General features: G+C 44.4%; 2 protein-coding genes across 7 annotated transcripts in view; one reads left to right on the plus strand and one right to left on the minus strand.

The window, feature by feature from the left end:
* Nucleotides 1-1,084: 1,084 nt before the first annotated feature.
* DET1 (DET1 partner of COP1 E3 ubiquitin ligase) lies at nucleotides 1,085-25,510 on the plus strand. Of its 6 annotated transcripts, XM_037987713.2 has the most exons (7): nucleotides 1,110-1,225; nucleotides 3,259-3,328; nucleotides 7,842-8,934; nucleotides 12,048-12,235; nucleotides 21,361-21,552; nucleotides 22,072-22,183; nucleotides 24,850-24,957. In XM_037987713.2, the coding sequence occupies exons 2-6, from the start codon at nucleotides 3,306-3,308 to the stop codon at nucleotides 22,166-22,168; spliced, it is 1,593 nt and encodes a 530-aa protein (XP_037843641.1). In that variant the 5' UTR covers nucleotides 1,110-1,225; nucleotides 3,259-3,305; the 3' UTR covers nucleotides 22,169-22,183; nucleotides 24,850-24,957. The 6 variants fall into 6 exon arrangements, 5 of the variants coding, with proteins under 5 accessions (XP_007988511.1, XP_037843643.1, XP_007988512.1 ...); XM_007990320.3 differs by lacking the exon at nucleotides 22,072-22,183 and having other exon boundaries at nucleotides 1,085-1,225; nucleotides 24,850-25,510; XM_037987715.2 differs by lacking the exons at nucleotides 3,259-3,328; nucleotides 22,072-22,183 and having other exon boundaries at nucleotides 1,085-1,225; nucleotides 7,842-7,944; nucleotides 8,084-8,934; nucleotides 24,850-25,510.
* Nucleotides 25,511-60,242: 34,732 nt separating this feature from the next.
* MRPS11 (mitochondrial ribosomal protein S11) overlaps nucleotides 60,243-70,646 on the minus strand; it is an 11,163-nt gene continuing 759 nt past the window's right edge. The window contains exons 4-7 of the mRNA XM_007990318.3: nucleotides 65,750-65,848; nucleotides 63,260-63,389; nucleotides 61,452-61,517; nucleotides 60,243-60,637 (exon numbers count right to left, since the gene is read on the minus strand). Of these exons, the coding sequence (XP_007988509.1) occupies nucleotides 60,530-60,637; nucleotides 61,452-61,517; nucleotides 63,260-63,389; nucleotides 65,750-65,848 (403 nt within the window). The 3' untranslated portion in view covers nucleotides 60,243-60,529. The remainder of the gene's footprint in view (nucleotides 60,638-61,451; nucleotides 61,518-63,259; nucleotides 63,390-65,749; nucleotides 65,849-70,646) is intronic.

Genomic DNA, 70,646 nt, shown 5'->3' on the forward strand with positions numbered 1-70,646 from the left:
CCATTATCTAATTCAGTACATTTTCATCACCCCAAAAAGAAACTCCACACCCACTAGCAATAACTCCTTATTCTCCTTTTCCCTTACCCCCAGAAACCACTCATCTACTTTCTGTCTCTACAGATTTGCCTATTCTGGATGTTTCATATAAATGGAGTAATACAACACATGACCTCTTGTGACTGGCTTCTTTCACTTAGCAGAATGTTTTCAAGGTCCATCATGTTGTGGCAAGTATCAGTACTTCATCCTCTTTTAATGCTGAATAATATTCTATCATATGGATATACCACCTTTTGTTTATCCATTCATCTACTGATGGACACTTAGGCTTTTTCCATATGTTATCTACTACAAATAATACCACTATGAACATTTGTGTCCAAGTTTTTGTGTGGACACGTTTTAATTTCTCTTGATTATATATCTAGAGGTACTTCTGGGTCGAATGGTAACTTCATGTTTAACTTTTTGAGGAACAGCTAAACTGTTTTCCACAGTGACTGCACCCATTCCCGCAGCAGCATATGGGGCTTTTGATTTCTCCACATCCTCACCAGTATGTGATATCTTCCTGTTAAAGATATTATAGCCATCCTAAGGGGTATGAAGTGGTATCTCATTGTTTTGATTTGCATTTCTCTGATAATTAATGGTGTTGAAAATCTTTTTGCTAGGGAAGCAGGAACCTACGAGAGCCAGAGTGACACCATTTTAAAATCAACTCCATCTTAAAACTAGCATGGCAAATTCCTTGCTAGTCAGAGATGATCAATACAGTCTCAGTCTTCAAGGCGCTCGCTATCTAGAAGATAACAGAGTACGAAGTTTCTCAGCATCTAATCAATAGGTGAAAAATCAATTCTATTCATATTTTTTCAAATGTGCCCAGCAGGTGCAGAGACACTGCCATTGGAACTCACAGAGATGGCCAGGTCAGGCGCCATTTTAATTTTTTCCTTCAGAGCCACGGAGCCTCTACGGCTTCGATCCTTCCTCCGGGCACCAGGGTGCGCTGTACCATCTCTTGGTGTCGGCTGAATAGTGCCGCGCTCTCCCTTACATCCCTTCTTGCTGGGCCGCACTTCCGGTGACTGGCGGAAACGGGAACCTGCAGCCGCGGGGGCCGGAGTCCTGGGGCATGGCGGGGGCGGGGCAGGGGGAGGCGCGCACGGAACAGGCTGGGGCATCCCTCGCCCTGGCTCTTTGAGCCCGGACCAGACAGGTGAGGACTTATCATTTTTGGCCCAGCCTCCAAGCCCGTCAGACCCTCCCCGGCAGGCTCCTCCCTGCATGACGCTGATGCCCAGAGGCGCCACGGCCCCCTCCCTCCCTCAGAATTCTCTTCCCATTGAGGCCCCGCCCCAGGCTTTTCTTTCCGGGGGCGCCCCTTTGGGTTTGTGTGCCCGCCCCTTGGCATCCCCTTCTGGTTTAGAGGCCGTTGCAAGGAATTGAGGGACATGTGCACCTTCCCCCATAGGGAAACTGAGACCCAGCAAGGGTAAAGGACTTAGTACCACACAGTGAGTTTAGTGTCCCAATTCAGTCAGGCTTTCTTCTTTCATTCCATAAGGTACCAAATGCCTACCGTGTGCCAACCCCAGTGCTAGGTTCTGAGAATACCAGATGACCAGGGTAGACCTGGTTACTTCCTGTCTGGAGGGTACAGGTTAGCAAGGGAATCAAACATTAAACACAACCATGCAAGTGGAAGTATAAATACAATTGCGATGATTACTATGGAGAAGACAAAATATAATAATGGGAGGCCTGTTTTAGATAAGATGGTCAGGGAACACTTCCTAAAGGAGACCGCACTTAAGCTGCAACTTGAGAAGTTACAGCAAGGGCCAGGGGAAATGCATTCTCTCTGTGGATGCCTGAGATGGCACAGAACTTCCCGTTAGATAGATCCAGTGTTCAAGAAGGGAGACTTACCATCTGTCAAACACTGTGATGAGCATACAGAATATAGTGTTTGCGTATTGGTCGGTCGAACATCACCATCTAATGAGGGCCGTAAACATAAGTAAGATCTTCATCTCAGGTGCCCAGCTCTGCCTTTGTAGGGCAAAAGCATTATGTAAATGATTGGGTATGGCAGGGTTCCAGTGAAATTTTATTTACAAAAACTGGGAGGTGGGGGTCAGGCGTGGTGGCTTATGCCTGTAATCCTAGCACTTTGGGAGACCAAGGCAGAAGAATCACGTGAGCCAGGGAGGTCCACGGTGGTGCCACTGCACTGCAGCCTGGGCGACAGAGTGAGACCCCAAAAAAAACCAGGAGATGAGAGGTGGGCTAGATTTGGGCCGAGGGCAGTAGTTTGCAGACCCTTGCTCTATTCTAGATCAGCATACATTTTAGGTCCTTATTCAGTGCATGTAACTCCAATATAATTGAAACGAACGTTTTACAAAACAATGCTTGCTATTGCAATATATGATAGCTTGATATTTTCTATTTTCTTGTATTTCATTTTTTAAAATGTCAGACTATTCACTAAATTGATTCAAGGCCCTATTAATGAGGTGTGACTAGCAGTTTGGGAAACTTGCTCAGTCATGGAGATATGTACATTTTTAACTTGACTGGGTATTATATATACTTATATAAGGCATTTGGAACCTTTTCAGAAGGAGACAGAATGTGAATAAATACCTCATTTTATGTTTTGAAATACAGATTGGATGCAATCCCTCCGCTGCTTTCCAGTCTTTTTCTAGGCCTCTCTTATCACTCACTCTGTGCTTCCTGTGCTCTAACCACTTGAAATTGCTCATTTCCCAAATTTGCCATGTCATGCCTTTTAAAAATGTGTCTTTTAGGTACCTTTTTATCTGGCTCGTTCCTTTTTTTTTTTTCTTTGGAGACAGAGTCTTGCTTTGTCACCTAGGCTAGAGTGCAATGGTACAATCTCGGCTCACTGCAACCTCCGCCTCCTGGGTTCAAGCAATTCTTCTGCCTCAGCCTCCTGAGTAGCTGAGGCTACAGGCGCCCGCCATCATGCCCAGCTAATTTTCGTATTTTTAGTGGAGATGGAGTTTCACTATGTTGGCCAGGCTGGTCTCGAACTCCTGACTTGTGACCTCCCCGCCTCAGCCTCCCAAAGTGCTGGGATTACAGGTGTGAGCCAATGCATCTGGCCTGTTTTTCCTCTTTTACTTTGTTTAGTGTATTATTCTTCAAGGCTTATGCCAATTGTTGCTCCATTAATTCATTTTAACATATTTATGAGCACTTAACTGTCCCTTCTCCTAGGTGCTGGGAATACAGCAAGGAATTAGACCAGTTCCCTGCTCTCTGGTATGGGGGGACAGATACTTAAAAGGTAAACAAATAACTTAATTTCAGAAAGAGATAAAGACCATTAATAAAATAGGTGTATCAGTAGATTCGTGTGGGCAGAAGTAAGGTGACTGGGGAATATTTCTGAGGAGGTACTATATTAGCTGAGACTTGAATGATGAAACAGAGTCAGATCTTTCAGCACTTAAAAAATGTTCTTCCACTTCTTTCTGACTTCCTTGGTTTCTGATGAGAAATCTAGACATTTGAATTGTTGTTCCTCTATAGGTGATACATGGTTTCTATCTGGTCACTTTAGAGATTTTTACTGTGTATCTTTTGGTTTTTTTCCATTTTAGCTATGATGTGTCTGGACATGGATTTCTTTGGATTTATCATATTTGGGGGTCGCTAAACTTCCTGAATTTGGGGGGGTCTCTGAACCTTTTGAATTTAGGATTTATATCTTCAGCCAAATTTGGGAAGTTCCTCCCTTCCTTCCTTCCTTCCTCCCTCCCTCCCTCCCTCCCTTCCTTCTTGTTTTTTTTTTCCCTTCCTTCCTTTCTTTCTTTTCTTTTCTTTCTTTTGACAGAGTTTCACTCCGTTACCCAGCCTGGATTGCAGTGGCATGATCTCAGCTCACTTCAGCCTCTGCCTCCCAGGCTCAAGTGATCCTCCCACCTCAGCCTCCTGAGTATCTGTGACTACAGGTGCACACCACTGTGCCTGGCTACTTTTTGTATTTTTAGTAGAGATGGGGTTTTGCCATGTTGCCCAGGCTCGTCTTCAACTCCTGGGCTCGAGCAATTTGCCCACCTCAGCCTCCCAAAGTTCTAGGATTATGTACTCTCTCGAAAGATGAGGGTTAGACCTTTTGATATTTTCCCTAGGGCCCTGAGGCTTTACTGACTTTTTTTCCGTCTTTTTTTTTTTTTCTGTCTTTTTTTTTTTTTTCTTTCTCGTCTTTTGTTCACTTTGGATAACGTATACTGATCTATCTTCAGGGTGACTGACTCATTTCCGTGATGACTTCATTCTGCCCTTGAGCCCATCAGCGAGTTTTTTATTCTTTTTCAGAATTGTTTTTAAATTAAAAAAAATTTTTTTACTAGATTCTATGGAAGCTAGAAGAGCTTTGTATGCTGGTTATTGCTTTTCAGCTCTAAACTTCTTATCTGGATCTTTAAGAAATATCTTCTGTTTCTTAGCTGAGACTTTGGTTTTCCATCATTTCAAGAGTGTTTGTGATTGCTTATTAGAACAGTTTTATAACAGATACTTCAAAATCTTTCTCAGAGAATTCTAACTTTTGTAGCATCTCAACATTAGTGTCTGTCAATTGTCTTTTCTGGATTGAGTTTTTTCCTAGTACTTCATATGCTGAATTATTTTGGATTGTATCCTAGACATTTTGAATATTATAAGATGATAGGGCCTGTTTAAATCCCAAGAGGAATGTTGGTAATTTTTGGCTTGGTAGGCAGTCTACCTAATTAGCTTCAGGGAATTTGCAATTTGCAACTCCCTTTCTTTAGGCTATGGTTCTAATGGCAGATGAATTTTCAGAAAGTCTTTGCAGTGCTATTTGGATCTGTCCCATGCATGTGACATTCAGTGGCCAGTCTGAGATCTGGGTGGTGATTATTTCAGATCTCAAAGCCTTTAGTCTGATTTGGACCAGATCCACACATGCGCAGCTTGGGAGCTCATGAACAACTTCATGATGTTACTTTTCTGTGCTCCTCCCCCTCTGATATCTCCTCAGTATCTTCTGGTTTCATTGGGGCCTCCCTTTTGATCTTCTGATGACAAAACTGGGACTTTAATTACCTTCCTTGCAACACACTTGCTCTCCAAGCAGCAGGAGAACCGGGGGGAGACAGCGTTAACCTCACTGCCCATTCAGTGGTACTTTATTGTTAGCCAATTAGTTTTTCTCGTATGCCTGTTTTATGCATTCTGTCTAGGTTTTATAGCTGCATTTTTAGTGGGAGAGAAGGTGGTGTTTGCTTATTCCTTGTCTGGCAACAGCTTTATAAGTTGAGTTTTTCACTAAATGCCGTTGACTTTTATGGCCTGAGATTTAACTTTGATTTGAATCAAAGGTATAATAAAACATTTAGAAGACTATGCCATATAATAGATGCCCCATAAATATTAAAGCATATTTTTATTGTGATTTTAAAATAGCATAACATTTACCATCTTAACCGATTGTAAGTGTACAGTTCAGTAGTATTAAGTATCTTCACATTGTTGTGAAATAGATCTTGAGAACTTTTTCATCTTGAAAATCTGAAAAGTCTAACCCATTAAACAGCACCTTTCCTTTTCCCCTCCTGCTAGTCCCTGATAACCACCGTTCTTCTTTGTTTCTGTGAATTTGATTCTTTTTTCTTTTTTTAATGATAAGCATTTTAAATTAAAACAGTTTTTTTTTTTTTTTTAGAAATTGAGTCTTACTCTATTGCCCAAGCTAGACTCAAACTCCTGGGCTCAAGTGGTCCACCTCAGCCTCCCAAGTAGCTGGGATTACAGGTGTGTGCTACTGCACCTGGCTGTTGAATTTGATTACTTTTGATACTTCATTTAAATGGAATCAGACAGTATTTGTCTTTTTGTGATTGGCTTATTTGACTTCACATCATGTCCTCAAGGTTCAATGATGAATTTTGTCAGAATTTTGTACCTTTTGAAGGCTGAATAATATTCCACTGTATGTATATGCCACATTTTGTTTATCTAGTCATCCATCAATGAACTTTTGGATTGCTTCCATCTCTTGACTACTGTGAATAGTGCTGATATGAACATGGGTGTGCAGATATCTCTTAGAAATCTTGCTTTCAGTTATTTTGGATTTATACCCAGAAGTGGAATTGCTGGATCATATGGTAGTTCTAATTTTTTTTGAGGAATCTTCATACTGTTTTCCTTAGTAGCTGTACTATTTTTCAGTTCCACCAACAGTGCACAAGGGTTCAGCTTCCTCTATGTCCTCAACGACACTTGTTATTTTCTTTTTTTAAAAAAAGCAGTCATTCTAATGGGCGTGAGGTGATATCCCATTGTAGTTTTGATTTACATTTCTCTGATGATTAGTGATGTTGAGCATCTATCTTTTCATATACTTTTTGGCCATTTGTATAGGAGAAATGTCTATTCAAGTACTTTGACCATTTTAAAATTTGGTATATGATTTTTTGTTATTGAGTTATAAGAGTTCTTTATATGTTCTAGATATTAACCCTTTATCCAGTATATGATTTGCAAATATTTTCTTCCATCCTGTAGAAAGCCCTTTCACTCTGTTGATTGTGTCCTTTGATTACAGAAGTTTTAAGTTTGATGTATTCCCATTTGTCTGTTTTTGTCTTGGTTGCCTATGCCTTTTGTGTCTTATCTAAGAAATCACTGCCAGGTCTGATGTCATGAAGCTTTCCTCCTGCATTTTCTCCTAGTAGTTTTATAGTTATGGGTCTTATATTTAGGTCCTTGACCTATTTTGGGTTAATTTTTGTATAGGGTGTAAGATAGGGTCCGACTTCATTCTTTTGCATGTGGCTATTCAGTTTTCCCAACACCATTTGCTGAAGTGACTATCCTTTTTCTATTGAGTAGTAGTAGTACCTTATCAAAGATTGTTTAACCATATATGCCAGAGTTTATTTGTGGGCCATTTCATTTGTCTGTGTCTGTCTTTATCCAGTACCACACTTTTTTGATTACTGTGGTTTTGTAATATATTTTGAAATCAGGAGGCTTGAGTCCTCTTTGTTCTTTTTCAAAATTATTTTGTGTATTTGGAGGCCCTTGACATACCATATGAATATTAGGATGAATTTTTTATCTTTGTAAAAAGTGCTATTAGGATTTTGATAGGGTTTATATTGAATCTGTAGATTATTTTGGGTAATATGGACATCTTAACAGCCCAATAAATACTTTTTGCTGGAATGAATACACATTGAATATGATTTTTTTGTTTGTTTGTTTGAGATAGAGTCTCACTCTGTTGCAGTGTTGTGATCATGGCTCATTGCAGCTTCAATGATCCGAGCTTAAGCAGTCCTTCCACTTCAGCCTCTCAAGTAGCTAGAACTACAGGCATGTGCCACCATGCCTGGCTAATTTTTCTATTTTTTTTGTAGAGACGGGGTTTTGCCATGTTTTCCAGGCTGGCCTTGAACTAGTGAGCTCAAGTGATCCACTTGCTTCGGTCTCCCAAAGTGTTGGGATTACAGGCATGAGCCACCGTGCCTAGCCGAATGTGTCTTACACTGTTCAAATTTGCAGTTGTAGGTTTTTTTCTGTTGAACATTCCCAACAGCTGAGCATACTTGGAAGGTATTCCTAGTGAACTAGATCCTTCCCTTAGACCTGTTTCTAGACTTAGAAATGTTAGGACCACTTAAAGGGAAGCAGTAATGCCAGTCACTGTCATCCTGGGAGCTCCTAGGTTCAGGATATAAGAGAAATCTGTTTGACTTGTATATATTTATATTTTGGTAAATTTTGTTTCATTTTCTTGACTTCTGCTTTACTTTTCTGTTTAGAGATGTGATAATGGATCATCATGTTTCTACCATCAGGCCTCGAAGAATCCAAAACCAAAATGTCATTCACCGCTTGGAGCGCCGGCGGATCAGTTCAGGCAAGGCAGGTACCCACTGGCACCAAGTCCGAGTGTTCCATCAGAATGTCTTCCCCAACTTCACAGTTGTCAACGTTGAAAAGCCTCCTTGTTTTTTGCGTAAATTCTCACCTGACGGACGCTACTTTATTGCTTTTTCTTCAGACCAGACATCTCTTGAAATCTATGAGTACCAGGGCTGCCAGGCAGCAGAGGACCTACTGCAGGGATATGAAGGAGAAATCCTGTCCAATGGCAATGACCAGCGGTCAGTGAATATCCGGGGCCGGCTCTTTGAACGCTTTTTTGTCCTTCTGCACATTACCAATGTTGCAGCCAATGGTGAGCACCTGAACCGGGAGTGTAGTCTCTTCACTGATGACTGCCGCTGTGTCATCGTGGGCTCAGCTGCCTACCTCCCGGATGAGCCTCACCCTCCATTTTTTGAGGTATATCGGAACAGTGAATCAGTGACCCCCAACCCACGGTCCCCTCTAGAAGACTATTCCCTCCACATCATTGACCTTCATACTGGCCGCTTATGTGATACACGCACATTCAAGTGTGACAAGGTGGTGTTGTCACACAACCAAGGGCTGTACTTGTACAAAAACATCCTGGCCATCTTGTCTGTGCAACAACAGACCATCCATGTCTTCCAGGTGACTCCTGAAGGCACTTTCATTGATGTGCGGACCATTGGCCGCTTTTGCTATGAGGATGACCTGCTCACTGTGTCAGCTGTTTTCCCTGAGGTACAGCGGGACAGTCAGACAGGCATGGCCAATCCCTTTAGGGATCCTTTCATCAATTCCCTCAAACACCGGTTGCTGGTGTATTTGTGGCGCCGGGCAGAACAGGATGGTAGCGCAATGGCCAAGAGGCGCTTCTTCCAGTATTTTGACCAACTGCGGCAGCTGCGAATGTGGAAAATGCAGCTTCTGGATGAAAACCATCTGTTTATCAAGTACACTAGTGAGGATGTAGTAACACTGCGAGTCACAGATCCATCACAGGTATGAGGTGCACTTCTGCCTTTTACTTGTCCAGTCTCCTTGACAAAATGGGAAGGTTTCTCTGTTTATAGTCCACCCCTCAGAAATAGACATTTCATGTAGTCTGAGTTGATATCCTAGGGCCCAAACTTAAAATCAGCTCCATTTTTCTCTGGTCATATGTATTTATCTGGACAAATGGAAGCTGCAGTTCAAGTCATTGACAGGAAGATAGTCAACTCTGATTACTACCCTAACTCTTCTGCAGAGCATTTTCGGTACTCATGAGATGGAAGCCCAAATGCTACAAGGTCAAGGTTTGGACTACTTATGGATAACCTCTCTTGATTTTGTAAGATTGTACTTATTGGTCTGGCTGTTTTAGTAACGGCAATGAGAATGAGTATACGATACCAAAAAGAAAATTCTCTAACCCCACTTTTGTCCTTAAATGGTTCATAATTTACTTCTCCGTAAAGTCCTATTTATAAGGTAACTAACAGGTGCACTCATTTGGCGGAATTAAGTTCTGTGACTTTACCCTGACCTTGCCCACATGCTGGGACATAGCTTGTAGAGCAGTGAAGAGATCAAAAAGAAGCCAAAATTGATGATCCATGAGGAGAGTCATCAGGACAACAAGTCTTAAAGATTTTTCAGTTTAGGGGAAGAATGCCTTTCTTTCAGTAGGGGGAAGAAGCATTTCCCAAAGGGGAATAAGGTGATATAAAGAGCACAGAACTGCTAAGATTTGGGGGTTGAAACACTATATTGAAATTCAGGGTAATTTGGGCATTTGTCTTTGAAAACCTCTCCACTTCAGTGTTGACCAAGTTAGAGAACTACCTTGCTACACCTTTGTCCCCCAAGTTCTCCTGTTTGCAGATTGTCTCCTTAGACACTGGTTTGGAAATTCAGAACAACCAGCAAATCAGTAAATCACGAAGTCAACTGAGTTTGGTATCTCTTTGTTTTTTTTTTTTTTTGAGACGGAGTCTCACTTTGTCACCCAGGCTGGAGTGCAGTGGCACCATCTCGGCTCACTGCAAGCTCCGCCTCCTGGGTTCACGCCATTCTCCTGCCTCAGCCTCTGAGTAGCTGGGACTACAGACACGCACCACCACGCCCGGCTAATTTTTTGTGTTTTTAGTAGAGACGGGGTTCCACTGTGTTAGCCAGGATGGTCTCGATCTCCTGGCCTCGTGATCCGCCCGCCTCGGCCTCCCAAAGTGCTGGGATTACAGGCGTGAGCCACCGCGCCCAGCTGAGTTTGGTATCTCTTATTGACCTGTAGCTGATTCTACCATTAACAGGGTATGTACAGGGTATCATGTCCTATAATCTCACCAGTTACCTGTGGTAAAATATCTTCTAACATTTTCCTTCTGAATTGTAGTTTATGTGTTCTAAAAAAAAGTACGGGAGTAATATGGTTAGAGATCATTTTTTGTGGAGTTTTTTTCTTCCCTATCAATGATGAAGTCGCCCATTGAGCAATCATAGGTGAGCATCTGGTTCGTCTTATGTATCATGGGATATTGCAGTGAAGTCCTTGACTTCTCTATCCTCCTGTTCTTTACTTCCCAGTCTGCCTTGGAGGGAAGGCTAGTAAATGTTTGAGTAATTTTATATCCATGTAATTATGAGAGATTCTGGTGAAGCCCTGATAGGATCAAAGTGTTGTCCAGGGCTATAGAAAGGACATGAATCAATCTTTATTTAGGTTTGAGCTATAATTGCCTTTTTATTTTGGAGGTAGTAAGTTGTCTGTGACTGCTGCCTTTGAGATTATTCTTTTCTTCTTTGCTAAAAGGTGGCCTAGTTTTTTCTGGTAGCTACAATAAGTTGTAGCTAGCGACATAACTAGGGCTCTATGCTTTGCTTATACAGTTTGTAACTCTAAACCCAATCTTTCTGCCCTAGTTGTCCTCTGCACTCCTCCCCCAGTTTAATTTGATAGGTTCCAGTAAGATTAATAAGTAAAAAGTACATCCAAACACAAGGCCTTGGTAATATTATGAGTATTATTCTCAGGTTACCCTCTAGCCTCTTTAATTTACAGCCAAATTTAATTTGCAGGTGACTGCAAAAGCCATGTAATATAAGCTCTGAGAAACACTAATTACTAGTAAAACAGGTGGGTCGAGTGGCTCCAGAAATTGGTAATTGAGATTTAAACTCAATCATAGGAGGCTGAATTACTAATCCTAGTGGTCTGAGAACTTCTAGAGTCCTGTCAGAAGTAGATGATTCACACTGCTACATTCACTGTAACAAAAATTAGGGGTTCTTGGAACTTCCTTGTTAGGCAGAGCACAGCACTGGAAGTTTAAAGGAAGAGGGCTAGCCACCGAGGGCCCATTTAGAAAAAGCAGTAACTCTGTCACCTATGGCATTTGAATGCTTTTCAGGTTCCCCCTCTGATCTTAATTGCTACAAATCTCAAATGTATTTTACAAATGCTCTTGGCTGAAAGAACATTTATGAAGAAAAAAGTGGAAAATGCCTATCTGATTTTTCATTTGTTCAGCAGTACCTTGCTCGTATACAACTTGCCTGGGCAGTTTAGAACAAGATGTACTTAAGATGTCTCTCTGCATGTTAGAAATATTAAGAGGGAAAAATAAATACCCCTAAATTGAACTTTCAACTGTACACATACGAGAGAAAATAATTTGCCAACAGGCAGCCCCAGGCTGCAAATCACTTTCTCAGCAGGAAAGAAAATTAAATCTGGCATTTTAAGAAGTGCTTTTTATCTCAGGGTGGGTTGGGGAGCAAGTAGGGAATAAACATTTGGAAGGAAAAATACTGAATTTGCACAGTTTGAAATGAAAATTTAAAACCTTTTTATACTTGTATGCTGGCCATCTCAGTAATTCTAGCAGCACAGATACAGTGGGAAATCTGGCAACATTGAGGCTCTCAATTGATAAATCCCACGGTTGCTTCCTATTTTCCCAGAACCACTTGGAGCCATGTTTCCACCTCAGTGGTAAAGCTGAGGTGTTTGCTTGTTGTTGTTGTTGTTGTTTTTGGAAAATTCATGCTTTGAATTTTCAGCCAAGTGATAAGTTTCCTAGGCATGGCATTATACTCAGCTGTCCTATACCTCTCTCTCTTTTCTTCTGCAGGCATCTTTCTTTGTGGTATACAATATGGTGACAACAGAGGTGATTGCTGTGTTTGAGAATACGTCAGATGAGCTTTTGGAGCTCTTTGAGAACTTCTGTGACCTTTTTCGTAATGCTACCCTGCACAGTGAAGTCCAGTTTCCCTGCTCAGCTTCTAGCAACAATTTTGCAAGGCAGATCCAGCGCCGGTAAGCTGCTGTACCAGACTCAACAGTCTTAATTTTTTTTAGAAAAATTGGTGTTAGGCCAACAGCTATTGTTTCTAGGAAACCGTCTCTTATTCTGTCTGTCCACATAGCTTTGGTTAGTCTGCCTATTATAACCCCTTGTTTCTTCCTGAACTTCTTTCTATCTCAGCACCTGTGGAATTATTTGTGCATTGTCTGCGATTCTTTCTAGACTGCATGTGAGCTGCAGAAAGATAGAGGCTGTGTCTTCATTTATTGCTGTATCCTCAGTGGTACACTGTCAAGCACTTATGTTTGTTGAATTAATAAGGAAATAATTTTAGAACTTTTGGTTAAACATGATATGTTGAACACATGTATTTATCTTTGCTCCATCCCTAAGTCCCACTAAAATGACAATAAAGGAAGGTATAAACCTGTAAGAACAAAGAGAATAGGAGAGGAGACGATGGGAGATAGGACATATTAACAAAGTTTTAAAAGCTGAAAAGCCAGGGAATGAATGAGAACTGACTTAGCATACCTCAGAGAGCAGAAACTCAAGGCTGCAGAGCTTAGTCATCAAGAAACAAGCTGCCTTACACCAGAGAACTCAGGAAAGGGTCAGGAAGTTGGAGGTCCCAGGTGCCTCTAAGTACTTCCAAAGGTATCTGTGAGGTAGGCTGAAATGAGGAGGATTGGTAAAGTTCTTAAAAGGAGCAGTGAGACCCTCTAGATCCCTTTTCTAAGTCTACATAGCTAAGTGACTATCTCTTCTACCTCTGCAGAAGGCTGGAAGTTTATTCTCTGAACAGATTGAACCAGATGGGCTCTGGTCTCAGGTTTATGAGGTATATTTAAAAGTAGGGATGAGACATGTTATACTAAAAACAGGAATTAGGTGAAAGTTGACATACGGAAGGGTAAGAGCCCTACCCCCCTTCCCAGATATGGCATCCACGCTTGTACCCTCCAGGCAGGAGATTAGAGATTCTTCCCTAGGAAAACTGACCAACACAAAGAGGAGACTTACAGATATTGACACCTGGAATGCCTTTACAAATCACTTAGGCCACCCTAAATATATACCCCCCAGTCAGCAAGGCCCTCCTATGAACCAGAGTTTCTAATAATTGCCGTAGTGCATTATTATGAAACAAATGGTTCCTTTGGGCCAAGGGCCTAAACTAAATCCTACTTTAGTTAGTGCCTCATCATATTTCACATACTTAAATTGTTTCCCTTACTTTAGGCAGTAATGGAAAAATACCTGTTCTGGGTCCAAAGATGGATCAGACCACAGTGAGTGGATGAATCAGAATAAGCATTACTGCCACTGGGAAAAACAAATATGTTAATGCAGTGGCATCATATTTATATAAAGAGATAGTACTCGATTATAGATAGATGGCTACTGAGTTCAGACAACTGTCTTGCGTTTTCCTTTTTCTTTGGTTCACACAAATCTTCTGCCTTAGTATCTGTTCAGTATAGAAGAATTTTTATATGCAGAACATGAGTCAGATTTTGCTTTTTTCATTTTGGGATGAATTTTCTTTTAAAATTTGCTTCAAAATTAAGCAGATAATTGACAAGTAACAGTCTGAGCGTGGTGGCTCATGCCTGTAATCCCAACACTTTGGGAGGCCAAGGCAGGTGGATCGCTTGAGCCCAAGTTTCAAGACCAGCCTAGGCAACATGGCAAAACCCTGTCTTTACAAAAAATGCAAAAAAAAAAAAAAAAAAAAAAAAACCGAGTGTGGTGGCGCATGCCTGTAGTCCCAGCTACTAGGGAGGCTGAGGTGGGAGGATTACTTGAGCCTGGGAGGCAAAGGTTGCAATGAGCCATGAGTGCGCCACTGCACTCCAGCCTGGGTGACAGAGCAAGACCCTGCCTCAAAAGCAATAAAACAAAAACAACAAAAGATGGGTGCACTCAGTCAAGACATCAAAGAAGTCACTAGATGATAAGCTCCATGAGGGCAGGGATTTTGTCTATTATGTCCACTGCCGTATCCACAACACCAAGGCCAGTGTCTGCCCTGTAGGAGGAGCTCAGTAGGTATTTGCTGAATGAATGAAGTTATCCAGAAATTAGAAGAAATTGTTTTCCAAAAATTATTTCAGAATACATCTGGAATTAAACAAAATTACAGAAAGCTCCAGAAAAAACTGAGGGGACAGGTTGTATATTCTAGCTCAGTGATCTTAAGAATTTTACTTTACCACCAAAAGATTTTGAAAAATTGGGGTACCCTCACATATTTTTAAGTTGATTTTTAAATTTTTTTTTCTGTTACTACTAAATTTAATAGTTGTAGAGGATGATATTTTCAGTGTATATTAAACATTGACATTTGAAATAACACTTTAAAATATAACAAAAGGATGCTAATTACCATAGTAATTTGGTATTCAAGTATTTTATATGAAAAATTCATGGCAAATTATACCCATAACTGGGAATTTTACATTGCTTCTTCTGATTCTCAAATTTGTATGTCTATTCTATGTCCCCAACACAATTGTATGCTAACATATTTTGTTGACCACTAATCGTACTTTGCTACATTGAAAATACAATGTATATATAAATTGAAATTTTTTTTTTTACTTCTTGTGAACACATGGTTCTAAATGCTAAATTTTATAGTAATCTTTTCCCAGTAATCTTTTGGTAAAAATCAATGAAATTGGGACCCTTATAGGTCAAAATAAATGTTTAAGAATAAAAATAGACACCAAGGATCATGAGTCATTTAAGGAAAGCCTTTATCCTAAAAGAGACCAACACAAAACAAACAGAATAAAGAATAAAGAGTAAGGAAACAGGCCTGGCATGGTGGCTTATGCCTTTAATCCTAGCACTGTGGGAGGTTGGCGTGGACTGATTGCTTGAGCTCAGGAGTTCAAGACCAGCCTGGGGAACATGACTGGTCTCCCAAAAAGCAAAAAAATTAGCTGAGTTTGGTGGCATGCACCTGTCATCCCAGCTACTTGGAGGGGCTGAGGCAGGAAGATTGCTTGAACCTGGGAGGCAGAGGTTGCAGTGAACCGAGATCAAGCTACTGCATTCCACAGTGGGTGACAAAGTAAGACCCTATCTCAAAAAAAAAAAAAAAAAAAAGAAAACAATGTTACATTCACTGAAACAATTTAAAGTATAAAAACAGGAACATTCCAGCTGGGCAGGGTGGCTCACGCCTGTAATCCCAGTACTTTGGGAGGCCGAGGCAGGCGGGTCATGAGGTCAGGAGATCGAGACCATCCTGGCTAACACGGTGAAACCCTGTCTCTACTAAAAGAAAAAAATACAAAAAAATTTAGCCAGGCATGATGGCAGGCACCTGTAGTCCCAGCTACTTGGGAGGCTGAGGCGGGAGAATGGCGTGAACCCAGGAGGCGGAGCTTGCAGTGAGCCGAGTTTGCGCCACTGCACCCCAGCCTGGGCAACAGAGTGAGACTCCGTCTCAAAAACAAACGAACAAACCAAACAAAAACGGGAACATTCCTAGAACAATGAGAAACTTTTGGAAATTTAAAATTTGTTAGATGTAGTGGAGGAACTCTCCAAGAAAGTAGAGTAAATTGATAAGAGAAGGGACATAGAAGAGAAACATTAAAAAAAAAAACCAGAGTATCTGCCTAGGAGGTCAAATATCTGGCTAATTCCTGAAGGAGCAGTGGAGAACCTAAAGTGGAGAGATAATGGGATAGTTTCCCAGGACTGAAGAACATAAATTTTTAGATTGGCAGGACCATCCAGTGCTGGAGCTGGCTTGTACTGGCTCATGAGATCTGACTGTTAAACTTTCAGGAATTTTTGCAAGCTGATTGTTAAACAAAGTCGTTATTAAAAATTATTTCCAAATTATTTCCTATTTTACTGTTACTTAGGCTCTCGTGGTTTTTGTATCTATTTTATCTATATGGTATAAATACTATATAATAAGGTGCTACTGCTTTTCTCTTGGCAACTGCACATTGAGTAATGTCACATTGGTACCTTGGCAGGAAGATTTACACCACAGAAATCAGCAAGCACTACAAATCATGGCTTTTTTCCCCTGAGAAAAATTAAACCTTTATCAGTGCACCACTGGATTCATCTAGTATCCAGTATAGTCAATGAAAAAGACCCACACCGAGAGGCATATCATCATGAAATTTTGGAACATTGGGGATGAAGAGAACACTGTGAAAACTTTGAGAAAAAACATACATTTCACGTGTAAAAACAATGTCGTCATAATGACATCAGACTTATCAATAATACCGAAAGCTTGAAGTCATTAAAATCATGCCCTCAGAAGTCTATGAAAAGGGTGATTTGCAATTTAGAATTCTGTCTTTTTTTTTTTTTTTTCCTTTTTGTGGAGAATGGGATCTCGCTATGTTACCCAGGCAGGTCTCGAACTCCTGGGCTCAGGCTATCCTCCCGCCTCTGCCTCCCTGAGAGCTGGGATTATAGGTGTGAGCCACTACGCCCGGCCACAATTTAGAATTCTATATCCAAATAATAGAGTGGAATGGAGACATTTTGAAACCTGTGAAGTCTGAAAAGATTACCTCTCATGTACCTTTTCTAAGGAAGCCTATGGAGATGTACTTCAATAGACCACAAAAGAATGGTATGTAGGAAATAGTCTGACACTGGAGAGAGGCAAAGAGAGTCCTGAGGATAATGATAAAGGGAATTTGCAGAATGACTGTCCACCTGTCAGACCATTTGGAAGCACGAGAGTGGAGGAGTCTAAGAAGAATGTGTCCAAGGAAAAAAAAAATTGTTAGAATACTGGTAAGTTTGAGTATATTAAGAAGAGATTGTCAGTTTTCCTAGTAGAGTTGTCGGCATAGGCTTCACTGAGAAGGTGGTGGTTGAGAAAGCTTTTGAAGGAAGTCAGGGGGCTTCCTTCATGTGGATAGCAGGCAGAAGAATATACCCAGCAAAAGGAATAGCATATCTAAAGGCCCTGAGGTGGATCTGATGCATTTGAGGGACAGCAAGAAGGCCAGGGTGGCTGGACTGGAATGAGCAAGGGGCAGAGTAGTTGGAAATAGGGTCAGAGACCTGATTTGGGGTGGGGAGGTAGGCAGATACATAGGGCCATTCTATAGTCTTGGCTTTAACTATAGATGAGGTAGATTGTGTCATGTTTGAGCAGAGGAATGACATAGTCTCACTTACGTTTTAACAGAGTCACTCTGGCTGTTCTGTTAAGATTAGAATGTAGGCAGATAGGGTGGCAGCAGGGATACCAGTTAAGAGACTGTTACAGTGATCCAGTAAGTATAACTATGGCATTCTGTTTCCTGCCACTAGGATTTAAGTTCTTTACTGTCCACTAATGTATCCTAAGCACCTAGAAGAGTGTCTGGCACATACCAAGTCCTCTGTGATTATTTGTTGTTTAATGGTGGTGGCTTGGATCAGGGTGGTAGCATTGGGAATAGTAAGTAATTATATTCTCAATGTATTTTGAAGGTTAGAGCCCAGTGGATTAATGGAGGATGGTCTATGGGCTATGAAAGAACAAAGTCAAAGATAATTCTAACATTTTTGGATTGAACAACTTGCAAGAGAGAGTTGCCATTAAACTGTAAACCTGTGGGTAGAGCAGGTTTAGGGGAGAGGATCAAAAGTTCTGTAAGTGGAGGTGTCTCATAGTTTCTCAAAGGAGTGTTAGCTGTGTCACAGCCACCTGACAATTTTCAGTACAATAGGGACTGAAAATTAACTTATTGGAGTTAGCAGCATCGAGGTCATTGGGAACCTTGACAAGAGTAGGTTTGAGTAAGATGGTAGGGGTGAAAGCCTCTTCAGGGTGGGTTTAAGAAAGAATGGGAGGAGAAAAGTTGGACAGTATGGAAAAGTGTTTTGAGGAGTTTTATTACAATGGGAGCTGAAAAGTGGTGCATTAGCTGGAGAGGTAGGTGGTGTTAGATTTTGTTTTTGTTATTTTTTAGATGAGGGAAAAATGGCATGTTTGCATACAGATGGGACTGATCCTGTAGAGAAGGGGAAACAGTTTAGGAAAGTGGAAGAACTGCTTAAGTGTATGAGAGGGGCTGGGTTCTAGTGCACTGGCAGATGGATTTGCCTTGCATGGGAGCACAGAAAGTTATATATGTACAAATGTTGGGTAGATGTGCTGATGGGAGCTTTAAAAAAGTTATCTTCTGCTAACTTCCATTTGTCAGTAACAAAGTAAGTGATGCCATTAGCTAAGAGTCAGCATGGAAGAGGGGAGACGAAATAGTCATGGAAGAGCGTGGGAGTCTGGAAGGACTATGGAAATGTAAGACGAGTGCCCTGCAGCATTAAGAGCCTACATAAAGTTCGTGGCCATAAGTTTAAAGTGAGCATTGTATGTTTTTCTACAGCCATGGAGAAAACCAAGTAGTACAGGCAAGGAATAGGCAAAGTTGAGCTTAACTGGAGGTTGTAGTTTTTCTAAGGAAGTACCATAAGAAAATTTAAGATTGTTGAGGATGTGTGCAATGGATGATTTAGTGATTTCATCTTATGTGGAAGGAAGGAAGAGAGGATATGATGAGAGTGTAGGATGGCAAGAAGTTGATATAATCAGTGGATTATAGGTCCTGTAGTGGTTGAAGGATTGCTGAGGTTGGGACGAATAGAGGGAGTGAGCCAGGAAGATGGGAGAAAAGATGGTTGGAGAGCATGACGGTCTACCCTGTGACTAGAGAGGGTTTGCAGTCGTAATGGTGAAGTTGAGGTAATGGTGAAGTTGAGGGTGTGACTGTGGAATAAGCAGTTGAGGTTGAGAGGAGGTCAAGGAACTAGTAGGAGGCTATGGTGCTGTGAAGAACATCTCTGAGGATTTTGAAATTACCGAGAATTAAGAGAGGTATGGTGGGACAGAGTGACGCTGAGGCAGGAGCTAAAGTGTGAAGACATCAAAGGGAGTGACTGCTTTTAATCAGCGGGGAGCACGGAGAGTGGAGGTGGTAGGTGCTGCAGAGGAAGAGGAACTGCTTCAACCTGTAGATTATCACAGATGCTTTGATTTGTGGTCATCACAAAGCTGTGAACCAGCCCCCATCATTTTACCTTTGAAAGCCAGCGAGTCAGTGAGTCAGGCAGGGCTAAGGTGTAGATGAGATGGTGCCAGATCTTTGCTGAAAACCAGAGTGCCCAGGATCTTTTATTTCAGCTCAAATGAAAGGGAAAAAATAAGCTCTATTTGGCCCAAGATTTATTTTTATGATTTATACTGAGGCTGTGAAAATTACTGTCAGGAGGAGTAATGGAAAAGCAGTGTTGCTTGCTAGGCTTTCTTTAGGGGGAGCGGAAAAGTGTTCATGTCCATCTAATACCGTAGGTTAATAGTGAAAATAAAAATTACCCTCAACTAATTAATCTTTCTAGTCTCATGAAAGTTAGGAACGCTGAAGTTTTTTTATTCCATTTGTTTCAGGGATGAGATATTATACTTTTCTCCCAGACTAAAAAAAATTTATATCCCCTTGATTGTTGAACCGTATGATATGCTTGAATATAGAGGTTTAAAATATATATATACTGATAGACAGTTGACATTCTTTCTACGAAGGTGTAGGAAAGTGAAAAATAAGGAAAAACTTCAAAATGTCATTATACGACTATTAACATTTTAATGTGTTTCTGCCAGTCTTTGCTTTAAGTGTGAGTTTTTGTTTTCTTTGTGTTTTTAGCCATATTACATAGACAGTATTGTATCCTACTTCTTTTATTTACAGATGTGATAAACATTTCCCGTTACCATATAATCTTTGAAAATGGTAGTTTTCCATTAGCTTTTTATTTTTTCTTCCTCTATAAACAATGCTGTATGAATGTGCACAGAGATTTTTCTGCATGTAGGAGTGATTCCTTAGGGCAGATTTCCAGAAGAATAGAAGTACTTGTCAAAGAGTATTAAATTTAGTTTTGTGGCCAGGCACCGTGGCACACGCTTGTAATCCCAGCACTTTGGAAGGCTGAGGCGGGTGGATCGCTTGAGGCCAGGAGTTGAAGACCAATCTGGGCAACATGGCGAGACCCTGTCTCTACAAAAAAAAAAAGTTAGCTGGGTGTGGTGGCACGCACCTGTGTTCCTGGCTACTTGGGAAGCTGAAGTGGGAGGATTGCTTGAGCCCAGGAGAGGTGGAGGTAGCAGTGAGCTGAGGTTGTGCTACTGCCCTCCAGCCTGGGCAGCACAGCCAGAACCTGTCTCTAAAAAAAATAAAATAAAACTTAGCATTTGTTACAGTCATGAGAAATAACTGCTTTGTCATTATTTTCAAAGATAAGTGAGATATATGACTCTGTCTGTTACTGTTCTTCTAGATACTGGTGTTTCTGCAGGAGTATAAGTAGCTAGTTTCCAAATTTTATTTAAACAAACAAAGAATGGGTAATTTATTTGTGAAAGGCTTGCTGGAAGTGGGTGATCCCAAGAAGAGTCAAAGGCTGCTTCTGTTCTCTATAACTCCTTCCTAATTCAGTCTAAGGCAATTGGTTGAGCTGTTATTAGAAAAGAGTAGAAATAGTTGTCATAAACTAGTTATACTCATTTCAAACTTGTTTGTAGAGTCTTTGTTAACTTCTAAAGTAGGGCCGGGTGTGGTGGCTCATGTCTGTAATCCTAGCATTTTAGGAGGCTAAGGCGGGCAGATCAGTTGAACCCAGGAGTTCAAGGCCAGCCTGAGCAACATAGCGAAATTCCATCTCTATAAAAAATACAAAAAGTAGCTGGGCGTGGTGGCATGTGCCTGTAGTCCCACCTACTCTGGGGGCTGAGGTGGGAGGAACGCTTCAGCCGGGGAGGTCAAGGCTGCAGTGAGCTGAGATCACACCACTGTACTCCCGCCTGGGCAACAAAGCGAGACCCTGTCTCAAAATAAAAAAAACCCAAAACCCAAACACATTTCTAAAGTAATTTGTTGTTTTCCATTTTTAGTTATATGTTTTGCTTTTTAAAAGTATTTGTAGCTGACCAGACTTGTAATTTGTGAGAGAGAGTTCTGTCTTAATTCATTACCTAGGTTTTAATTTGTATTTAAAGAATGAGTTGTTCTTAGATATATATTTGTCAATTTAAAATCCAAGACAGCTTGGTGTACTCACTAACAAAACCTTCCTCACCGGCCCTTTTGTTTAGGTTCAAAGACACTATTATAAATGCCAAGTATGGAGGGCACACAGAGGCGGTACGCCGGCTGCTGGGTCAGCTCCCCATCAGTGCTCAGTCTTACAGTGGTAGCCCCTATCTGGATTTGTCTCTCTTCAGTTATGATGACAAGTGGGTATCTGTCATGGAGCGGCCCAAGACTTGTGGAGATCACCCAATCAGGTACAGTGTCACTGCTATAGCTACAAACTGCTCAAGGGCTGAAGATGGCCTGCTTTCTTTTCTCTCCTTCTGGACATCATTTGATTGTGACTGTCTCCACTCGTACTCATGGGTAAGGTTGAAAGGCAGGCTATTTCTATAATGCGGTGAGTGCTATGATCATTTAGGTACTAGTCTCATAAATTATTCCTACTCTTTGCTTCTCATCAGAACATCTAATTCAGGTAAGTGTTGTCCTCTTTTAAAGGTATCCAGGGTAGGAAGCTGTACTTTCCCATTTAATAATCTAATACGATTCCATAATAGTTTTTGTCGTTGAGACTTTATAATTATGTATCTAACACAGATTTTATCCTGCCATGTTACCTAATAGAAAAAATAGCAGAGACAATTTGGGGAACTGCTGACAGATTTAGAAGAAACTCATGCTTCCTCATTTGGAGGAAGTTTGGAATGTAGACTGCTGTGTTATTGTAGAACTTTGAAACTGACGTCTTACAAGAAATTCTTTCCTCACAGAAGTCTAGTTCACAGACCCATCTGTCTCTCCATACATGGAGCCTGTTCTGTGTGCTGTAATAGTATTAGCGGGAGGAGCTGGAATTACTGTCACTAGTGGAGTTACCTCAAGGTGGGTGTGTTCCTGGAGCTCTAGGCTGGAGCTTGGAAGGTCTTTTTCACATAGAAACAGTGGTAGTTGGATCTTTATGATAGATATGTTTCATCATCCAGCCTCCTTGTGTATTAAATGGGCCTGTGTGACATATTCTGTATAATTAATCACCATTTATAATACTTCCTTTGGGAAATTAGAGTCAAGTTCCAAAAACTAGTTAATATTTTTATTTATGGAAAGTTGTATATGGAAAAACATACAAAAAGTAGAAGAGCGTAATAAACCTTCATGTACTCATCACCCACTTGAACAGTTACCAGCTCGTGACTGCTCCTGTCTCACCTATTTCCATCACCACCACTGCTCCCTCCCCTTCCCACCACTGTCTGAGGTTATTTTTAAAGGAAATCCAAGTTATCCTAGCAAAACAAATAACACTATTACCCCATCTTTAAAAAATTAACAAAAAATCTTTAATATCTTCAAACATCTAGTCAGTTTTTATATATCCCTGTTGTCTTACAGATATTCTTTTTATGGTTAATTTGTTTGCATCAGATCCATACAAGGTTCATGCATTGCATTTGGTCCCTTCAGTCTTTTTTTTTTTTTTTTTTTTGAGACGGAGTCTCTGTCTGTTGCCCAGGCTGGAGTGCACGATTTCAACTCACTGCAACCTCTGCCTCCCAGGATCAAGCAGTTCTGCTGCCTCAGCCTCCCAAGTAGCTGGAATTACAGGCGCCTGCCACCACACCTGGCTAATTTTTGTATTTTTGTAGAGGTGGGGTTTCACCATGTTGGCCAGGCTGGCCTCAAATGATCCACCCACCTCAGCCTCCCAAAGTGCTGGGATTACAGGCGTGAGCCACTGTGCCTGGCCCAGTCATTTTTATTCTGTAGGTTGTTCTTCCCCCTTTTATTTTCTTTGCAATGAAATTATTGAGGAAATTAGGTTGTTTTTCCTCTAGTGTTCTCCAAATTCTAGATTTTGCTCGTTGCATCCCTGGGATAGTATTTACTATATTTCTTATTTACCCATATGTCCTGTAAAGTGGGAGTGAGATTTAGAAACTCAAACAACCCACTTTAAATTACAATCCCTTTGTGTTTGGGGATTTTGGGAGTAGGGCTGTGTGTTTTTTACACATAAAAAAGATGGGCCTCATCTAATACGAGTCAAATACCATGAGATACATTTCTCTCTCCTTTCTGACTTTCCTACTTTTCTAATTGGAGAAGATGAATCTAAAATTTGGAAATGCTATTGCTCCTGAATGAAGGGGTTTCTCTTATAATTCTTTATATTTTTAATTTAAAATGAGAAATATAAGGATATTAAGGGCATTTGAAGACAGAATACCATTCCTCCAATGTCTTTACTATATAATCCAGTCTAGTCTTTGTCAGTGTGCATATTTACATTTACACATTTGTAATCACAGCATCATTTTTTGTAGTCTGTTTTTATTTTATAAACATTGTTTCATGTTGTTATTATACATAGTCCTCACAATTATAGTCCTAATGATGGTGTATTCTATCAAATAGACATACCATGATTTATTTAACCTTTCCCCCATCACTGAGCATGTATTCTCTTTCTATATTTTTACATTAAAACAAATGCCATAGCAGTCATCTTTATTCATGTACTAGTTACTTCATTTAAATCAAATTCTGAGGATATAAATTCTTGGATATGGGATTATTGAGTCAAAAGGTATAAATATCTTTAGGTCTGCTTATATATTGCATTTCCAAAAGGAGATTATAGGACTCTTTAATTCAGGGCTTTTTATTTTCTAGAATCCTCCCTGCCACCCCACCCCCACCTGCCTCAGCCATTCAGCCTCCACTCACTAATCATCAGTAGTTCTCCAAACCATAGGGCATTTATTTTCCATATGGTAAAGGCATTTAAATACTAGGATGGATGGAAGCATCTTTAGTCTCACATATTAGATGAAAAATTAAACACTACTTAGTATTTTGTTTCTGAGCATGAAAAAGAAGAACCTTTTAAAAGAATTTATTCTTAAATATGAAAAACTCAAAGGTGAGCCTAGATCCACACTGTCCAATATGGTAGCCACTAGCCACATGTGGCTATTGAGCACTTAAAATGTGGCTAGTTCAAGTTGAGATGTGCTCAAGTGTCAAATACACACCAGATTTCCAAAAAAAAAAAAAGCGAACTATCTCACTAATAGTTTGATATTGATTATAGGTTGAAATTACAATATTTTGGATATATTAGAGTAAATAAAATGTATTATTTAAATTTCCTCTTTTTATTTTTATTTTTTTCAGTATGGCTACCTGAAAATTTAAAATTACACACGTGGCTTTCATTTCATTTTTAGCCCTGGCCTAGACAATCTTGAGGCAGGAGCATCTGTAAGCAGAGAGGCTATAATTAAGACTGTAAAACTGAGTCATCTCAGGAAAAAGAAATGACCAGTGACTCACTGCAACATAGTAAAATTTATAATCACTCTTCACTAAATGAGCTGATCATACCAAGGTGATTTTATAGTTCTGATAACCTGGGGCTGATATAAGAGGAGATTTCATGAATAAGGTAAAATAATGAGTTGTCACATTCCCCTGCTGTCTAGATTTCTGTTTGATGGTGAATATCAATACTTCCCCTCTTTCTCTGTCTCTGTCCTTGTTTTTAGGTTCTATGCCCGGGACTCAGGCCTGCTCAAGTTTGAGATCCAGGCGGGGTTATTGGGCCGCCCCATCAACCACACAGTGCGACGCCTTGTTGCCTTCACCTTTCACCCTTTTGAGCCTTTTGCTATTTCTGTGCAGAGGACTAATGCTGAGTATGTCGTCAACTTCCATATGCGACACTGCTGCACGTAGGTGCCTCACCAGAGCCAAGTTATCTGGTCTTCCAAGACTTTGCCACCCACTTATCTCAGTGGACTCCAAAGCAAAAACTCCTGACTACTAGCTCTGTTAGTTCCAGCCTGCTATACCTCAGATGGGAGAGAGCCAGAGAGAAGAGTGAGGGTGGCTCAACCTAAAGGAATTTTTAAATTATATACAATACTGCTACTGATTGATATAATATCCTCTTACATTTTCCCTGTGGGAATGCCCAGCATTAAGTAAGTCCATTTCATTTTTGCTTTACTTTGCATTTGATTGTTGTGAAGATGAAAGCATTAGACTTTTACCCCCTTCGTGTCACTTCTTTGGCATTATGGTTTGCATCTGAAAGCAGTTAAATCTTGTTTACTCATGAGAACGATGTACATCCTTTCCATTTAACCCATAAGCACGGCTATCTTTTTAAGAGAAAAATAAAGCCATGGTATTTTCATACTTAAATATATATGCTTCGATGACTGCTTTATGTTCCTATCATACCCAATGCTTTTCAAGTACTTGGGTTCCAGGAAGGACTGTAAAAGAGATGGGAGGCCATAGATGCAGCAGCTGTTCCTGGGCGAACTAAGTAGTAAGCGCCAGCAGGGAAGACAGTTATCTGCCAGGATTGTTTCCTTCCCTCGGGTTTTCTCTTAGTAATTGTCACAGCTGGAGGAACTGGGTGTAATTGCACATCCTCATGTGGAAGCATGCTCCCATCTGTACCATCTGTGTCATGCAGGTGGAAGAGTGAGCAGCTCTCCTTGGCCATGGCAGAAACAAATACTGTGTAGCACGTACTGTAATTTGGGTAGTGGGAGCTGGCAAGCCGCAGGTGTCCCTACAGAGACCAGACTGGCTGTTCCTGGATGGCTGAGCCATCACAGCCATCCCACAAACACCTGGTGACCCTAGCCACATCCTCTGTCACATTCTCAACTTTTGCCAGCCTGTTTATGTTTCATCTGCATAATGTATCCATCAGTAGTATAGTAGGCTTGTTTAGTAACATCTGACTTTGAAGGTAGCTTTGAAATGTTGGGTTCCAGAGCAGACTGTGAAAGGGCCATGGATGCAAAGAGCTGAACCCTGTATTTCCTCTGCCATTCAGACTGACTTTCTTTGGGAAAATAAGAAATGTGATATGAAATCCTGAGTCCCACCAAAAACAGTTCATCTAATTTCAGTGTGATCAAAATGGAACAGCTAAATTCAGTCTCATTCAGCATTCAGTGCAGGATTTGAGCACCTACTATGAGTCAAGTGGAAACTGTGTCAGGATGCCAAGGATGAGGAGAGAGATAGACAGATTATTATAATACAGTACAATAATAGCTCTAATTGTGTTTCCCTAGGGACAGTAGAGAGAGATGAAGGAAGGGCAGAAAAAGAAAAATATACTGGGGAAGAGCACTGGAGTTGGATCAGTGGGAGTGTATTGTATGACCAAGGGTTGAAGACGTTTCAAGGAGAGCCCCAGCATATACAAAGGCATGGAAGTATGAACATGGTAAATAAGCGAATACAGCTGCAGCGTACACTGGGGCGAGGGAGACGGGGGAAATGTGACTGAACAGGTAGACTAAGGGGATATTGGAAAGAGAGGTCTTGTGCAGGTTGCTAGGGTTTTATGTAGTGGAAGGCATAATACGAATTTCACAAGGTAACTTCCAGCAGTCTAGAAGATGGCTTGGAGGGAATAGAGACTAGAGGGAGAGGCCAGGTGAGTCAGTGGTGGTCATCCAAAGGAGAACAGGAGGGTGTGAATGCTGCCACTGGGCCCCTAGATGGATGAAATACTTCATAGATCATGAAAAATACAGGGTTGCAAAGCATGATGATTCTAATTACGTATTAACAATATAGATGCTTGGCCAGGTGTGGTGGCTCACACCTGTAATCCCAGCACTTTGGGAGGCCGAGGCGGGTGGATCATGAGGTCAGGAGATCAAGACCATCCTGGCTAACACGGTGAAACCCCGCCTCTACTATAAATACAAAAAATTAGCTGGGCATGGTGGCAGGTGCCTGTAGTCCCAGCTACTCAGGAGGCTGAGGCAGGAGAATGGCGTGAACCCGGGAGGTGGGGCTTGAGTGAGCTGAGATTGCGCCACTGCACTCCAGCCAGCCTAGGGGACAGAGCGAGACTCCATCTCGAAAAAACAAAAACAAAAACAAAAAAAAACAACCAAACAGTTGCTCCTCAACTTACAAGGGAGTTATGTCCAGGTAAACCCATTGTAAGTTGAAGATATCTGATGATGGGTTTACCTGGGCATAACCCCATCTTAAGGACTTGACTCAATGTGTATTGCTTTTGCAGTCTTGTAAGTCAATCAATCCTGAGTTGAGCCATTATTAAGTTAGGCACTGGCTGTAATTGTGTTCTTGTAGTGTACTACCCATTACCCAGGAGAAGTTGTGTTACATGTTCGTGGGGCCAAACTAACCTTTCTTCATAGAAACACTTTCCCTGCAGCTTTTTCTTTGAACCAGGTGGTTTGATTGAACCTGAGGACCTGGCAGAGTGGAAAGAGCATGGAGTGTGAAGTCATTTAGGGCTCATTGGGAATCTGGGCCCTTCTGCTCATTCATGTGTGATTCTGGGCCAGTCTCCTATCTTTTCTGAAACTTCATTTGCACTTTCTTCCACCTTAGTCATACATTCCACTGGTCCTATCTCAGATCTTTTTATCACCTCTAACTGCCCACCTCTAAAGTTTCAATTGCATAATCCATACACCCCACTCTGACCACTCCCTTTTGGCTTTTCACCTCATTCTCTTTACTACTTCCACTACAGAGGATCTTAGACCCCACTGAAACCTTCAATCCCTGACCCAGGTTAGGATAAGGTTAAACTGCTTTAGCTAAAAGACCCCACAATGCGGTGATTAAACAAGAGAGGAGTTTTTTTTTTCCCTCTCTCTCAGGTCACAGTGCAAGGCAGATGTTCAGAGTCAGTGAGTGGTTCTGCCACACACAGCCTGAAGGACCCAAGTGTCTTCCATCTTGTTTCTTTGCCATTCACTGTGGCATTGTCCTGAATTGAAATAGGGAGAGGATGAGTGTGGAGGAGACTCTCCATTAGGACCGCACATCACTCCCCTTCATGTTCCATTGAAGAGGTCCTCACCATATGGCCACTTAACAAGCAAGGGAGCTTAGGAAGTGTAGTGTGCCTGGCCAGCTGTGTCTTGTGTACTCTTGCATTCAGAAGAAAAGAGAATGAGTTTTGGTGGATCACTAGCCTTTGCTGGGATACCAGCATCTTCATAGCTGTTGTCTCCCCTCAGATCTTCTCTTCTTTCCTTATTCAGGCTAGGTTGCATGATCTAACACCATAATCACTCCCTTAACTTCCTTGCTGTTCTGCCTCCTTCATGCAGATTTTGAAAACTCTCAACTCCCTACATTTCTGTCTCTGAACAGCTGAAAATAACTGCAGAAAAACCATTTCTATTCTTAAATTCATGACCGCAGACTTAAAATGGGCACTCAAGATTGCTGAGCAATCCTTTCAGCATTGTAAGACTTTCCTTATTTGTTTACTTTCCAACTCTCTGAAATTGCTGTTTTGCACCTTTGCCTCTCACTTCAAAACCCCTCCTTCCTTCAGTAGGCCAGGCTTGGTGGCTCAGGCCTATAATCCCAGTGCTTTGGGAGGCCGAGGTACAAGGATTGCTTGAACCCAGGAATTCAAGGTTCCAGTGAGCCTCACTGTACTCCAGCCTGGGCAACAGAGTGACACCCTTTTTATTAAAAACACATTAAAAAACTTCTCCAATATCTCAGCTGGTCATCTTGCCACTTGGCAGAAATTGAAAGAATCAGGTGGGAACTCCCCTTTCTTTACCATGTTAGCTATGGCTTGCATCTGTACTTGTTCGCTGCCTTACCTCCTGTTGCAGCAAATGGAATATTCACTGCTTCTCTAAAAGGCAAGCCCCTCTACCTGTCCACGGGATCCTGTCTCCCTGTGGCTTTTCAAAAGACTCTGGTCTTTGTTCCTGCAATTATTTTCTCTGTCTTGCATCATATTTCTCTTGATAAATCATTTTTGTTGTTAGAAGATTTTTTGTCTTTAAAAAGTCCTGCTTTGACCCCTTATTCTCCTTTACTACTGCTCATTTCTCTGCTACCCTTCATAGCAAAACTTCTCAAAAGAGTTGTCTAAATTAAATGATTTCACTTCCCTGTGGCTCATTTCCTCAACCCACTCCAGAGAAGTTTCTGTCCCCACCACTCCTCTGAAACTACAGTTGTCCAGGTCACCAGTGATTTCATGTCGCCAATACAGTGGTCACCTCTAGTCCTTCTTTTCCTCAACCTCCCAATATTGGACATAGTTGATTTGTCTCTATAGCAAGAAATACTTGGTTCTCTTGTTTCTAGGACGGTATATGTTTTTTTTCCTGCCTTATTGATTGTTGCTTCTTGGTCCCCTTTGTTGGCTTCCCCTTGTTTGCATCTATTAAGTTGCTTTCAACTGCAAAACCAGAAAACCCAAAATTTCTGGCTTCAACAATAAGGAAATTTATTGTCTCACAGAATTGGAAATCCACATGTAGAGTGAATTTCAGGGTTGTATGCTCTAGGTCAGCAGTCCCCAACATTTTTGGCACAAGGAACTGGTTTTATGGAAGACAATTTTTCCACAGGTTGGGCACAGGGGAATGGTTTGGGGTGATTCAAGTGCATTACATTTATTGTGCACCATGTTTCTATTATTGTTACACTGTAATATATAATGAAACAATTATACAGTTCACCATAATGTAGAATCAGTGGGAACCCTGAACTTGTTTTCCTGTAACTAGACATTCCCATCTGGGGGTGTTGGGAAACAGTGGCAGATCATCAGGCATTAGATTCTCATAAGGAGCACGCAACCTAGATCCCTTGCATGCACAGTTCACAATAGGGTTCGTGCTCTTATGAGAATCTAATGAATGCCACCGCTAATCTGATGGGAGGTGGAGTTCAGGTAGTAACGTGAGCCGCTGTGAATACAGATGAAGCTTCACTCACTTGCCCACCGCTCACCTCCTGCTGTGCGGCCTGCTTCCTGACAGTCCATGGACAGGTATTGGTCCATGGCCCAGGGGTCAGGGACCCCTGCTCTAGGTAATCAGCCATGTCATCTGTGAGCCAGGTTCTTTCCTCCTCTTCCCTTCTGCCATCCAGAAAATCAGCTTCATCCTAAGGTGGATTCCTTTTTAAGTATGTTCATAGGGCACTGGATAGTGGAAATGTGGGATACGTGTTTCTTCACTGACATCCTCAAAAAAGAAATATTCCCGGAAATCTTTACCTCATTGTACCACTGACCTGAATTAAGACACGTGACATTCCATGCAGACTAGTTTTGGCCTAGGATTCTGGTCTCTAGCAAAGAGTATGGGACTATCGTGATTGGTTTAGACTGCTCAGGGGACATCCCTAGAGTGAAGTTGGATATGTGGGAGATGGACAGAACTGAGGGGGATGGAAAAAAGAGAAATTGAGAATAATTCCTAAGTTTTGGGGTCAAATAAATGGATAGATGTTGAAGCTATATGAGAAGTCTTGGAGGAAAGACAGGTTGGTAGGGTGCGGGTGGGGTGGGTGGAAATGTGTTTTTTTTTAGACATACTAGTTTTGAAATGCCTATTAGATATCCAGATGAGGATGTTTTAAGTCATGGGATGCATCAATTTGGAGCTCAAGAAAGGAGTCAGGTCTGGAGTTATAATGTTAAAAGACATCAACATATAGTTAGAATTTAAAACCATGGGAATGGAATATATAGAGTAAAAGAGGTGAGGATCCAAGGCACTGGGGCACTCCAACAGCTGAAGGAGAGTAGAGGGGAAGCACTCACTTCACTGAGTACTTGGCCCATATTAAGTTATCAATGCCTTTGTTTTTTTGTATATTAGTTTTATTCCTAAAGGATTTAAGGCAGTTCTTAGTCAATTCCAGTGTCTTCTCTCCACAAATGTCTGATGGATCTCAAGAATCTGGAGAAATAAGTTCTTTGGAACCAAAATGTTAAGCAAAGCAGGGACAGACTTTCAGATCCAGATTCTTCCCTGAACCTCTCTCCTCCTCTCCCTGCTTGGCAGGGAGCTGACATGTCCGCTATCAGTGCCAAGCTGCTCTGGACCTTGAGAGAAGGGCTCCATTTAAGGGTAGCAAAACCTCTTTCATTTGGAGCCCTTGCAGAGAAGCACAGTATAAATGAGTGAAAAACCTAAATTAGATAATTTTTAAAAGAATGGTAGCTTCATTATTTTCAAGTACACAGAGTAACTTAAACTCAGTCATGAAGTGTTCCTTTGTGGAAGCCCTTAGGACTTTCCTTAATGAGTAGATTATAATTATTGGTAATCAGCATAACGGTTCTCTGCAATGCATGCTTTGAAAGCAATTGAGCATATTAAGTGATTTTGATGTTCCACAGGGCAATTTTGTTTACAGCATTTATCTGCTCAGTATATATCCTTTATAGCTATAACCCTCTGTTTGGAAAAAAAAATTCTGAAGTCTCTCTCCATCAGGCAACGTTTGATTACCAGTGTAGGAGGCAGGGAGATACTTAGTAGGACTTGGATTCTTTATCCATAGTGCCTGATAGAATTATGGGAATAAGTTTCATGTGAAGCCTGGTGCAAACCGTGGCTCTGTCACCTATGATGTACCCCTGGGCTTGATGCAAAGAATTTTAGTGAGTCTGTTTCTCCTCTGTAAAATGGGGATAATTTCTACTTTTCAGGATTGATGTGAGCACTAAATGAGTGCTAATTAAAGCTCTTGATATAATAAGTGCTCAGTAAAATGCACCCTGCCTTGTCCCTTCTCCCTTCTCTGTAAATCTCTTGGCCTGTTTGGGACAGTCTCCTGCCTCTTTAGTGTCACAGTCTACTCCCAGCCTGGGTTGTACCTCTTCATTTCCTAGTGACCAACTGACATAAGCTTGCCGCTTCTCTAGGCCCAACCCCTGCCCACCCATGGCAATTGAGGTGGTGCCATTCTCTTGCCATGTATCACCTCTGCCCCTGCATACCCAAGTCTGAGGAGACCAGAACACCTCTAACCTGCTTTGCCTTGCCACCAGACATATTGGTTAAAGGGAGCTTTGTTTGCCGAAGGTTTGTTATTGATGTGTTGTTGATGGCTAACATTTATTAAAAGGTTACTTACTATGGGCCAGATGCTATGCCAAGCACCTTATATAGGAAAGTATTTGCATTTCATGAATTTTGAGATGCAGTTTTTGAAACTGGAGTGTATCTTAAAGTTGGTGTCTTCTCAGTGTCAGCCAGGCAGCAGTTGCAACATTGCTGTTGTCGTCGCCTGTGGATGTGCAAACTGGGCGTGCTCTTCCCATTGTCATCATTTTTGTTGAGTAATGTGCATTGTTGATAACCACATATGTTCAATGTAAGTGCTTTTTAAGATACCTTCAAAAAGATTATACTGTGATTAGGTATTATAATAAAAGGTGGTTTTGTACTCAGAAAGGCAGAGCAGTGGGGTTAATTTGATATTAGTAAAGCACAGATTTGCCATTGGAGGAATGAACATGATTTTTTACAAAGCAGGAGTTGTTTTTTGGAACTAAGAAAGAGACCCACTAGTACATGAAGTTTTACTGAAATACTGAGATTCATGCAAAAAGATTGCCTTTCAAACAGCAAACAAGGTGCAACTAAAGGAGAAATTGACCCATCCTTTGGAATACATGGAAGAAGTTTTAGTGTAGTGAGAGGCCTAGTGTAACCAATTCATGCAGAGCACAGGACTACTCATTGAGATGTGAATCGATTTGTTAGATGCTTCCTGCTGACTTTGAACAGGAGCTGATTAACTTCCAGGGACATGTGATTCAATATAGAAAAAAGTGAAACTAGAGGTTAAGTCAGATAAGAGACAAAATCTGAAAAGGCCAAAAGCACTTTTTGAATACGTATATCTCAAAGGTACTGGCATTTGTCTTAATCAGCCGTGGGAAGGCACACGGGAAATGACTGTCATGAAGAAAGAAATTTGTGGGCCGGGCGCGGTGGCTCAAGCCTGTAATCCCCGCACTTTGGGAGGCCGAGATGGGCGGATCACGAGGTCAGGAGATCGAGACCATCCTGGCTAACACGGTGAAACCCCGTCTCTACTAAAAAATACAAAAAACTAGCCGGGCAAGGTGGCGGGCGCCTGTAATCCCAGCTACTCGGGAGGCTGAGGCAGGAGAATGGCGGGAACCCGGGAGGCGGAGCTTGCAGTGAGCTGAGATCCGGCCACTGCACTCCAACCTGGGCGACAGCGAGACTCCGTCTCAAAAAAAAAAAAAAAACAAAAAAACAAGAAATTTGTTATACACATAGGTCCCTAGAAATTGAAGGCCTGGTATGCCATGCAGGGCCTGGGTAAGCACCTGGATTGGTCTGGAGGCAGAGGGAGCAGGTGAAAACATGGATAAGAGCCTATGTTGTGGTTTCAGCAGCAAGGAGTGTGCCAGACAGCAGGTAAGCAGGTTTGGGATTGACGAATTTGAATTTTGATGGGCCCTGGGGTCTAGGTGCTATCCCTAGTTGTCTGGCACCTGGCCCTGGGGTGATTGGGGCTGAGTGTGAGAGCCCTATAAAAAGGTGCTTGGGGGTGTGGGCTCTGAATTGGTTAGTTTGCATATGAAAGACATGTTCCCAGGCAAGTTGTGTGCTATCTCCAGGAATTAGCAAACTCTGGGAGGGGCAGTCCAGGGTCAGGATGGCCGGAAGATGTCAAAGCATCAGAAAACAAAAGGCATGGTTAATATAATATAAAAATGATTCCAAGCAATAAGCATTGTCATGGTTTAATTTGTTCTTAGAGTGACAGATTGTGGTAGTCAGCCTCTAAGATGGCCTACAGTGACCCTACCTTCCATATTCATGCCCTCCCACATCATATCATGGTTGGTTGGCATGACCAATAAAACACAGCAGAAGTGATGATGCACCACTTTCAAGGCTTGCTTATAAAAGACATTTCAAGGCTAGGCTTCTGCACCCAGCCCGCACCTCCCATCATTCAGCCGCCATATCACAAGAACACACAGGCAACCTCCTGGAGAGACCTCCTTGCTGAGGAACTGAGGCTTCCTGCCAATAGCCATGTGAATGAAATATCTCAGAATCCAGTCCTTCCGCTTCATTCAAGCCTATAGATGACAGCAACCTCATCAGAAACTCTGAGCCAGAGCTGTCCAGCTAAGCCACTCCCAGATTCTTGACTCTCAGAAATTGTGTAAGATAATAATTTTTTTTTTTTTTTTTTTGAGACAGGGGTCTCCTTCTGTTGCCCAGGCTGGAGTGCAGTGGCATGATCATGGCTCACTGTAGACCTCCTGGGCTCAAACAATCCTCCCATCTCAGCCTTCTGAGTTGTTGGGACCGCAGGTATGTGTCACCATGCCTGGCTAATTGTTTTTAATTTTTCGTAGAAGCAGGGCTTTCCTGTGTTGTCCAGGCTAGTCTCAAACTCCTAGGTTCAAGCGATTCTCCTACCTTGGACTCCCAAAGTGCTGAGATTACAAGCGTGAGCCACTGTGCCTGGCCAATAAACGTTTTCAGCTGCTGAATTTTGGAGGTAATTTGTTGTGTAGCAATGTATAGCCAACACACACATAAATAAAGGTGTCTTTTTGCAATATGGCATCCTCTGAAAAATGCAGTATTCCTATTTTGTAGATAAGGAAACTGATCTCAGAGAGATCATGCAATTTGCTAAAAGTAACAATACTGGTTAATGTCAAGTAAACTTTAACCTGGCCTATGTCAGAATTCATTTAAATCTCTGAATTTATTTAGGTCTAAACTGGTATTTTACTGATTTCCAAAAACATTAATAGGGAAATTTGTTATTTTTGTGTCTTTGTATTTGTCTTCTTCCTTGTAGGGGGATGACTTAGCAAAGTATTTTTTATTAAAGGTTGACAATATATCCCACATGATTTCTCTTTCTCCTGTGTTTTTCTTTAATTTTTTTTTTTTTTTTTTTTTGAGACAGTGTCTCGGTCTGTTGCCCAGGCTGGAGTGCAGTGGTGAGATCTCAGCTCTTGCAACCACTGCCTGCCAGGCTTAAGCGATTCTCATGCCCCAGTCTCCCAAGTAGCTGGGATTACAGGCATGTGCCACCACACCCAGCTAATTTTCATATTTTTAGTAGATACTGGGTTTTGCCATGCTGGCCAGGCTGGTCTCCAACTCCTGGCCTCAAGTGATCCACCTGCCTTGGCCTCCGAAAGTGCTGGGATTACAGGTGTGACCCTGGCCTCTTTCTCCCTCTTAACACTAGTCTGTTAGTTGACTTGTGTGTTTATTCATATGTCATACATTTATTGAGGACCTGCTAAGTGCCAGGGACTAGGAATAGAAGAATGTGTAAATCACGGCTCTAACCTTTGCCTTTCTAGTCTGGTAATGTCTCTGAATGCCAGTCTTCCTCTCTTAGAAAGAAAGAGGTGCCTTGTCCTCTCAACTGTCCCACCATCAGTGAGGGAACCAGGGAACCAGTCTTTGAGTATGGAGTTAGCAAGAAAGCTGAGTGTTGGGCGGCTTTTCTTGTGGAAGCTCACTGCTTATCCATGTAATGTTTCATTAATTCTTTGATGCTGAAGTTTCACCTCCTGCAGGGAGCATTTGCAGCGCCCCAGGCGAGTTGTCAGCAGTCGCTGCCTGGCAGTAGCACACATTAACTCTAGTGAGCAGAAGTGGGGCTGGAAGGCTCCCCACACTGCTGCACCTTGAGCTGCTCTTCCTGGCCCAGCTCGTTCTGCTTCCTGGGACCCAAGATCTGGTCTCCAACTACTGTTTCTCTTCTAAGTGTAGTTATTAACTTCTCAGAGTGAGAAGAAGAGACTGAAAAAACAGAGAGTCTCCTAGTTTTAATTAATTGTTGAAAGAATAGAGAGGCGCCTATATTTCTACTGAAAGAAAGAAGTTCGGGAATGGGAATGTTCTGAACAGAAATAAAAAGTGAATGAAAGGTAATCTTTAGATTCAGTCTCTTTGCCCTAGTCTTTAAAAGTTTCTGTTGGGGGTTACAAAGTTTGAAATCTGTCTTAAGGAGGGATGTATTACTCAAAATAAATTGCCTCTATCATTCAGTGATATGATGGACTGTGGAGACTTGGAAGGGGAGGATGGGAGGAGGTGAGGGATAACAATGACATATTGTGTACAGTGTATACTCAAGTGATAGATGCACTAAAATCTCAGACTTCACCACTAGTTCATGCATGTAACCAAAACCACTGGTACCCCAAAAGCTACTGAAATAAAAAGCAACAACAACAAAAACAAATTGACTCTAGTTTGTTTTCCTTTCAGATCTTCTTTTTTAAATGTCGTTCTGGCTAAAACAATTTTTTTAAAATGTCTATCTGAAAAGTGATTGTCAACCCTCAGGGTAGGTTCGGGATGAGATTGATGTAGTAGCCATGTCAGAATCCTGAGAGGGATATCCTTTGGAAAGAAAAAAAAAAAAAAAAAAAAGGCCAGGCATGATGGCTCATGCCTGTAATCCCAGTACTTTAGGAGGCCACGGTGGGCAGATCACCTGAGGTCAGGAGTTCAAGACTAGCCTGGCTAACATGGTGAAATCCGTTTCTACTAAAAATACAAAAAATTAGCCAGGTGTGGTGGCACGTGCCTATAATCCCAGCTACTCGGGAGGCTGAGGCAGGATAATTGCTTGAACCTAGGAGGCGGAGGTTGCAGTGAGCTGAGATCGCACCATTGCACTCCAGCTTGGGCAACAAAAGTGAAACTCTGTCTCAAAAAAACCAAAAAAACACCTCAGTACATTTTTTATTGGGAAAATGCAAAATGCACACATTTTCATATTACAAACCTCAGAGTTTGAAAAGCAATCTTGTCTGAGGAGGTTATGCAGAAGGCAGTGATTCATAACTGGGGTACATCCCCTCAAAATCTTAGAGGAACATGAGGTTTACCTGGTTATCAAATGAGGATAAATTTTAGAAGGTTAAGAAACATGTTAGAAAAATATTGATTTTCCTAAAAAGGCAGAATGGAGAAAGCTGGAGCCGGATGCAGGAACATTTCTGTGCCTCTCATGATCGGAGGATTCAGGGAGAGGCAAGCAACAGGGGCCAAGGTCAGAGAAAAACAAGTATGCAAAGTGGACCTGTGATGATAGCCAGGCTGCCATTGTCTTCTGGGTTTCTGTTTATAATTCTGCAGTGAGAAAGCCCCTTCCAGGGGGTAAAAGTCCCATAAAAATCCCACAAGTGAAAATTTGTGCATGGCAAAAACCAAAAACAAAACAAAGTCAAATGACAACACCTTTAGCAAAGGATTGATTTCCTTACTACAAAACATCCTATCAACATATAAAAATATGAACACTACAAAAGAAAAAAATGGATGATGTTATTAGCAGAGTGTTCCCAGAAAAAGATAAATAAACATGGTCAACAACCACATGACAATTGTTTATAGTATTTATTTTTCACCCATCAGATTAGCAAGGGTTAAAGATGTTTGATGACCTAGTATCGACAGAGGTGTAGCGTGCTGTCACCCACTGTTGGTGGGAGAGTAAGTTGGTTCAGATTTCTTGAAAGACAAAAAAGCAATATGTTAAAAAATACACATAACTTTTAACCCAGTTAAATTCTAACTCTGTGTCATTACCAAAGGTATCAGAAGACAAAAATAATAAATATGTCAGGGCAAAACATTTGTATATGTGAACAAGACATGTTCATTGCAACTTTTTATGAAAAAGTGGGAACTGTTAAATGTGCATCAGTAGAAAACAGACTACATACATCGTGAAACAGCCATACAATGGGATCTGATAGAGCTGTTAGAAGTAATGAGGCAAATCTGTACATATTGATTTGGAAAGCTCTCTGAGACATGAGTTGAACTGTGTTTAGTATGATGCTATTTTTCATATGAAGAAAAAACAACTGTGCTGAACTTAAAGTCAGTATACATATAAATACATACATGCTTGTAGAGTCAGAATGCTTTTGAAAGGACATAGAAGACTATTAATGGTTTTCTCTGGAAAGTGGGCATGGAAGTGAGGGAAGATAGACATTTCCCTTTATCTTTGTAATTTTTTTTTCACTGTGAACATGAATTAAGAAGATTTTTTTCATTGTAGTAAAAAACATAAAATTTATCATCATAACTATTTCTTAAGTGTAACACCACTGCAAGTTCAGTAGTGCTACTGAAGTACATTCACGTGGTTATGCAACCAGTCTCCAGAACTTTCACCTCGCAAAGCTGAAACTCCATACCCATTAAACAACAACTTCCCGTTACCCCTCCCCACAGACCCTGGCAGCCACCATTCTGCTTTCTGTCTCTATGAATTTGATTACTCTAGTGCCTCATATAAGTGGAATACTAGTATTTGTCCTTTTGTGACTGGCTTATTTCACTTAGCATCATGTCCTCAAAGTTCATGCCTGTTGTAGCGTGTGTCAGAGTTTTCTTCCTTTTTTTTTTTTTTTTTTTTTTTTTTTGTGAGATGGAGTCTCTTGCTCTGTCGCCCAGGCTGGAGTGCAGTGGCGCAATCTCGGCTCACTGCAAGCTCCGCCTCCTGGGTTCACACCATTCTTCTGCCTCAGCCTCCCAAGTAGCTGGGACTACAGGTGCCCGCCACCACGCCTGGCTAATTTTTTTTTTTGTATTTTTAGTAGAGATGGGGTTTCACCGTGTTAGCCAGGATGGTCTCAATCTCCTGACCTTGTAATCCACCCGCCTCAGCCTCCCAAAGTGCTGGGATTACAGGGTGCCCCGTCAGAATTTCCTTCCTTTTTAAGGCTGAGTAATACTCCATTGTGGGTAGGTACCACATTTTGTTTATCCATTCATCCATCAATAGACACTTGGGTTGCTTCTACCTCTCGGCTATTGTGAATAGTGCTGTGATGAACAATAGATGTGTAAATATCTCTTGGAGAGCCTGCTTTCAGTTATTTTGGGCATGTACCCAGAAGTGGAATTTAATGAGATTTTCTTAAAAGTATTTAACAGATGAATTCACCTGCAGCAGTAGAAGTGGTGTTAGGTAGACACTCTGTGGGCTAGTTGAACTGAGTAGTCTGAGGCCAGATTTTCTTTACCAGCCTTCCAGGGCTTTAGCAATTTCATTCCTGCCCCCTGAGCCTTTCCTTTGCGCAGAGACAGGAGGAGGCTTAGCAGGCTTGGGAACCAGCTGCTCCCATCTGCATTAATTCAGCACATTTCTATAGCTCCCTGAAGGAGGAGATGCTGCAGCAGCATTTAATTAGTGGCCAGGAACATGCTTTCCCAAGGACACGACTTATTTCTCAGCCAGCTGCTGCCTGTTGCTCCCTAGCAACATGAAGTACTCACGTCTGATTGCTCTAAGGCCCTTTCTCTCCAGACGAGGGGGTGGCCAGTTCACCTGCCGTCATAGCCTGGGGTGGAGGCAGGGGTGTCCTTGGGTCTGGGACTAATTCTTCAGAAGAGAGTGGTCTGAACTTGTTATTCCTGCCAGCTGTGGTGCTGAACCTCTTGATGCTTGAAGTGCCTACTGGTGGTTCAGGTGCTCCACCACTCCTCCCCTTCAAGTTCATGATTAGAGCAGACAGAATGTGACCAGCTATTACACAGACAGAGCAACATGGCCTAGAAAAGTCCACTGGGATTTAAAAGTACAACTTTGAGGAAGAGGGAATGATCTCACCCCCAGTTGGGAGGCCTGCCTTTCAGGATGGACTGGCAGAGGGAGGTATTGGAGGCCCTGGCACCACCCCACCTTGTGCAAGGGGAGCAAGGGGAGCTTCAGCCTCACCCTAGGTGGCTGGCTAACTGGCTAATTAGGGTCCTTGGAAAGAGAGAGTGGGATGGCAGATATTTAAAGCAGCCACCACTATGAGTCTGAACTTGTCTTCCTCACCAGGTTTGAGAAATGGCTGCTCAGAGACTAGACTTCAGACCAGGCTGGTTCCTCCCAAGTGCTTCTGCAGAGGTTGCAAACTGGAGGCCTTGAGATGAGGTGCTGCACACTGACATGCTTTATTTAGTATATTTGCAGTTTTGAAGTTTTTAAGAATATCCTGCTTTTTCATGTTGCTGTCAGGAAGCCCAACAGTCCCACATGCCAATAACTGGGGCCCCCTTTAGACTGAGCATGTGTGCTCTCCAGCTTGCACAGTCCCCTCATCACTCCTTCAGCTCTGTTTGAGTGTGAGACTCCTGTGTCCTTCTCTAGCCACAGTGGTGAGCATGGCTGTGTCTGCAGGGGCCACCTCATATTTATTCATTCATTCCACAAACGTTTATTGAGTTTCTTTTGAGTATCTGGCCCTGAGCTAGGCACTAGGCTAAAAAGGTCAATATGGTGTGGTCTTTGGACTCCCTGAGCTTATAGACCAGGTTCAGAGACAGACAGATAAATGGGCTGGGGGGATTCACTGAAATCAGGTGAGAGAGGTACACAAGGGTTGGGGGAGCACAGAGACCTTAGGTATCTGACCTAGACTTGGGGGTTGGGGAAGGCTTCTGGCAAAGATGTCACCTGAGTTGAAAATTCTGAAGGATGAGAGGAGTTAGCCCGATGACAATAGGGGGGAGGTGGAGGAATGGGAAGAGAAGGGTGTTCCAGCCAGAGGCAGGGAGGTGTAGATGCATGGATGCTCAACAGAGTTTGGCATGCTTGGGGACCAGCAAACAAAACCTTACCTAAAGCTAAGTGCCCCCGTTGGGGTGGCCAGGGAGGCGGTGGGGAGCAGACCATGAAGAGCCTTCTCAGCCTTCTGAGCTTTTGCGTTTAGAGAGCCCTTGAAGAGTTTAACTGGCGAAGCCATTTGTCAGATCTGTGTTTGCAGATTACCCTGGCTGCAGAGTGGATTTGTTGCAGGAAGCAGGGAGGTCTAGAAAAGAGGCCTTCACAGTCACATAGGAAATAAATCATCCAGGCGTAGGAGACTCCTGAACTCCTCCCTCCCACCCTGTAGGCAATGGAGACCTGATGAAAGGGAGGAACAGACTTTCAGAGGTGCAGAAACTGTCCTAGGTTCGGCTCCTGCTGTTTGCATTCAGCCCGCGTTCTTATTGCTTCCTCTGCCCACTTTGTTCCTGCTTCTCCCACCCTCACTAGCTTCTTATAACTGGCAGCTGGACTTGATAATATCAGCGGAGGCTTGGCACCGTGCTGGCACACTCAGTGCTCGATCAGGGACAGCTATTGTTGGACAACCTGGCTGGCAGAGATCTCAGCTTCTGTCTGAGCTGCTGCCTCTCAGACGGAGCTCTCAGTCTGCTGGGCACTATCGCATGTGTCCTGTCCCAGCCCAGGGCACCATCCCCTCTACACTGACCAGGTCTCAGTGCCCTGTGCCCCAGGGTGGATGGTCAGGAGTGCTTGTGGTTGGTAGTGGCCAAGGGATGGGGAGGATGGGATGAATGGGCATGATATAGAGAGTGAGCAGTTGTACCTGGGTGGCCAAGGGAAGGACAGAGTCAGGGGTGAGTTAGCAAGTGGGGGAAGATGGTGCCCAACCAAGACTGGGGAGCCACGAAGAGGCCAGTTGGGAAGGAAAGATGCCAGACACGATTTGTGGTGCTCACGAGAAGATACCCAGTGGGAACATGCATAGGAGAGGCAGGTAATGAACCTGGAGAACCAGACCTCGAGACTGGAAGTCAAGCTTGAGGAGCCAGAGGCAGAGCATGCAACTGGAGCCGCTGAGTCACCCAGGGGAGTGTTTTGAGCAGTAACTGTGTGCCAAGCATAGTGTTCTCACTCTATTAACTGCTTAAATCCTCCCAGCAACCCTGTGAAGTAAACCAGGAGGTATTTCTGGACTGCTCAGTTACCAGCCCTCAGTTACTGAGTGGAAGAGTCAGGATTGGAGCTTGAGTGGTCTCTGCTTCTGAAGCTTCTGTTGAGAACTGTCATGTGCCTGCATTGCTGCCCTCTCTGGGCACCTGTCCTAGGGAGTTGTCAGACATTTCCACCAATCTAAACGACAGCTCTGTGAAGGAGGCAATAATACTCCTGTTTTCAGATGAGAACATTGAGGCTCAGAGACTTGCCCTAAATAACACACACGGTGGATGTAAAATCAGGATTTGAATTGAGTCTCTGATTCTGAAGCCCGAGCTGCTGTCATGAGCACATGCTGTCTTTGGGGCCAGGTTGGATAGTGAAGGAGGCGAGGACCCCTGCAAACCCGAGGCAGAGGAGTTCTGTGACCTGATGCCCAGATGAAGCAGAGGGGAGGGGAGTAGGAGCGAGAGAGGGAGAGTGCCGGAGGGACAGAATTCGTCACACTCGCCAAGGGAGGGAGGCTGGTGAGTTGCCTAAGATTTGGTCTCTAGAATTCTGACTCCATGCTTCCTCAGCTATCTGACCCTGTTGTATGATCTCAGCCTCAGTTTCTTCATCTATAAATAGGCATCATAATACTGACTGCTGAGTGTTGAGGATGAAATGAGAGACTGCGTGTCTGGCCAGGGTCTAATATGTAGTGAACCATCCACAACAGAAAGCACTTGTCAAGTGCCAGGCTAGGCTGCCCTCTCCAGAGAGCCTCTCCTTCAGTCAGGGTGGGCACAAGTGCATGTTTGAAGGGTTAATTTGGCATTTTCAAGTCATTCTACCCATAGTGAGAAAGGACAAGCTTTTTCCATTTCTGGAGAGACTGTAGGAGATGACAGCCCTTGGTCTGGCTTCCATTCCAACTGCTGCTTACTGATGAAGTGAAAATAGGAAGCTACCACCTCTCAGTTCTCCTGCTGTGCAGGCAACACTGGCCTGTCTCAGCCTGCGGACACCTTCTAGGTGTGTGTATTTTATATTGTGTGAGCCACAGAACAACAGGAGTCTGGCTTGGGGGTGGAAGTGCAGAGGAAGATGGTGGAAGGCTGTGTCCTTTCCACAACTTCTTCAGAAAATACAAAAGAGCGGCTGGGCTGTGGCCACTCAGTGCTGCAGGTAGCACAGAACCGCAGGCAGTCTCACACTGCAACCTCACACTGAAGCAGTGCTTGCAGGGTCTCCGAGGCCACCTAATTCAGAGGCTCCCAGCAGTTTCCAGTCCAGGGCCTCGGTTCGCCCATATAGTGACTTCAGTGGGCTCACCCCCATGGTTCTACTTTTCGGACCCTTTGAGTGACGTTGTCATTTCATTGGTTCCCATAGCATTCGAACCTCTTTCTGGGTTTGTGTGGTCCTACACTTTCTGAGTTCTAACTGGAAGCAAAGGCCAGCCTCCCTCACGGGGGCATTGCTACTGAGGCTCTGCCAATCAGCCCACCTGTGCCAGACTTCTGGAGCCAGCTGTGCAACACAGATAGCCTGGGGGAGCTCCCTTTCTAGGGCAGCGGCCCCCAGATACTAGTATTTTAGTACCAAAGTTGAGTTTTCCAGATGACATCTGGAAACAGCATAAAAAATTATTCTACTGCTGGAGTGATGAGAATTAGGCAAAAGGATTCCCACTGTATAGACTGGGAAACCAGTAAGAGAACAAGGACAAGGGAGTCACTGACAGGGCCACAGTTAGCATGCAGGCCTTTCATTTTATAGTCTTGCCACTAGATTCTTAAGGTCCATTCATAGTTTTCAGGACACTTTCTGAAGAGGGTTCTAAAGCTATTCCTTTGGGCCTCCTTAGAGTGCAAACAGATGAGCTGAAGGCCCTGACTGAGTTAAAGCAGGCGTCTACAAGCCCCACCCAGGAAGAGTGCAGGGGAGCTAAGAACAGTGAGCACTTCTTGGGCACTTGAACCAGACACTGTGCTAAAATTCTTTGTGTATGTCAATTATGATCCACTTAACTCTCTGAAATGCCTACTGTTACTGTCTTCTTCTTATAGATAAGGAATTCAGGCACAGAGAAACTAAGTAACCTTCTGAAAGTCACAAAGCTGGAGCCAGAATTCAAACTTAGACTTCAAGTTTGCGGCTCAGTCATCTTTACCCCGCTACGTGAGGCACTGGGGAAGGGCATGGAGTAGGGAAGGACAAACGGTTTATCTGGAACTCACACTGCATGCAGGTGGCCAGCCATGTGGGAAGGAGGGAAAATCCCCATCTGAGCCACGGATCCAAACCAGAAGAAACTGAATGAGATGCTCTGAGGGATAAGGCCTGTCTTAGAGACATCCTCGCATCTAGGAGAGTGGGTGGCAGATGGGCAGCCGTGGAGCCCAGCCCTGACCAGCTGCTGTTTGCAGGGGAGAGCTGCCTGTGTACCCCTGTGGTGAGTGCGTGGTGACAGTGGGATTAAGTGTACCCAGCAACCGTAGGGACCATTGGTGGAGACGCACGGTGGGCCCTTCTGCCTGGCCCTTCCCGCAACTCTGAGTCCTGGATGCTTAGGGCTTTGTAATCTCCATCCCCATGGCAGTGGGATGAGACACAACCATTACTAAGGCCTTGGAATCTCCCACCTCTCAATGGCCAGGCAGTTCACCCAGCAAGTGTCTCCTAATCTGAAGAGCTGGGAGAGCAAAAGGTTGTTATGAATTATTAGAGAACCCCCTTTAACCTCCCTTCTAGAAAGGAAGATGTAAACCAGGACAATGGGCCTGTATTGGTACCTGAAGTGAGTGATCTCTCTCCTCCCCTCCTCTCAATTCTCCTTCTTCCATGTTTTCTACATCCCCCATGATTTGAGTCTGCTGATTTCATTTGTTATGTCTGCCTTCTGTTTCCTGCCTCATTTCACAAAGGATTAGACGCCCCTCTCAACAATACATTCAAAATAATACAATAATAAAGTAAATATTTGAATAATTTGGAGTCAGAGGAATATATAGTAAACCCCTGAGGTGGACGGAATGCCAGGATTTCTTAGTGACCCCTTTTCAGAATACCGCTTCTGGAGCCATTCTAGTATGTCTCAGAATGACATATGGGACACATTTTCTTTTCTTTTATATTATATAAGCAGTTTATTCAATGCATATTTATTAAGCACCTATTTTTTGAAAAGAAAAAATATCCCTTCTTTTCTAAATTCTTTTGTCGCATTTTGGAGATATCACTATGGTCCTTTCAGAATCAGACCCTGGTTAATGTTTTGGGTTCTAGATAACACTGTAGAATCCACCCCATATATCATTTTAGTCATTCATCTTGTTGTTAATTCAGAGTTCACTTATCGTTTTGGGATGTTTCTCCAGAAACATTCTAGAAAACCATCTTTAAAATCACGTTTTGTAATGCACGCCAGTGTTCCCATGCCGTTTTCTGGAACATGGCTGAATCTGGAGCTGGGCGTTTGCTCCTCTGCATTGTGGGGTGGGTCAGGACAGCTCTGGGCAACTGACATGGTTAGAGGTGAGGCCCCCACTCCAGCCACTGCTATAGACTCTCCTCTTCAGTGAGGCCCTCAACACACATTTAGCACCTACCCAGCACTTTCCTAGGCCCCAGCTACAACAAAACCACAAATCCTGCCTTCATAGAGTTACATTCTAGCCAAAGACAAAGAACATAAGAAAACTAATAAATGAGTGACATGATCTGACTTGTGCTTTAAAAATAACACTGTGAAGTAGGTGGATCACTTGAGTGAGGAGTTTGATACCAGCCTGGCCAACATGGTGAAACCTCATCTCCACTAAAAATACAAAAAAGCCTAGCCAGGCATGGTGGTGGGCACCTGTAATCCCAGCTACTCGGGAGGCTGAGGCATGAGAATGTCTTGAACCTGGGAGGCAGAGGTTGCAGTGAGCCGAGATCACACCACTGCACTCCAGCCTGGGTGACAGAGGGAGACTCTGTCTCCAAAAAAAAAAAAAAAAAAAAAAAAAATCACTCTGGATGTTGGGGGCAAAATGGGGCTATGCTTGGAGGATAAGGTGGTTAGGAGGCCAAGGTAAAGGGCCAGGCAAGAGTAGGGTGATGGCAGGAGAAATGGTGAGAAGCGGTCAGATTGGGTTATATTTTGGAGGTTGGGCCAACTGGACCAGTCAATGAGCTCAGCACAGGGGTAAGGAAAAGGAGTCAATGACTGCAAAGTCTGTTGACCTGAACTGAGTGAGTGGTTACCTTAGGTAGGACTGGGTCAGAAGAAGGATTTTCTGGGGATGGGATGAAAACCCAGAGTTGCAGTTTTGCCATGTGGGTTGAGCTGTTTATTAGACATTCAATAAGAAGATCTATATATTTCTAGTGATCAGTGACCACTTTGCTAAACCTGGGCTGGGTGTGTCAGAGTAGAGAGGGTGGACCCACAGGAACAGGCTGCCAACCCCACAGCCTATGACCAGAGCAACCTGGAAGACCCCCACCCATGGCAACTTGCTCTAGTTTTATAAATTCACTCATTCATTTGACACATTCAACACATATATTGAGTGCCATGCTGGATATTTTCAATGTGCCCTGCAAAGGCACAAGTTTATGGCATAATCTAAATAAATGGACAACGTATTCTTTTCTGTTGCCATATTTAGTGCCCTAACTTTTGAAAAAACACAAAAGCTGGCTGAGTGAATGGATCAGTTTATAAAATATAGTTAATAAGGCCCATGAGGCCTGGCTCCCATTGCTAGGCCGGTGGGAGGACACGTGAACTCGGAGCCCTTTTATTCTGTGCCTCTGTCCCTCAGGCCACTCTCTCCAGGCCACCATCTCCTCACTGCTGTCCACTCTCCATTCTCCAAGTGTTGCCATGCTTCTGATCACAGCCCTGCTCAGGACCCTTAGGCATGCCCCAGGCTCCTCTGCAGGCCCTTCACTGCCTGGCCTCAGCCCTGTTTCCAGTCCTTCCCCTCAGCCTGCACCTGCACTGACTCCACCCCATCCTGCCCGGATCACTCAGGAGGGCTGTTTCCTGGCTCCTGGAACACAGCCAGTGCATTTCTTTGCCTTCTCCACATCACTCACACCATGCCTTCTGCCCACTTGTTGCCACAGAAGGCCTAGCCCAGCAGCTGCCACCCTCAGAGGACTTCCTTTCCTGCCTGGTCCCTGTCCATCTCCACCCCCAGCACAATGACTGCTGTGCTCCTCGGTGCTCCTGAGGTGCTGGTCCTTCAAGGAATCACAAGCCCACCTAGGAAGCACTGCTGCCTTCTGCCTGGGAGGCTGGACTTCTCCTTCAGTCACAAGGTGCAGAGAAGGCAGGTGGCCCGTGTTCTCACTGCCCAGCCAGCTCGGTGTGCAGTTAGGAGCCAACTCACTGTGCACTCCTGGAGGCTGAGACAGGGTCGACAGTCTAAAGCTGTGCTTTTCAGCACGTCCAGGGTAGGGTTACTGCAAAGGCCTTTCCTGGAACTTGCTAGAGGTGCAGACTTTCAGGCCCCAGCCAGGGCCCACTGAACCAGCACCTGCATTTTCACAAGGGTTCCTAGGAATTCGTGTGAACAGCCGAGGATGAGAAGGGCTGGTAAGAGAAGGGCTAATCATCTCCAGACAGGACTTAATAAAGGACAGCAAAATGAATCCAACAGTGGTCACCCATTCCAGGCCAAGTAAGAGATTAGAAATTAGAAAAGGTGTATTGCGCCAGTCAGGCTCTCGGTTGCAGGAAACAGAAACCACCCTGGCTATTTCAGGTGGAAAAGGATTTGTTACCGGATATTAGGTGTTTACATATCCTTGGAAGGGTCCAGAGTGTCCCTGCAGATGCCCTAGGTTGCTGCTACCTTGGTCCCCATCAGGGAGACAGGGCTTTGGGAGGGATTGTGGGGGTGGGTGACCTTCAGCTCCTTGACCCCAATGGAGAGGTTGTCATGGCCACTGTCACAGCCACCTCTCAACACCCATAAAGTTGCTATGGAAAAATCCACCATCTCCCCAACCAAAGCATGGGGAGTAAGCAAATGCTTTACTAAAAAGTAGAAAAAACCCCAACCAACCAAGGGCAGGGGGTGGGGGTGGGGCATGAGGATGGTCTCTGCTGCTCTTCTTCAATTCTTGTGCAAGCACAACTAGTGAGACACCATATACAGCCACAGCTGCTTTCCCCTGCTTGGAAGTCACGCGATGGGCAGCTGGCTTGTAGAGGGTGGAGCCTACCACAAGTGCAGGATGGTGTCTCATGATCTGGCTGGAGGTTTGCCGAGCTGCAGAAAACCTGTGAGCCTACTCCATGCCACTCCAAAGCAGACTTTTACAAGAGAGTTCTTGGGAGCAAAGCGCTGATGGTGACTCATGTGACTTGGTTGGGGCATCACTGTGCAGGTAGATAATGGAGCATGCTTCTTCCAGGAGAAGCCTGGAAGTGGAAGGCTAGAGGAGCAGCCTGTATGGTAGGGCAAAGAGAGAGGGGCAATGGCTGGGTAAGTTATGCTGCCAGCAACTGGTGACCCCCGAGGCTCCTGCAGCTCAGTGGGTACTGTGAAGGGAGCTGGGCTTTGAGCCAACATTGCTGGTACCCCTCTCACCTAATGGGGCTCAGGGGTCCCCCCAGTAGGAGGCTGGATGGGGTGGGCCACAGGGCAGGAGCTGAGACAGGTGAGGAGAGGCAGTGCAGAGTGCTCAGGCTTGTCAGGGAAGGGGTTGTGTTTGGGTTCTCCAAGGAGCCGACCTGGAGACAGCTCTGTGTTGGAGATTAGGGAAGTACCCCAGGATCAATGCCTGTGGGAAGAAGAGGAGGAAGCGGGATCAGGCGGAGGAGGAAGCGGGATCAGGCGGAGGAAGAAGGTGAGTTGTGCTGCAGGCCCCTGGGGGGTTCAGTTGGAGCCAAAAGTGTCAGGAATGTCCCCTGTTGGTGGACATGCCACTGGAAGGGTGTGGCCTGGGCTGTCCCTGGGGCTGACAGTGCTCCTGGTAGCTGGACGATAGGTGCTTCCATGAGGAGGTCTGAGGCAATACAACTCCACATCCCCCTCAGAAGAGCCTGGGGCAGAGGTCTCTGCATGGATGGATGGGTGGGGCAAGTCTCCAAAGAGCTCACTCTAGGGCCCTTGAAAGAATCCCCCTGGAGTAAAGGAGATGTGACTGCCAGGGTTGGCCAAGAGAGCCCCACATATAGCACCTGCTTAGCAAAACAACGTGAGTTCTCCCCAGTTCCATCTTCTGCGATCCCAGACCTGGAAGAGCCTGAAGATGAGGAGGGGAGGCCGCACGTAGGTGGTGAGATTGAGGTTTTATTATAGACTTGACTGGACTTTTAGGTCCCTGAAGAAGAGTCATAACTATCAAATGGGATTTATTCTTGGAATTAAAAGTAACCAGGTCAGGCGCAGTGGTGGTCACCCCTGTAATCCCAGCACTTTGGGAGGCCAAGGCAGGTGGATCATTTGAGGTCAGGAATTCGAGACCAGCCTGGCCAACATGGAAAAACGCTGTCCCTACTAAAAGAAGAAAAAGTACCAGAAAGCCATGGAGTCTCCCTGAGATGGAGCTTCAGGAGTCTAGAAAGGGTGATGTGAGGAAGCTGACTGGAGGCAGTGATGGGAGAAAAATAAAGCGTATCTTGTCAGTACTCCAAGTTCAGCCCGCTACTGAGTCTGTACTCACTGAGGGGTTGGGATAGGGTGGTTATGTCCTTGTGTGGCAGAGAGCAGAGGAGGTGGGGGATGCTGCACTTTTGGTTTGTCGCATCCTGGGAGGCTTTGGAGTCCACGTGTGACCCAGTTTTCTGCCTCTGTCTGAGCGAAGTGAGCTCTGATTAGAGGGTGTAAGAGCTCTAAATGACTGCAAAGTTCTTTTCAATCAGACAGAAAATAGGTGAGAAATGCATTTCCGTTAATGCCCCAATTATCCCAATCCCAACAGGACAAAAAATGTGCTTTTGCCTGCTCCCAGGGACAAGACCACCAGGATCCCCTGTGTGTCCTTTCCCAGAGGCAGCCCGGCTGGCACAGCTGAGGGGGCTGGAGAGGGGTCCTTGCAATGCACTGAGGCTTCCCCCCTGGCTTTCAGAGGGCCCAGGATCAGGCCCAGGCGAGTCCCATCCCTGAGACAGGGCCCACACAGGCTCTGCTGGTGGCGCCCCTGCAGCCACTTCCGTGCTTCTCACCCCTCCTCCACCCGGAAATGGCACCTTTGCCTCTGCCACGGTTTGGATGTCCCTCCAAAACTCATGTTGAGATTGGCCATTGTGACAGTATTAAGGGGTGGGGCCATTAAGAGGTGATTAGGTCATGGAGTAGATTGTTAGAAAATCCAATTTTGCCCTTGCATTCTTTCTCTTTTTCTTGTGCTCTCTTTCTCTCACATGCCCTTTCTCTTCCTCTCTCATGCTCTCTCTCTCTCTCTCTCTCATATCCCCTTTCTTGCCCTTCTGCCTTCCTCCATAGGATGACACAGCACAAAGGCCCTCATCAGATTTGGTCCCTCAAACTTGAATTCACAGCCTTTGTAAGAAGTAAGTTACCCAGTCTGTGGTATTCCATTATAGCAGCACAAAAGGGACTAAGACAGCCACCTAAACCTCCCTACAATCTGCCCTGCCTGCAATCCTGCTTGCGGCTGTTTTCTGCCAGACTCATCTCTCACCTGGATCCCAGCCATGACCTCCTGTGGGTCTCCCTGACTCCAGGTGCCTTTAGTTCCTCCATCCAGTGACCCAGACCCCAGCCTGCTCTTTCTAAAACACACTCTGACCACGGCACAGCCCTGTTAAAACCTTTCAGGGGCTCCCACTGCTTACAGCCTGCAGAGGGCCCTCCTGGTGCCCCAGTAGTGTAGGGCCCTTCTGATGTTACGAGGCCACCAGATGCCTTGTTGTCCCTCCCTCTCTCATCCCACCTGCAGTCACCCCAGCCTTGCCCGTTTTCCTCTTCTGTATCCACCGCCCCCAACTTCTCTCCATCCCCACTGACTTCTCCAGCATTGTCTCCTTCCTCTATTAGATTCCTGTGGCTGCTGTGATAAATGACCACAGGCTGGGTGCCTAAAACCACAGACATTTGTTCTGTCACAGTTCTGGAGGCCAGAAGTCCCAAATCAGTATCGTTGGGCCAAAATCAAGTTGGCAGCAGGGCTGTGCTTCCTTCAGAGGCTCTAGGGAATGAAACCATCTGTACAGGGTTGACAAGAATTGCCCGCCCAGTTCTGGACAGAAATATAGTTAGAATTAAGCATTTATCAGGATGCACTTTGGCCCTCTTCCTTGTTGCTAAAAGTCACGTAGCACTGGTTACTGACCATTTGCATCCCCATCGTTTCTACAGATAGGATTTCTGACATTAGGATCCTGAGACTATTTAACAATTGATTGCATCCATGTTGTTCCTATAGACAGGATCTCTGACATTAGAATCATAGAGTTTTTGTGTAAAGATGGCTTAAGATATTTTCCAGGCCATGAATTCCAGGAACCAGTTTGAAGGCCCCCACACAGAAATGGGATCGGCATGAGAATTCAGCTGTTTCATCTCCTTGTCCCATGACTTCACCCTGCACGCTTCCACCCATCAGTGATCTCCACACTTCGGCCCACTCCAAGACTCTTAAAAACCCTAGCCCCAAACTCCTTGGGTAGATGGATTTAAGGTTTCCTCTTCTCATTCAGTGACCCTATGATTAAACTCCTTTCTCTACTGCAACCTGGTGTCTTGGCATATTGACTTGCTGTGCACATCGGGCAACGAACCATCACAGTTGCAGGAAGAATCTGTCCTTGCCCCTTCCAGCTTCTGGTGGATGCTGGCATTTCTTGGCCTATGGCTGAATCTCTCCAGTCTCTGCCTCTGTGGTCACATGGCCTTTCTTCTTCTGTCTGTGTAGTCAAATCTTCTGGCTCCATTTTACAAGGATACCTGTGACTGCATTTAGGACCCACCAGATCATCCAGGATCATCTCCCCATCTCAAGAGCCCTCATATTTCTTTTTTTTTTTTTTAAGAGATGGGGGTCATGCTATGTTGCCCAGGCTGTACTCGAACTTCTGGGCTCAAGTGATTCTCCTGTGTTGGCTTCCTGAGCAGCTGGGACTACAGGCATGCACCACTGTGCCAGGCTTTCAAGATCTTTAATTTAAGGCTGGGCCTGGTGGCTCATACCTGTAATCCCAGTACTTTGGGAGGTCGAGGAAGGAGGATCGCTTGCACTCTACCCTTTGTTCATGCCATCTTCTTTGCTGCAAACTCCCCCATCACCCCTCATAACCCATAGTTGCCTCCTAACTCTTACTCTGATTTTGAGCTTGTGTCACCTCCTCTAGGAAGTGTTCCTTGATTCATCTTCTCATCACCACCATCACACCCACACACTCTAGGGCGCTCTCTGTCTCTCTCACTCACTCACAGGTGTCCCTGTTCTGTGGTAGCACCAGGTGGTGTCACAATGGACTTTTTCTGAATTTGTCTCCCCAGCTAGCCTCCTAGGCTGCTCAGGCCAGTTACCAGAGCTTAGACATCCTGAATCTGAGTGTTGATAGATGCTTGAGGAAGGAGGGAGGGAAGAAAGACTTGAGGGATAGACTTCCCAATCATTTGGCGTTTTCATTTCATTTCATTTTTGGCTGCAATTTTTTTTTTTCAACAATTGGGCTTTATCTACAGTTGGATGAATTTAAGGAAGTAGGAAGATGGGTGATTGGCTCCCACAGCTTTTCTGATTAACATTACAGGAAAAATATTTGAAAATAAATAATAATTATAACAGCAGCAACAAGATGGGCATGCATCTGCATTCACCACTGTGCTCCCCACCAGGGCCCCACAGAATCAGCCAAGGCCCTGTGAGGATGGAAGCTGCCACCTTAGCAGTGTGAGGATCGGGAGGGCAGGGCAGGAAAGGCAGGGCCAGCCTGGATGACACTCGCTGTGCCCGAGCAGAGTACACAGTTGCCTTACAAATCCCCCTGCCAGTCCTGTGGAGGTGGGAGTAGCTGAGGCTCAGAGAGATGCAGCCATTTCTCCAAGGTCACACAGTAGAGCTGAGATTTAAACCCTAGTCTTTGTGACTCCAAAGCCTAAGCTCTTCTCAGCCCAGCAGGCTAGAAGGAATGGGCAACTGAGTAGGGCGGCAGGTGGGGGCCATGGGCAGGGAGCAGGCCTGGCCTAGAGTCCAGGGGAGAACTAATTGGATTTCCAGGGGCATAGAATCTGGCTTGTGTAGTATCCCTGAGGCTCTCCCTCAGAGCAGCTTAGTGAGTCAGGATCCAGGCTTTCTTTCCAGCCACGAAGGAGCTACAGGCTCCTTAGATGCTGGAGCTGCGTCCCACTCAACCCCTTCATGGTCCTGAGGGAGAAACTGAGGTCTGGTGTTGGGGAGGGAGTGTGGCCTGACAGCCTGCATGCTGAGTCTGTTCTCAAGCTGGGTCTAGACAACAGGTGTCCTCCCAGCCAGGGCCCCCTGTGACACCACGCTGCCCCTCAGTTGACATTTCTTTTTAGTTCAAGGGGATTACGCAAATCCTAGGTGGTTAAGCTGCCACAGGGCACTATGGAAACAGATCACCCTGCTCTCTCTGCCTCCTCCTCCGGCCAAGCAATAATGACACTGAGGCTGACTTTTCTGGCAAGACTTGTGATGCTAATTTGGGCGCATGTGCATAGTTTGATTTGAACCTGGGTGGGCAGCGGGGAGAAGCCAGATTAATTACGAGAACAAATTTGAGAGCCAAATCAGATGTCTTCCCCCAAATACTGGACCAACAATGGAGATGGGGAGTATTACAGGGTCCATGTGTGTCCAAATATATACTAAAAAAAGTATGTGCACATTTCAGCAGATGGTTTATGTAATGCCTGACTGCAGCGTCTATACATTTTTTGAAAAACAGTTATTTTTATTTTAATTGGTTCATTAATTAATCTGAATAAGTAACATCAATATGGCACCTACCTCTAAAGATGAAGAAGGTAAAGAGTTGAGTCCACCTGCTACTCTGTCACCCAGTTTCCCGCCCTGGAGCTGAGCACACTGCCAGTTTGGGGTATGTCTTTCCAGATACTCAATGCATACACAAACATGTATGTACACATCTTTTCTCCTTTTCTACAAAAATTAGCAACTATACTACGCATAATGTTCTGCCCCCACTCGTTTTTCACTTAGCAAGCATCTTGGCGTGTTTCAGGGCTAACATTCCATTATACGGATGTACTGTATTATAATTTAACTAGTCCCCTATTGATGGACATTTAGGTTCCAATCTTTTACAGTACCTTCAAAAATATCTTTGCATACCTGGTACACATTGGAAAGAATATCCATAGCTTTGTGGTCCCATACTCACTGGCCACATGTGGCTATTTCAAAGCAAATTAATTCAAATTAAATAGAATTTAAAACGCAGTTCCTGGTCACATTTTAAGAGCCATGTGGGACTAGTGGCTACCATTCTGGCAGGGAAGATATAGGGCATTTCTATTGGGCAAGCAGTTCCAGTGGACAGTGAAGCTGTCTCTATGTAGTACATTCCTAGAAGGGAATTATGAAGCCACAGGTCTTTGCATCTTGTGTTGACAGATATTGCCAAATTTCCCTCTGAAGAGGCTCTAGGTATTTACCTTCCCCCAGTAAGAGCTGAGAGAGAGCACACGCTCTTTTGTTTCAGAAAAAGTGGTGTAGCATGTTGGAAGAACACGAAACGTTCCCTGTGTACTGATTCCAAGGACATTTTGTTTCCATTGTCGGTGCTCACGTTGCTCACATCAGACACTGCTGTTCCCAATTTACAGTGGGCATGCCTGTCCCTGGGGTCCCACACTGCTATCTCCCTCAGAGGGGAGATAGCCATCTGGCTGAGGTCTGCTTCTCCATGGCTCTAAGCCTCTTCTCGTCTCCTCTGCATACTCCGACTTGATTCATCATGGTGCAGGGCAAACTGCTGATCCCATTTATTCTCCATCATCACGAGACAGCCTTTACCAGAAAATTCAGCACCCTTGGCCCAACCTCTGTTTCTTCACCTCCCACTGTCTCTGACCCTCCTCCCTTTGGTGAATCATGACCTCCACGTGGCTAAACCTAAGGGGCACCTCATCTGGTAGAGTTCCTATCAGACTTCTGGACAGCAACCTGCACTCTGACTAAGCCCTCTGCCCTGCCTCCTTCACAGTCTCTCCTACTTGCATTTATGATCTTGGCCATCTTCTTTTCCTTACTCTGTACAGTTTTCCTGGGTTGTCTCGTCCCACTATGCATTGATTGGCATCTCTGCATTTGGGGAATGATGCTAAGGCATTTAGCTTCTATGTCCTTGATGACTAGTAAGATTAAACATCATTTCACAGTTTTTGAGCTTTTGAAATTCTTCTGTTATAAAGTCAGGGTGGAAGCAGAGTAGATGATGGGTATTAGACAGATTCCAATCCAGTTTCTGGCTCCTGTGGGGCTCTGGCCCCCAGAGGCTCTTCTGATTCTCCACGCTCTGGGCATCTGTGTCCACGGCTGCTGCACTTTCATCGCCCCTCCCTTCCCACCATGGTCCCTACACCTTCAGTCTACTGAGGAGACACAGCGTCTCATCACCTTCATTTCCCCAGCACTGTGCACGCCCTCCCTACCTCCCACCCAGTGGACAGGGATAGGTGTCAGCATGCTCCCACCTCCTCAGCCCCTCCAGGGATATTGTTCCATCACCCCCATTTGACAGCCCTGCTCTTTTGAAGTGCGTACAATCTATTACTTCTGCCTTCCTGAACTCCTGGTCTGCTTCCTACACTATGGGCCACTCCACTTTGTTTGAGGACTTTGAACCTCATAGACTTCTCTATCCTTTTCCTTGATGTGCTCTTCCAGGCTTCAGCATCAAGGTAAGTTTCTTCGTCCACATAATTACTTGACTTAAACCTCAGTGACTTATAGTTCGACTATTTTAGACACCCATGTGCCTCACTTCCTCTCCTGTGAATGAGCTCTCTCTTGAATCTCTAACTCTGAAGTTCCTGTTGACCGCAGCTGTCTACACACCCACCTCCCTTTGTCCATCCCATCTGTGGAGCCTGCTCTTTATCCTTGGTGTGACTGCAAGTTTTTGTTTTTGTTTTTTGTTTTGTTTTGTTTTGTTTTTGAGACCCAGTTTCACTCTTGTTGCCCAGGCTGGAGTGCAATGGCACGATCTCAGCTTACTGCAACCTCTGCCTCCTCGGTTCAAGTGATTCTCCTGCCTCAGCCTCCTGAGTAGCTGGGATTACAGGCGCCCACCACCATGACCGGCTAATTTTTTGTATTTTTAGTAGAGATGGGTTTTCTCCATGTTGGTCAGGTTGGTCTCAAACTCTCGACCTCAGGTGATCCGCCTGCCTCGGCCTCCCAAAGTGTTGGGATCACAGATGTGAGCCACTGTGCCTGGCCTGACTGCAAGTTTTAATGACCCCTTCCTTTCCCTGCAATCCTCTGGTAAGCTATTCTCTCCATCCAGTCTCCCTATCCAGTTCAAACTGCATGACCCACCATGCCAACTCAGCGGGAACCGGGAACCTGACCTCTCACCCCTCAGGCTTGCTTGTGTTCTGAGCTCCTGAGGATGCTCATTCGCCCATGGTTCCTCTTGCACGCCTTCTTCTCCACAAAGACTTCCCTTCTGGCCCTGAAGCTGAGGGGATGGGTCTTTCACTCCAACGCCAATACCATTTGTGCCTCTTTTATGGAACTCCATTCTAACTCAGCCACATACCTGTCCTGCCTCCTCAGAGTGTGAGCTCCAGAGTATGGACAGCTCCAGCTCTGTTCTCCCAGTGCCCGGCCTCCATGTTTGTGGCTAGCCCATGTTGACTTAATTTGGTGATTGGATAATTTCTGCTTTGGCAAGAGATAGCTTCATCACCTTGGGCTGATAGTACCCAGATTTAAAAAGCAATGTGTCTTTCCAGAATAGGAGAAAATGAGTAGAGAAAAAGAATAAAGCCCAGCAGTAAGGTATATATGCATTTTTTTTTCCTTTTTAAAGAGACATGTCAGAGCCAGGTTGCAGGCAAATACAGGTGGGAAATGCTTTCTCCCAAGGTGCCAGTGAAATTCTGCTGGCATTCAGGGACTCTAGTGGTAAACAGGCTTATTTTGGCAGTGACCGTACATCTCGGTGTCAGGTGATAGCCTTGGCAGAAAGATGTGAAAACATCACGTCTATGCTGAAAGAAATTGCGTTTTTTTTGCTGGTGTAGAAGGATAGGCTTTCCTTATGTAGCCAGTCCTGTGCAGCCAGCTTTAGAAGCCAAACTGCAGATGCACCCATAGCAATAATCTGAGGCTGTGCTGCCAGAAGACAACAAAGTGTGTCACACAAGCTGATGCCAACACCCTGCTTGTACAAATACTTGGGACCCACATGCTGGGCTTTGCACCTTTCCACCTGTGGGAAGTGCAAGCACACATTCCACCTGTTTCCTCAGGAAGGAGAGACCTGCTGCTGAGAAGGGCTGCAGCAGCAGGGACAGGGTAGTCCGGCATTTAGGTAAATAATCACCGCCTAGATTGGTCAGCCTTCGGTGAAGGTGCCTTTGTCTCTCACAGGGGTGGGAGGGTCAGTCTTTTAGAGGCCAAGACAAATGATTAAGAGACAGTACAGTTTAAGACAGCACCAGCTTTACTGGCCACTCAGAGCCTGGAAACAACACTGTGCACCGAGCTTACAATAAAGGAACGTGCATTTTCCAGTGCACAGTCAACAAGGTGGCCTCCCTTGTTGCTCCTGGGGTTGTGCCAGGCATCCATTTCCGGGCCCAAGACCATTGATCCTTAAGGGTCCTCTGTCCTGTCTGCGCATGTAGGCTCTGCTGGGCAGGATCTTCCTTTCCAAAGCCCTCTTGTGAGTAAAATAACATTTTTGAAACAATGGTGTGTGGATCAGGTGCAGTGGCTCACGCCTGTTATCCCAGCACTTTGGGAGACCGAGGGGGGAGGATTGCTTGAGACCAGTTGTTCAAGACCAGCCTGGGCGACATGGCAAGACACTGTCTCTACAAAAAATACAAAAATTATCCGGGTGTGGTAGCATGTGCCTGTAGTCCCAGATACTCAGGAGGCTGAAGCTGGAGGATTGCTTGAGCCCAGAAGTTTGAGACTGCAGTGAGCCATGGTTGTACCACTGCAATCCAGCCTGGGTGACAGAGCGAGACTCAAAAACCAAAACCAAAATAAAAACCTATGGTGTATGGAGGACTTTTAGGAGCCACAGAAGCCTCCTGTGCTTGCTATCCTCCAGGTGCCCCTCCAGATCACTCTGCAGCCTGGGAGGCTGAGCCTCCAAGTACCACAACACTGAGTTCCCTTCCTTTTGGGATCAGCCAAGGGGGACCCCAGCAAGGGACTATAGGGTGGGAATAGTCAGGCACTTCTTCCCTCTCCCTCAGGCCACGGTTTTGGCAGAGCTGCACTCTGCTGCTGTGGCCGCTCCTGCCAGGTTCTAGGAACTGTTCTTCCCCTGCCTCTTCTAGCCTAGGGTGGCAGCTGCTTTGTACTCCGCCTTATTTCCTTAACCTTGCCCACGCCTCTGCAAATAGCTTTCATTGAGCTTTTCTCTTAAATCTTGTGAGCTGTTTCCTGTGCAGGCCCTGACTGATGAACTGTCTGACTGCTATGGGCCCTCCGTCCACTAAACCATATCAAATCACAAAGTGTAAGTTTTATTTTTTAATTTTTTTTGAGATGGAGTCTCGCTCTGTCGCCAGGCTGGAGTGCAGTGGCGCAGTCTTGGCTCACTGCAACCTCCGCCTTCTGGGTTTAAGCGATTCTCCTGCCTCAGCCTCCCAAGTAACTGGGATTATAGGCACCATGCCCAGCTAATTTTTGTATTTTTAGTAGAGATGGGGTTTCACCACGTTGGCCAGGCTGGTCTTAAAACTCCTGACCTCGTGATCCACCCGCCTCGGCCTCCCAAAGTGCCGGGATTACAGGCGTGAGCCACCGTGCCTGGCACAAAGTGCGATCTTCAAATGCATCATGTTTTTATGCATTGTGTTTATATGTAGTTTTGTGGTCAAACAGTCTAATTCCTTCTGACAGTGGCTTTGATCCAAGAAGCCTTCGGTTGGGCTTCTTTGGTCACTGGTCACAAGATGACCTTCATAGGTCCTGCTAAAGATTAAAGAGAAGGCAGTAGGGAGGCATTTTTCCTTCTAAATTCAGGTCTTGGTTCATGATCTTCCTGCTTTGCCCTAACACAGCCTCTTGCCTATTTAAGGGGCATCTGTGTCTTTTCCTATACTGAGTTCAGGCAGATCACAGTGCTTAGCTGGCTGGACACAGAAGTAAAACCCCACAGTGCCTTCCCCTTCTGGTCAGCAGGCCCTTCCTGCACTCATCTGGGAGGAACAGTGCTTTTGCGTACTTGACCACTCCTTCTCAGCTTCTGGTGATACTCTTACCTTTGGTCTTCTCTGCCTGTGGAAGAGGGGCCTCTCTGGTCGTGTCTCTAGAGCCCCCACCTTTGGCTTCTGTGCCGTATCCAGGAATCCTAGAGCCCCAACAGAGGAGCAGTCAGTCCTGCCTGGGGGTGCTGAGTTGTGCCCCACTGCCAGCACTACCCAGGTTCCTTATCAGCTTGCTTTCTGCACTTCTAGATTTGGGCTCTACTCGAGCCCATCCTGCCATCCACCCTATTTTCTAGAGAATCATCAGGTTTTTTTTTTTTTTTTTTGAGACAGAGTCTTGCTGTCACCTGGGCTTGAGTGCAGTGGCACGATGTCAGCTCACTGCAGCCTCCCCCTACTGGGTTCAAGCGATTTTCATGCCTCAGCCTCCAGAGTAGCTGGGATTACAAGCACACGCCACTATGCCTGGTTAATTTTTGCATTTTTGGTAGAGATGGGGTTTCACTATGTTGCCCAGGGTGGTCTCAAACTGGACTCAAGTGATTCACCCGCCTTGGCCTCCCAAAGTGCTGGGGTTACAGGTGTGAGCCACTGCTCCTGGCCAAGAATCATGTTTTACACAACTCTACCCTCCCCACTTTTAGGGCATTCTCTCATTAGTGCTGGGACTGCTGAAGCCCATGGAGTGTAAACAATGACTGCCACTTTAATGTGGGGAGTCTGACTGTCCACTTGTAGAAAATCCTGTGTTTAGGGCTAACTTTAAACATGCCCATAATGGTGAAATCTATCAGAATCCAGAGGTAGGTGGCAAAAAGCTCTCAATCTGGGCCAAATTACAAGTCATTAATAAGAAAAGTTACTAGGATTAGCTCTGGAAATCTTGGGTAAGGGGCTAGATAAGAAATATCTGAAACCAAAGGTGTCTGGTAAATAGCAACTCACATTTACATTTTAACCCTTTCATCCAAGGTCTCACCTCAAATCACACTGTCTTTTTCAGGAGGAAGTAGGAATTATGTAACTCTGAAACAAAAATCTCAAAATTATGACAGATGGTACAGATATTTATTTTCTCTGAGCACAGGTTGGGTCTAGGCCACGGCTGCCCCTGTAGCTCCCCTCTTGTAAGAGATGCAAAGCTTACTTCTGGGCACACCCATCTCCAGCTGGAGATGCAAGCAAAGGCTACTGTGTAAGGAGGCAAAGCTCTCCCTTAGTTTGAAGGACCTCTAACAAGCATATGCTGGAGAGAGCTCTGACAGGGAGCATTTTACAAGGTCCCACTGGAGCTGAGGCTTGAGGTCAGGTCCAAGTGCAGGCTTCCTTCCCATCACAGCCTCCGAGCCTTCCTGGGGCGGCAGCCGTTGTGCGGGATTGGGGTGTTGTCTGTGATTGAGATCACTTCCAGGCCCCCCATGGTCAGTCCGTGGATGGCAGACTGGAAGGAGCAGAAAGAAAAGTAGAATGGCATGGTCCCAGAAATGATGATCCAGTGTCTCCAGGCAGGGTTCGGAGAGGGACAGGGTGGGGTAGAGAAGGGAAGGGAGGGGTGACATGCCCACTGGCTTTGATACCTATAATCCCAATCCTATTCTACTCTCACAAACGTCTCCACCCAAACCCTTTAGCCAGGTTTTCACTGTCCCCCTCTCAAATCATACCCACCACTTTCCACGTTGTGCTTTACAGTCTGAACAAAGACTTCCTGTAGATCTTGGCACACCTTGGGTATCATACTTCTGTAGCTTACTTAGGCAGTTTTCTCTGCCTGCAATGTCCCCCACCACCCGCTGTGCCTCCACCTCCCTAATACCTCATTATTCCTGCAAAGTCAGAGAGATGTCACCTCTTTGAGGAAGCTAAAGATTATCTGTGCTAATGATCATCAGGAAAGATTATCCTTGCTAGGTACAGGATCCCCTGATGGGCTCCCAGCACTCTGGCACATGCTTTACCACTGCACTCACCAGTCTGTCCTGAGGGATTTGTTTGTGACAGTTCCCCCAGGAACCACCTTCAAATTCCCAGTCTATGGCACACAGCAGGCACTCAGTGAGTGTCTGATGAATTATACTAAGTGATCTAGGCTTGCTCTGAGGGGCTTAGTCGATTATAGATACAACCGACGGGAACTTCAAGCAAACATGGAAATCCACTAAAGGGTGTTTTCTAATCTCTCTGTACTCTGCTCTCAAGCCCCAGATTCTCACTTACTAGGAGGCACACACACTACGGAAATCACTGTAGCTTACCAAGCGTCCTGGCCCCAGGCCTTTCACCACAACTCGGATATGGGTCACACCCTTTTGTGTAGCTTTCTGGAGAGAAGCAATGAGTGGTTAGTGCCCCGGAGAGAGAACTACTGCATCCAAATCTCTTGTTACTGCCTCCTAGAGCAAGGAGGGGTATGAGCTCAGGGAAAGGGCACCCAGAGAAGTAAACAGGGAGGCAAAAGGCAGATGGCTATAGTGGAGGACAAGCGCCAGCAGAGAACACAGAATTTGGCAGGTTGCAGAATTCACGTGACTGTGATCTGTTTAGCCTAGGACAGCACTGCCACCTAATGGAGATTTCTAAATATTGCTCAGGTTTTTCTCAGGTGGGCACATGCAGAATTTCAGACCATGAGGCAATACCCTAAGCTTCAAGGCTGAACCTAAATACCCACTTCAAAAGTATTGTTTAAAATCTCTAAGTAGTTAGAGTTGAAATTTTCTTTCTTGATAATAAAGGCAGTTCATTACAAAAAGGGAAAATACACAGAACTCACTCATGACCCACCATGCAGAAGCCACTGTGAACACTGACGTACTTCTCTTCATAGTATATGATCTGTCCATGGTTGGGCATTCACAGCATTTTGATTTCTGATGATAGTACATGCAATCAAAATTTCGGGGTGCCTTGCCTTGTTTGAAGGTCAAGGTTTTCCTTCAGGAAATACATCTGGTTTGGCGGTCTGAACATTTGTAAGGCCTGTGCTATAGTAGAAATTGTGCAGGCTTTGGTCTCAGACCAATCTGGGTTCTGATGAGTGAACTGAATCGGTGCATGGCTCTGGGCAAGTCACACACTCTGAATCTCAAATGGCTTATGAAAATGTGGATAATCCTGAGGGTCTTTGAAGATTCAAGATAATAAATGTAAAGTGTCTGGCACATGTACATGCTCAATAACTATACCAATAGCAGCACCTTGCCAATTTGCTTCTAAAAAAGGTCGACAACAGTTCTTACTGGAACTGGTATCATATGAGTCCTCACGATACTATATCCTCTCCAAATAGACTATCGTATCTCCCCCAACCCCAAACCATGGGTCTTTATTTTTATTTTTTTTCTTGAGATGGAGTCTCACTCTGTCGCCAGGCTGGAGTACAGTGGTGCGATCTCGACTCACTGCAACCTCCGCTTCCCGGGTTCAAGTGATTCTCCTGCCTCAGCCTCCTGCGTACCTGGGACTACAGGCACGCACCACCACATCCGGCTAATTTTTCTATTTTTAGTAGAGACAGGGTTTCACCATGTTGGCCAGGATGGTCTCAATCTCTTTGCCTGCCTTGGCCTCCCAAAGTGCTGGGATTACAACTGTGAGCCACCGTGCCCGGCCTATTTTTAATTTTTTTTGGAGATAGGGTCTCTCTGTTGCCCAGGCTTTAGTGCAGTGGTGAGATCATAGCTCACTGCAGCCTCAAGCTCTTGGGCTCACGCCATCCAGCCTCAGCCTCCCAAGTAGCTGGAACTACAGGCAGGTGCCACCACACCTGGCTAATGGTTTTTAAATTGAGGGGTCTTTGGTTCTCAAGCTTTTGGTATCTTGGCTCTTACATCCTAGAAAGAATGAACAGGGGCTTCACCTCTAATGAAGCTGAGAGAAAGAAAAAAGAGGAGCCTTTCACATAAACCTTTTCAAACCAGTGCCCCAATGTCAGGGCATCTAAGCTGCCATGACAAACCCTTGCTTCTGAATGGGTAGTATAATGAGGATTCTCCACTCAGTGATGAGCTATGCAGAAAGCAAACACACACTACAGAGGGAAGCCGAAGGAACACACACTTACCGCCGCTGCGGCTATGCCTGCTGTCTGTGCTGCGATGCCTGTGCCCTTCTTGGAATTCCGAAATCCCTCTGTGCCACAGGAAGCACGGGCAAGGGGCTCATTACTGGCAGAGACTACCTGGATCTGTGTGCTGAGAAAAGCAGAAGAAACACACAGGATACAACTCTTCTTTAGGGAAATAAGAGAGAGCTAATCTATGCCCCTAGAAGCCTGGGTGAGAAAGAAAAAGGAATTCAGTTGCTTCTACTTTGAGCTTATCAGATGAACATGTTTTGAACTCCTACAAGAAGTATCAGGAAACGTCAGAATTCTCCCCTAAACCTGACTGAAAACTGGTAAGTCACATAATCTAAAGGGTGCTCCATAATCTGAGAGTAGTTGTAAGTATCACCCAGAAAATGACTTTATTGGGGAAAGTTTTAAATATACACAAAAGTGAAGAGAATAACATATGAAATCTGATAGACCCATCAACCAGCTTCAACAATTATCAACTCTTATCCAATTCAGTTTCATTTATAAACCTTGTTCCCACCCCACTCCCCTCACCAATGGATTATTTTGAAGCAAATCCCAGACCTATCATTTTGTCTGTAAATATTTCAGTATATAGCTCTAAAAGGACTCTTAAAAAAATATTAGTAACATTACCATATTGGATGGTTTTTTTTTTTTTTTTTTTTGAGACGGAGTTTTGCTCTTGTTGCCCAGGTTGGAGTGCAATGGCATGATCTTGGCTCACAGCAACCTCTGCCTACCGGGTTTAAGCAATTCTTCTGCCTCAGCCTCCAGAGTAGCTGGGATTACAGGCATGCGCCACCACGCCCGGCTAATTTTGTATTTTTAGTAGAGACAGAGTTTCTCCATGTTGGTCAGACCGGTCTTGAACTCCCGACCTTAGGTGATCTCCCCGCCTTGGCCTCCCAAAGTGCTGGGATTACAGGCGTGAGCCACTGTGCCCGGCCTCATATTGGATACTTTTGATGCTTATGACACTATATTTCATGATCAAAAATTATTTTAAACAAGTAAAATTTTCTCTGTTTCTATTTTTTTGTGAGACAGGGTCTCACTCTGTCACTCAGGCTGGAAGTGCAGTGGCATGATCACAGGTCACTGCAGCCTCCAATTTCCATCCTCCCACCTTAGCCTCCTGAGTAGCTGGGACTACAGGTGCATGTCACCACGCCTGGCTAGTTTTTGTATTTTTGTAAAGACTGGGTCTCACTATGTTCCCCTGGTCTTAAATTCCTGGCCTCAAGTGATCCTCCCAAAGTGATGGGATTATAGGTGTGAGCCACTGCATCGACCCACACCTTTTTCCTAATCGTCTCTAATAAGTTAACTTATTAATACAATTAAGATTATGCCTTAAGAAATCCTCAGATATGCTTTCGATTTCCCCTTTAGTCATCATCATCCTATTTCTGGTCTGGAGAGCTCTGAGAGCTCACAGAAGGAGGCAGGAGAAGTGACTAAAGGGGAGGCCCGCGGGAGTCAGCCCTGAGCTTGGGTCATCCGCTTGTTTTCCTGGCTATGGCTCTGCCATTCCCCCTACCAGAGTTTCTAGGGTTTTCCATACTGAATAGATGCATAATTGCTTGTCTCTGTGACAGCCTAAACAGTGCTGTACAGAGTAGACCACAGACACTTAAATGCAGAGTTAGCTTATGTCCTTATTAGCCTGAAAGGGGGAAAATAAGGAAATCCAATTGCTGTCACTTTACGTTTATCTGACAATGCTGAAATGAATCCTAGAGCATTTCATCTGTGCCACACACTTTAGCCCATGACTCTAGTCTCTTGTGCTGGTCTCTAAATTGCTGGGTGGGTTGGCTGTGACCAAATACTGATCTCATTTCCAAGTGGGGGCCAACCTGCAAAGTTGTCACTAATACCAGAAATGCTTCTGTTGCCAGCATATGTTTAGGAATTCCCTTGGCACTGCCCCCATCTGTAAGCCACACAAGAACACTAGTCTTGTCACTTTAAACTCACCATCCACATTTAGCTCTACAAGGCAGAGGCCAGTGCACAGTGGCCTACAGTAAGGACAGTATCTATTTACTCGTTTAGATTCTGGTTAGTGTATTAATAAATCATATTAATATCTTGAATCATATTTCTTTTAATTTATATATCATCCATTCCCTATCAGCAACACTTAATAAACACCTTCATGGTGGGACCATACGCCCCTAATACACTTCTTCCAACTATTGAGCAAAACTATTCTCAAGGAAAGCAAAGAAATCTTATAACTAGGAAATGCCCACCCTATGTCACATTTTCACAAAACTTGAATAAGCTTTGTAAAGACAGCAGGTGGTTCCTCAAGTGAGGAGGAAGATGCTGCTCTACACTGGCACCATCATGCAGCACTTAGCACCCTCACTTCTACCCCAGGGTATTCAGGGCCAAGCTTGACTTTCCCTTTGAAGCAGAAAGAATCTCATGCTAGACCTGGCCAGTGTTTCCCTTCCCACTTACTTGTTGTAGGATGCTTTAATGTGTGCGATTGGGATCTCCTCAAATTTCTTTCCCGCCCACCTCAGAGAGCTCTCCTCTCCTGGAATGGGAGGGTAAATGCTGCAATTAGAAGAAAGATTTTATTTAAAATTGTCTCAACTTTTTAAAAGTCAAAGAAATACAACACATGGTTAAAAAACAACAGCTCTCTGCCCCCTGCTGCTTCTGAAGTGGCTGCCCCCACCATTCCTTTTCAGTCCTTCTGGTGCCACCATTGCATCTGTGACTACTGTGCTTATGAGGCTGTTTCTTGACTTGTTGACTTCAGACACATCTAGGGACTTTCTGTTATGAGAAGAGATTTTAATTCATACTCCCCATCTTCCTTGTTCCTGCTAGTATACCCATATCATTATTTTCAGATCTTTTGTAGGTTCCTCTTCTCACAATTTAAAAAATACAGTCAAACCTGTTTCATGTTTCATCAACCATAGACAGTCTCTGGACTCTACTTTATAAAAAATGAGACAAAAATAATATTCATATCATTACCATTAAAAAAAATCCAGAATCCCCTGGAATAAAGGACAGCAAACTTTTTCTGTAAAGGGCCAGATAGTAAATATATTAGGCTTTGTGGGCCAACAGGTCTCTGTCCCAATTACTAAATTCTTCCACTATATCCCAAAAACAGGTATAGACAACAGTAAATTAATAGGCTGTGTTCCAATAAAACTTTACTTACAAAAACAGGCAACTGGCCAGATGTGCCCAGTGAACCATAGTTTGCCAACCTCTACCCTAGACCAGTGGTTTTCAAAGCAGGCTGAACATCAGTCAGCTGTGAAGCATACAGATGTTTAAGCTTCACCCTGGACTTCTGATTGGGGTCTGGAAATCAATGTTTCAAATGTCCCAATAGAATCAGATGTGAACACATTGTCTTGCGTTCAAGATCTTCCACTGTCTTAGTCCAAGCTGTTTTCTGGATATTTCTAGCTAAGTACTCTTTATTTTCAGATGGCAAAAATTAGGTACCAATAGGGAAACAGGGTTAGTAAGAGAAGCCAAGCCTTAGACCTAGGAGATCTGTCTCAGTCTAGAGCTTTCCTCACCAAGCTGTGATTTTTTTTTTTTTTTTTTTTTTTTTTTTGAGACGGAGTCTCGCTCTGTCGCCCAGGCTGGAGTGCAGTGGCCGGATCTCAGATCACTGCAAGCTCCACCTCCCAGGTTTACGCCATTCTCCTGCCTCAGCGTCCCAAAGCTGTGATTTTTAAAATTTGAACACACACAACCATCCTTCAGCAATGGAGCTGGAAATAAACTTGCTGTTCCACTAGGCCTACACACATAAATCAGATTCATGTTTTTACCCACCACAGCCACTTGAAATACAATAGATTCTATTTTATAAATTATATTATAATCTGAGGGCTACTCTCACCCCAGCCCTACCTGCTTTTCTAGAGGTATTTTAAAAGGCAAAACAAAAACACACTGGTATTCAAAGGTTACAAGTATATTCTTTCCTGTGGGTTTGACCTTATAAGTGATTATAACTGCCTGGCAATCGTACAGCACATCCCCAGTTCAATTATCCTTCCATTTTCCTAGATGACTCTTATACCTTCTTTTGTCTCCTCTAACCTCCAACTCCCTGCTTCCTCACTGCTGAGCGGATGACCTCCATGGGTGAATAGAAGCAATCAGACTTTCTTCCAGCTCCCACTACCGAACATCTGTGCCCAGAGCCTTTGTGCTGTCTCCTGTTACAGTGCTCCACTTGTGTATTAGCCCCTGAAGGGCACTGTTCCCACAATGTCCCCACTCCAGTATCACTTGTTTTTTCCCCTGTATACTGCACTACTCCCAATGGCAAAACATATTGTTACGTTCCAAACTGAAAAAATAACAAAACAACCCTCCAAACCCTCTTGAACCCACCTCCTGGGAGCTACTGTCCATTTCTCTATACCCTTAGAGCAGAGCCCTCTTTTTTTTTTTTTTTTTTTTTGTTTGTTTGTTTTTGTTTTTTTTTTTTGAGACGGAGTCTCGCTCTGTCGCCCAGGCTGGAGTGCAGTGGCCGGATCTCAGCTCACTGCAAGCTCCGCCTCCCGGGTTTACGCCATTCTCCTGCCTCAGCCTCCCAAGTAGCTGGGACTACAGGCGCCCGCCACCTCGCCTGGCTAGTTTTTTATGTATTTTTAGTAGAGACGGGGTTTCACCGTGTTCGCCAGGATGGTCTCGATCTCCTGACCTTGTGATCCGCCCGTCTCGGCCTCCCAAAGTGCTGGGATTACAGGCTTGAGCCACCGCGCCCGGCCAGAGCAGAGCCCTCTTAAGGAACTTTAAGGTACTGACTATACTTGCTGTTTCTTCCTGTCCTCTGCCTCTATTCTCCTTGAACCCATTTCAATCAGATATGAGCCCCTACCATTCCACCAAAAATGCTTTAATCCGACTAACTCCACATTGCTAAATACAATACGCAATTGTCATTGATCTAGCAACCTATCACATCAGCAGCATTTGACACAGTTGATCTCCCCACTTTGAGCCAAATTAAAAAACAAATGATCTCTCCTGGTTTTCCTATTATCTCTCTGGAAGTTCCTTGTCTCTTCTGATGGTTCTTCCTAATTTCCCAAATCTCTAAATGTGAGAGTGCTCCAGGGTTCAATCCTTGAACCTCTTCTCTTCATCTACATTTACGCTATTAATGATTTTGTCATCTCATGGTTTAAATATCTCTATGATGTCTCCCAACTGTATATCTCTAGCTAAAATCTGTCCCTTAACTCCATTTCTTTTTTTTTTTTTTTTTTCCTGAGATGGAGTCTCGCCCAGGTTGGAGTGCAGTGGCACAACCTTGGCTCACTGCAACCTCTGCCTCCCGGGTTCAAGCAATTCTCCTGCCTCAGTGTCCTGGGTAGTTGGGATTACAGACTCGCGCCACCACACCTGGCTAATTTTTGTATTTTTAGTAGAGGCGGGGTTTCACCATGTTGGTCAGGCTGGTCTCAAACTCCTGACCTGGTGATCTGCCTGCCTCGGTCTCCCAAAGTGCTGGGATTACAGGTGTGAGCCACCACACCCGGCCCTTGAGCTCCATTTCTAATGGTCTACATTGTATCTCCACTTGAATGTTTATTAAGCATCTCAACAACCCCCATCCAAACTCTTGCAGTCTTCCCCATCTTAATGACAACTCCATCTTTCCAGTTGTTTAGCCCAAAAAATTTTGGGGTCTTCCTTCGCTCCTCTCTTTTTCTCACACTGTATATTAACAAATCCTGCTTGTTCTACCTTCAAAATATGTCAGACCATTTATAATACCTCCATGGCAATAACCATGGTTCAAGCCACCATCATTTCTTGTCTGGATTATTTCAATAGTCTTCTAACTGCTTAGAGGACTCTTCCCAGCTTCCATTCTTGCTCTCCTGTGGTTTAATATCAACACAGCAGCCACAGGGCTTACAAGATCTTGTCAGCAAGATCATGTCAACCCTTTATTCAGCAATTTCCATTGGCCTCCCATCTCATTCAGAGTAAAAGCTGAAGTCCTCACAGTGGCCGACAAAGTCCTACAGAATGTGGCTATGCAGGCCTGCTGGACCCCCACCTCCCCTTTCCAACCATTATTCTCCTACATTTTACTTGTTTTCTATTTACTGTCTTCTACCCACTGGAATTTAAGTTTTATGAGGCCAGGGCTTTTTGTCTGTTTGGTCAGGGATATATCCCCAACACTCTGAACAGTGCCTGGCATTGTTTAAGAAATGACTACAACAGAATCTTGGTTTAGATCCTTTCAGCAGCTCCTCACTGTCTTCAGTGGAGACATTGTAAAAGCTCCGGTGTGACAGACAAGACCCTTGACATTCTGATTCCTTCTTGTCTTGCTGGCCTCATCTGCCATCACATACACACCTGAACACACCATGATTTTCATACCACATGCCTTTACACAGATGGTTACCTTTGTCTCCAGTGACCCACTTCAACTTGTCCAGATGAACTCCCATTTGCTTTTGAGCTCCATGTTCTTTTCTCCACGGTCTTGCCTGATTTCCTCAGGAATGAGACACTTATTCTGTTTTTTTGTTTTTTTCCTTTGAGACAGAGTCTCAATCTGTCACCCAGGCTGGAGTACAGTGGCGTGATCTTGACTCACTGCAACCTCCGCCCCCCGGGTTCATGCGATTCTCCTGCCTCAGCCTCCTGTGTGGCTGGGATTACAGGTGCCAGCCATCACGCCTGGCTAGTTTTTGTATTTTTAGTGGAGATGGGGTTTTGCCATGTTGGCCAGGCTAGTCTCGATCTCCCAACCTCAAGTGATTAGCCCACCTCGGCCTCCTAAAGTGCTGGGATTAAAGGCATGAGCTACTGTACCCGGCCAGGAGTTAGGCACTTATGTTTTCATACTTCCAAAGAATGCTTACCTCTGTTATACTATTGAGCAAATTATGGTGAAAATGTTTGCATGTATGTCTTCCCTCAGACTGTGAACTACTTGTGGGGAGGAATGATATTTTGTATCTGTATTCACGGCACCTAGCATGGTGTCTCACTCATAGTAGATTCTTGGTAAATGTTTGTTAAATGGATGTAAAGTTAAGTGGATGTGTATAGAGCATACAGAGGTGGTGGCAGTGGTGGGAAGCAAGATACCAGTTCCTAGGGCTGAGCACAAAACACACCCTGGACCATCTGTAAGATGTGCAGGAGCATCTGTTCCATCGCTAGCGCCCTCCACCTCCCCATTTTGTGTTGGAGGCAGGGAAGGTTGTTAGTCTGAAAAGATCTCCATCTCAGAAGGAAAGAAGCTGATACATGGTATGGACATCTCACATTCACTCATTGATTTAACGAATGTTCACTGAACGTTTACTCTGTACCACGGCTTATGTGATCC

Source organism: Chlorocebus sabaeus, chromosome 29 (assembly GCF_047675955.1).
Source record: "Chlorocebus sabaeus isolate Y175 chromosome 29, mChlSab1.0.hap1, whole genome shotgun sequence".
In the NCBI taxonomy this organism is placed as follows: Eukaryota; Metazoa; Chordata; class Mammalia; order Primates; family Cercopithecidae; genus Chlorocebus; species Chlorocebus sabaeus.

What these genes read in the sequence shown, in the direction of transcription:
- DET1 (XM_007990320.3), top strand. Translation starts at nt 3,306, where the DNA reads ATGGGGGGACAGATACTTAAAAG. An exon ending in GAGTCACAGATCCATCACAG is followed by an intron (nt 8,935 to 12,047) that starts GTATGAGGTGCA and finishes TTTCTTCTGCAG; the next exon opens with GCATCTTTCTTTGTGGTATA. An exon ending in TGTGGAGATCACCCAATCAG is followed by an intron (nt 21,553 to 24,849) that starts GTACAGTGTCAC and finishes CCTTGTTTTTAG; the next exon opens with GTTCTATGCCCGGGACTCAG.